General features: G+C 38.3%; 3 protein-coding genes and 1 pseudogene across 4 annotated transcripts; 2 read left to right on the forward strand and 2 right to left on the reverse strand.

The window, feature by feature from the left end:
• Positions 1 to 532: 532 nt before the first annotated feature.
• Positions 533 to 3,749, forward strand: LOC309800072 (mucosal pentraxin-like; the record flags this gene model as incomplete). Its single annotated transcript, XM_082613897.1, has 2 exons — positions 533 to 596; positions 3,143 to 3,749. 2 exons carry the CDS (start codon positions 533 to 535, stop codon positions 3,730 to 3,732), a joined length of 654 nt encoding a protein of 217 aa, XP_082470023.1. The 3' UTR covers positions 3,733 to 3,749.
• Positions 3,750 to 5,705: 1,956 nt separating this feature from the next.
• On the reverse strand, positions 5,706 to 25,329 carry LOC309799221 (olfactory receptor 10J1-like; annotated as a pseudogene). The gene is made up of 2 exons: positions 25,180 to 25,329; positions 5,706 to 6,633 (listed from the first exon to the last, which is right to left on the reverse strand). The product of its transcript is annotated as an olfactory receptor 10J1-like (transcript).
• Positions 25,330 to 39,826: 14,497 nt separating this feature from the next.
• Positions 39,827 to 51,016, forward strand: FCER1A (Fc epsilon receptor Ia; the record flags this gene model as incomplete). Its single annotated transcript, XM_082615571.1, has 5 exons — positions 39,827 to 39,881; positions 40,297 to 40,317; positions 47,076 to 47,330; positions 48,844 to 49,101; positions 50,575 to 51,016. The coding sequence occupies 5 exons, from the start codon at positions 39,827 to 39,829 to the stop codon at positions 50,760 to 50,762; spliced, it is 777 nt and encodes a 258-aa protein (XP_082471697.1). The 3' UTR covers positions 50,763 to 51,016.
• A 5,083-nt stretch (positions 51,017 to 56,099) lies between these two features.
• Positions 56,100 to 58,166, reverse strand: LOC309799222 (olfactory receptor 10J3-like; the record flags this gene model as incomplete). The annotated part of the gene is given in 4 exon segments (XM_082612205.1): positions 56,100 to 56,693; positions 56,697 to 57,114; positions 57,395 to 57,501; positions 58,140 to 58,166. Coding segments are annotated over 4 exon segments (1,146 nt in total).
• Between the last annotated feature and the right edge of the window lie 13,923 nt (positions 58,167 to 72,089).

A 72,089-nucleotide genomic window follows, 5' to 3' on the forward strand; every position in this document is an offset into this window, starting at 1 on the left:
AGACAACCTGGCAACTTCATCAAGACCACAAGAGCTAGATCTCCACTATCTTGAAGTTCACAGCTACCTGAATCAGTAAATGTCAGTTTCTCCATAGTGATACCCCAGCCCCTAAACACAGGGGGGAAATGGTTCCTCCAGCAGCTCCAAGAGGATGCCTATTTGACAGAACTAACAACAGACTGCCACAATTTCCTTACATATATTAGGTAATTAAATGTCCCTTAGGAGGACATAGAACCTCTTTTTCTTGTGGGGAGACATGAACAGGACAGTTCAGCAGGAAATAGAACACTTAAAAAAGAAAGGAAAGATGCTGCAACTGAAGCAATAGACCAGAAAGTAAATAAATTTGTTTCCAAATCCTATCCTGGTTCAGTCAATATTTACCATTTATAGCTTTGCCTTCTGTTGCTGGAACAAAGGCTGTGCCTCTAAAAGCACAATATAAGAAGTCAAACAGTGAGCATCTCTCCACTGGTAGGACCACTGCTGTTCCTCCCACTCTTCCTGAAGACCCAAGGAGCATAGGATGGAGAAGCCTCTTCTGGGTGTCCTGCTTCTCACCTTTCTCTCAGACGGTATGACACAGAAAGGTAGGTCCTGAGCCTTTCTGGGATAAAGTTTTCTCCAAGTCCCAGGGGAACTGGAGTACAGTACGTTTTGTTACTACTGGGGTTGCTGTTTGAGGAAGATGTGAATGAAGGATGTTATAAGTTATCTACTGCAGTATTACAAATCACCTTAAAATTTAGCAGCTTAAAGCAACAAACATTTATTACCTCATACTTTCTATGGGTCAGGAATCAGGGAATAGCTCAGCTGGATGATTCTGACTCAAGGTCTTTCATAAGTTTTCAGTCAATCAACCAGAGCTGTCCTCTCATCTGAAGGCTCGACTTGGGGAGGATCTGCTTCCAAGCTCATTCACATGGTTATCATCAGGATTCAGCTCTTACAGGCTGTTGGGTTGAGGGCCTCAGTTCACAGGCTGTTGGCTGGAGGCTTCCCTTAGTTCCTTGCCATATGGACCTTACTATCAAGCAGCCTATGACACAGCAGCTGGATTCTCCAACAGTGAATGATCTAACAGAGAGAAAGGGCCCAGCCCAAAAGTACAGTCTTTCTTAAAAAACTAAAAATAGAACTACCATATGATCTAGCAATCTCATTGCTGCATATATCCAGAGAAAACTATAATTAGAAAAGATACATGTACCCCAGTGTTCATTGTAGCACTGTTTACAATAACCAAGACATGGAAGCAGCCTAAATGTCCATTGACAGATGAATGGATAAAGACAATGTGGTATGTATATAAAATGGAATATTACTCAACCATTAAAAATAATGAAATAATACCATTTGCAGCAACATGGATAGACCTTTCTCAGACAGAGAAAGACAAATATATGATAACATTTATATGTGGAAACTAAAAAAAAATTGATACAAATGAACTTATTCACAAAACAGAAACAGACTCACAGACATAGAAAAAAAAACTTATAGTTACTAAAGGGGAAAAACTGTGGGGAGGGATAAATTAGGAGTTTGGGATTAACATGTACACACTACTATATATAAAATGGATAACCAACAAGGACCTACTGCATAGCACAGGGAAATCTATTCAGTACTGTGTTATAACCTATATGGGAAAATAATCTGAAAAATAATGGATATGTGTATATGTATAACTGAATCACTTAGCTGTACACCTGAAACCAACACAATATTGTAAATCAACTATACTCCAATATAAAATAAAAACGAAATTAAATTTTTTTAAAAAAGAAATAAAACTTGGAAACAGCTAAAAAAAAAGAAGCACAGTCTTTTCAAAATCTCATCTTCTGTCACTTACCTCAGTTCTGCTGTATTCTATTCATTAGCAGCAAGTTAGCCTACAATCCAGGAGAGGAGAATTATTTCGGACATATTCTTAAAACCACTACAGATGCTGATGAGTAAGGACATGCCTGGCAGAAGGAAGCCCCAGGGCTAGAGAAAGGACAGCTGGCTTTGTTTACTACTTGGGAACACCATTACCTCTCACCTGAGAGAACAAGAAGGGATGTGCAACTTTTATTAGAAAAAGAGGTTATTACAGGTATTAGGGTGTTCATTCTCTGATCCTTCTCAATCCTTTAGTCTCGGTCACATGAGAGGAAATATGAAATTTTAAAAGAATCTTGGGCTTTAAGTAGAGAACAAGTTTCTCCCAAACTAACTGAATTGCCTTTGTGAAGTTACTGAACTCTGACCCTCAGTTTCTTCATCTATGAAATGGGTATAAGGATGACATCAAACTAAAGGGAAAAATTTACTTTGTGATGCATAAGTGCTACAAAATAGTTAGGCTTTATTAGCAGATAAAAAGCTTTAATGTCCTGGCACCCTTTTTTTCTCCCTTTCTATTGTACCCAATAAGCCCAAACCCAGCTTCTCAAGTTTGAGACACCCACTTCTCTATCATATCACTATCAGTTATAAGTTATTCATAACACCACTCTCTGGCTAACCATGCTATTTTGCTCCAGGTTTGTATACTGAAAAGGTCACACACCACACGTATGGAGATATTTAGATCACTGACATCTCTGAATATGATCAGCAATGGGAGAATATGGGGTGCTACATACTTTAACCATTACACTCCATGAGTCAGCTGTGTTTCTTTTTTTTTTTTTTTTTTTCATTTTTTTCTCTTTGGCTGCACCACGCAGCATGTGGGACCTTAGTTTCCCAACTGGGGATGGAACCCTCTACACTGGAAGTGCAGAGTCTTAACCACTGGACCGCCAGGGAAGTACCCTGTGTTTCATTTTCTACACTGGTGTTTGCTGTTCTACCCATATGAAACCTAGAAAGAAGATGAGAGTGGGAGTTATAGGACATCTTTAATTCCTCTTTCTATCTTTCTATCAGGACAACTGTAGCAAAACCTGCCTTTTAACACTAACATTTTGCTTATACTATCACTGAGATAATGCACTTACAGGCACCTTGTAAACACTGTATATACTCTATCAGGAAGCTGCCCATGATCCATAGTGAGAGTAAATCGAACAAAATAATTGATAGAATTTTTGTCACATTGGTTTTTTTGTTTTGTTTTTTTGTTTTATTTTCTTCTCAGACTTGAGAGGGAAGATGTTTATTTTCCCTAAAGAATCAAACAAAGCCCATATGTCCCTGATCCCCAGGGTGAAGAAACTGCTGAAAAGTTTCACTCTGTGCCTGAAAGCCTCCACAGACCTCACCCGCTCTTACAGTCTCTTCTCCTACAGCACTAGGTCTACAGACAATGAGCTGCTTCTCTTTGTCGACAAAGTAGGAGAGTACAAACTGTACATTGGGAACACCGGGGTCACTTTCAAGGTCCCCCTCTCTCCTTATGCCCCAATCCATCTCTGTGCCAGCTGGAAGTCTCCCTCTGGGATTGCTGAACTCTGGGTGAGTGGGAAGCCCATGGGGAGGAAGGGTTTGAGGAAAGGGTACTCTTTGGGAGCAGAGGCAAGCATCATCCTGGGACAGGAGCAGGATTCCTTTGGGGGACGTTTTGATGCAAAACAATCCTTTGTTGGGGAGATCTGGGATGTGTCCTTGTGGGATCATGTGGTCCCCTTAAAGAATGTGTGCTCCTTCTGTTACAATGGCAACCTCTTGAATTGGCGGGCCCTGATTTATAAAGCTAGGGGCTATGTGGTGGCAAAGCCCAAGTTGTAGGTGTAAGCCTCACTCCCTTCAGACATGATTTGTGTTTAATAATAGTCACTCACACATTCTCTTTGAAATTAAATACACTGATTTCCATTTCTCTGGCTCTGTTAAGATGGTGTAAACTACATTAAAGACACAAGGTCTAGGTGGACCTTTAATATACATTCTTTGTTGTTGCACATGTTACGTAATTTTCTGCAGCATCAAACTATAGGAACTCAGGGGAACACGCTGCTTTCAGTATGGGTGTCAATCTTCTAGAGCCCTGTATAGCTGTGGGATTCCCCATGGGGGTCCTGAGTGCAAAAATATTCATCAATCTATAAAAATCATGTGACTGCTGAGAAGGACCTTTCAAGAATGGGCTACTATCATGAGCAGGACCCCCGAATAGAAAATCTCCAATGGGGCTTTCTCAGGAAGCAAGGTTGTGACTGTTACCCTTGAACCTAACCTGGAAAGGATTCAGAGGTGTTCTCAGGGAACCCAGATAAAGGCAAAGATTAACTACCTTGGAGGCTCTTCTTCACATTCACTCTCTTGGAGGTGGCTCCTCTAGGGAGGCAAAGCTTATATTCCTGCAGGTAATTCTCCATAAGCATGAAGATTTCCCTTCTTGACCCTGGTATGATTAGAGAGTCCCAAGTCCCTTGTTTGGCAGGCAATTTCAATGCATCCTCATTGGGGACACTTGGACTGTCCTCAAGCAGAAGAAGGACAGTGGGTGGGAGACATGGATTATTTATTTATTTATTTATTTATTTATTTATTTATTTATTTATTTATTTATTTTAACATCAGCCCTTTATGGACTGGAAGACATTTGGCAAGTTCTGCCTCTTTTGAATGCCAGGCCAAATCATCCTAAAGTCTTAAACTTTTTTCACAAATCAATACAATTTTCCCCTTCAGAAGGCAATAACAGTAAGAATTAGGAGACTCCCAGACTCTTGTTTAGGCAAGAGTTTAAACTCAGTTTGAATGAGGTACCCAACGGTTAACAGAAAATGAGTTCATCAATGTAAATAGAAATGAAGAGGGCAAAGGCAAGACACAGGCATCAGCCCAGGCTCCACATAGAGGTGAATGAAAATCACAGGCTAATTTCCAGATCTGAGACAGCTAGGGTTACTTGAGAGGTGGTATTAATACATTTATTTCCTTCTTTTTTTTTGGCTGGGCCATGCAGCTTGTGGGATCTTGGTTCCCTGACTAGGGTTTAAACGTGGCCCACCAGCAATGGAATTGTGGAGTCCAAATCACTGGACAACCAGGAAATTTCCTTAATAAATTTAATTTCAAAACAGATCTTCAGAAAGCCAGCCCTACACTTGTGAATACATTATGGCATAGGCATTACTCCCAGAGAAAGCATGTATAACTGCAGTGACATTCAGTTGCTTGGTGTGACAAGTTACTTACTCACATGTAAATATACAAAACTCACCAAGGAAACAGTCCTAATGTGAGCTTCAGCAAAATTGGGGGAAAAAATTCATGGGTCTCCAAGGCAGGTGAGAATGTTTTAAGCTGGTAATATTTCTTCTGGAATGTCAGAGTCTGTTACTCTTGTCATTGCCCAAAGGAGAAAGTGATGATAAGTCGGAAAGGTGGTTTTAACTGTGCTTTTCACAAATCTTGTCCACTGACCATGTTATCTCTGAAGTTTTAGAGCTCAATATCTACCTGACATTTAGGGTGATCTTTCAACCTATCACCTCAAACAGGCGTTATGCAGCCCACTTTTCTGGCATTAACAAAGTGGAAACAATCAGTCATCTTCTTGTTTATTATTCCCTACTGGCTTTCCACTTTGTAAGGAGCATCTGACCATATCCCTGGTGGTAACCCCCCAAATGAATAGAGGGTAAGGGAGAATGATGGTAAAAACAGAATTCAAGTCAGGGAAGCTCAATTCTTTAATGCAAGCTTACCACCAAATTTTGCAGCTCTCTCTGAGTAGAGGAAGAATTATAGGATCAATTTTTCTTGTGATTAAAAAAATACCCAGAGTATGATAGAGTATATATCAAGCTACCAAAGATCCTAGGCAAGAGATTTTTGCCAACAGCACAGTGAAGGGCATCCTTGACCTCCTTGGTCCTTAGAGTATACACCACAGGATTAAGGAGAGGAGTAAAAACGGTGTAAGTCATTGAAATCAGCTGGTCTTGATCCCTCATGATCTCTGATTTGGGCTTGGGGTAGGGCATGGAGGCACAGCCATAGTGGACAATGACCACAGTGAGTTGGGAGGTGCAGATGGTAAAAGCCTTCTTCCAGCCCTCGGCAGAGGTGTTCTTGAGGATAGTGGAGATGGTGAAGACACCAGAGATGAAGACCAAAACCATGGGCACCTCAATAATGAGTGAGCTGACAAGGAAATTAATTATGTCATGTATAGTGGTATCAGCGCTGGAGAGTTTCATAACTGCGTGGATGTAAGAAAAATAATGGGCTGTCTCTCTGTCACAAAAGGACAGCCTGAACACAGAGGAAATCTGAATTGTGGCTACAAGTAGGCCAATGCTGCAGGCCCCCCATACCAGCTGGGCACACACCTTCTTGTTCATGATGACTGTGTACCTCAAGAGGTTGCAGATGGCCACATCGTGGTCATATCCCATTGCTGTGAGTAGAAAGCACTTGTGGATGGCCAAAGTGATTATAAAAAGAACACCTTGGTGGCACAGCCAGCCAAGGAGATGGGTTGGCTCAGGCTTGCAAGGTTGGAGAGCATTTGAGTACAATGACCAATGTGTACAAGGTCTCTGAAGTGGAAAGCATAGTAAGAAAGAAGTACATGGGTGTGTGAAGGTGGCGATCAATACTGATAATTGTCACAATGATGACATTGCCAGCCAAGGTTAAAAAGTACAAAGTAAGAAATATCACAAATAGGATGAGCTGTGTTCATAAAAGCTGGTAAAACCCTAGAAAATAAAATCACTCACCACTGTATGGTTCTCAGTCTTCACTGAGAAATTCCATGTCCAAAAGCTGGAGACTTAGGCCAAGCAGTCAGAACACATCAGTGCCCAGTGCTTTGAGCAGGGGACTTCTAGGAGAAGGAAATAATAAGGATCTGCTCCAGATGGATGTCTGGTTAATGAGGACTGCTGTTCACCTATAAGTAAAAGATATAAAAACATAATCAAGAGAAGCAAGAAGAACAACAATGCTGCTGTCTGTGGAACAAAAACCACATTCACAGAAAGATAGACAAGATGAAAAGGCAGAGGGTTATGTAACAGATGAAGGAACAAGATAAAAGCTGAGAAAAACAACTAAGTGAACTGGAGATAGGCAACCTTCCAGAAAAAGAATTCAGAATAATGATAGTGAAGATGATCCAGGACCTCAGAAAAAGAATGGAGGCAAAGATAGAGAAGATGCAAGAAATCTTTAACAAAGACGTAGGAGAATTAAAGAACAAACAAACAGAGATGAACAATACAATAACTGAAATGAAAAATAAACTACAAGGAATCAATAGCAGAATAACCAAGGCAGAAGAATGGATAAGTGACCTGGAAGACCGAATGGTGGACTTCACTGCCATGGAACAGAATAAAGAAAAAAGAATGAAAAGAAATGAAGACAGCCTAAGAGACCACTGAGACAACATTAAATGCAATAACATTCACATTATAGGGGTCCCAGAAGGAGAAGAGAGAGAGAAAGGACCCAAGAAAATATTTGAAGAGATTATAGTCAAAAACTTCCCTAACATGGGAAAGGAAATAGCCACACAAATCCAGGAAGTGCACAGTCCCAGGAAGGATAACCCCAAGGAGAAAAACACAGAGACACACAGTAATCAAATTAACAAAAATTAAAGACAAACAAAAATAATTGAAAGCAACAAAGGAAAAATGACAAATAACATACAAGGGAACTCCCATAAGGTTAACAGCTGATTTCTCAGAAGAAACTCTACAAGCCAGAAGGGAGTGGCATGACATATTTAAAGTGATGAAAGGGAAGAACCTACAACCAAGATTATTCTACCTGACAAGGCTCTCAGTCAGATTTGATGGGGAAATCAAAAGCTTTACAGACAAGCAAAAGATAAAAGAATTCAGAACCACCAAACCGGCTCTACAATAAATGCTAAAGGAACTTCTCTAAGTGGGAAACACAAGAGAAGAAAAGGACCTACAAAAACCAACCCAAAACAATTAAGAAAATGGTAATGGGAACATACATATCTATAATTACCTTAAACGTGAATGGATTAAATGCTCCAACCAAAAGACACAGGCTCGCTGAATGGATACAAAAAGAAGACCCATATATATGCTGTCTACAAGAGACCCACTTCAGACTTAGGGACACATACAGACTGAAAGTGGGGGGATGGAAAGAAATATTCCATGCACATGGAAATAAAAAGAAAGCTGGAGTAGCAATACTCATATCAGGTAAAATAGTCTTTAAAATAAAGAATGTTACAAGAGACAAGGAAGGAAACTACATAATGATCAAGGGATCAATCCAAGAAGAAGATATAACAATTATAAATATATATACACCCAACATAGGAGCACCTCAATACATAACGAAATGCTAACAGCTGTAAAAGAGGAAATTGATAGTAGCACAATAATAGTGGAGGACTTTAACACCTCACCTACACCAATGGTCAGATCATCCAACATAAAATTAATAAGGAAACACAAGCTTTAAATGACACAATAGACCAGATAGATTTAATTGACATTTATAGGACATTCCATCCAAAAACAGCAGATTACACTTTCCTCTCAAGTGCTCATGGAACATTCTTCAGGATAGATCACATCTTGGGTCACAAATCAAGCCTCGGTAAATTTAAGAAAACTGAAATCATATCAAGCACCTTTTCTGACCACAACACTATGAGATTAGAAATCAATTAGAGGGAAAAAAAGTAAAAAACACAAACACATGGAGGCTAAACAATACGTTACTAAATAACAAAGAGATCACTGAAGAAATCAAAGAGGGAATCAAAAAATACCTAGAGACAAATGACAACAAAAACATGACAATCCAAAACCTATGGGATGCAGCAAAAGCAGTTCTAAGAGGGAAGTTTATAGCAATGCAAGCCTACCTCAAGAAACAAGAAACATATCAAATAAACAATATAAACTTACATCTAAAGAAACTAGAGAAAGAAGAACAAGCAAAACCCAAAGTTAGCAGAGGGAAATAAATCATAAAGATCAGAGCAGAAATAAATGAAATAGAAACAAAGAAAACAATAACAAAGATCAATAGAACTAAAAGCTGCTTCCTTGAGAAGATAAACAAAATTGATAATCCATTAGCCAGACTCATCAAGAAAAAGGAGAAGACTGATATCAATAAAATTAGAAATGAAAAAGGAGAAGTTACAACAGACAACACAAAAATACAAAGCATCCCAAGAGACTACTACAAGCAACTCTGTGCCAATAAAATGGACAGCCTGGAAAAATGAACAAATTCTCAGAAAGGTATAACCTTCCAAGACTGAACCAGGAAGAAATAGAAAACATGAACAGACCAATCACAAGTAATGAAATTGAAACTGTGATTTAAAATCTTCCAGCAAACAAAAGTCCAGGACCAGATGGCTTCACAGGTGAATTCTATCAAACATTTAGAGAAGAGCTAACACCCATCCTCCCCAAACTCTTCCAAAATATTGCAGAGGAAGAAACACTTCCAAACTCATTCTATGAGGCCACCATCACCCTGATACCAAGACCAGACAAAGATAATACAAAAAATAAAATTACAGACCCATATGACTGATGAATATAGTTGCAAAAATCCTCAACAAAATAGTAGCAAACAGAATCCAACAACATATTAAAAATGATACACCATGATCAAGTGGGATGTATCCCATGGATGCAAGGATCCTTCAATATACGCACATCAATCAATGTGATACACCATATTAACAAATTGAAGAAAAAAACCATATGATCATCTCAATGGATGCAGAAAAAACTATCAACAAAATTCAACACTGATTTATGATAAAAACTCTCCAGAAAGTGGGCATAGAGGGAACCTACCTCAACATAATAAAGGCTATATATGACAAACTCACAGCAAACGTCATCTCAGTGGTGAAAAACTGAAAGCATTTCCTCTAAAATCAGGAACAAGACAAGGATGTCCACTCTCACCACTATTATTCAACATAGTTTTGAGAAGTCCTAGCCATGGCAATCAGGGAAGAAAAAGAAATAAAAGGAATACAAATTGGAAAAGAAGTAAAACTTTCAGTGTTTGCAGATGACATGATACTATACATAGAGAACCCTAATGATACTACCAGAAAACTACTAGAGCTAATCAATGAATTTGGTAATGTTGCAGGATACATAATTAATGCACAGAAATTTCTTACATTCCTATACACGAATGATGAAAAATCTGAAAGAGAAGCTAAGGAAACACTCCCGTTTACCATTATAACAAAAAGAATAAAATACCTAGGAGTAAACCTAACTAAGGAGACAAAAGACCTGTATGCAGAAAACTTTAAGACACTGATGAAAGAAATTAAAGATGATACCAACAGATGGAAAGATATACCATGTCCTTTGATTAGAAGAATCAATATTGTGAAAATGACTATACTACACAAAGCAATCTACAGATTCAATGCAATCCCTATCAAATTACCAATAGCATTTTTTACAGAACTAGAACAAAATATCTTCAAATATGTATGGAGACACAAAAGACCCCGAATAGCCAAATCAGTCTTGAGGGAAAAAAATGGAGCTGGAGGAATCATACTCCCTGACTTCAGACAATACTACAAAGCTACAGTAATCAAGACAATATGGTACACACATAAACAGAAATATACATCAATGGAACAGGATAGAAAGCACAGAGATAAACCCACACACCTATGGTCAACTAATCTATGACAAAGGAGGCAAGTTTATACATTGGAGTAAAGACAGTCTCTTCAATAAGTGGTGCTGGGAAAACTGGACAACTACATGTAAAAGAATGAAATTAGAACACTCTCTAATACCATACACAAAAATAAACTCAAAATGGATTAGAGACCTAAATGTAAGACTGGTCACTATAAAACTCTTAGAGGAAAACGTAGGAAGAACACTCTTTGACATAAATCACAGAAAGATCTTCTTTGTGCCACCTCATAGAGTAATGGAAATAAAAACAAAAATAAACAAATGGGACCTAATGAAACTTAAAATGTTTTGCCAAGCAAAGGAAACTACAAACAAGACAAAAAGACAGCCCACAGAATGGGAGAAAATATTTGCAAATGAATCAATGGACAAAGGATTAATCTCCAAAATATATAAACAGCTCATGCAGCTCAATATTAAAAACAAACAAACAAACAAACACACAACCCAATCTAAAAATGGGCAGAAGACCTAAATAGACATTTCTTCAAAGAAGACATACAGATGGCCAAGAAGCACATGAAAAGCTGCTCAACATCACTAATTATTAGAGAAATACAAATCAAAACTACAATGAGGTATCAACTCACACCAGTTTGAATGGGCATCATCAGAAAATCTACAAACAACAAATGCTGGAGAAGGTGTGGAGAAAAGCAAATCCTCTTTCACTGTTGGTGGGAATGTAAATTGATACAGCTATTATGGAGAATAGTATGGAGGTTCCTTTAAAAACTAAAAGTAGAACTACCATATAACCCAGCAATCCCACTACTGGGCATATACCCAGAGAAAACTATAATTCAAAAAGACACATGAACCCCAATGTTCATTGCAGCACTATTTACAATAGCCAGGTCATGGAAGCAACCTAAATGTCCATTGACAGACAAATGGATAAAGATGTGGTACATATATACAATGGAATATTACTCAGCCATAGAAAGCAGTGAAATTGGGTCATTTGTAGGGACGTGGATGGATCTAGAGACTGTCATACAGAGTGAAGTAAGTCAGAAAGAGAAAAACAAGTATCGTATATTAACACATATATGTGGAACCTAGAAAAATGGTACAGATGGACTGGTTTGCAGGGAAGAAAGTGAGACACAGATGTAGAGAACAAAGGTATGGACACCAAATGGTAGAAAGTGGTTGTGTGGGGTGGTGGTGGTGTGATGAATTGGGAGATTGGGATTGACATATATACACTAATATGTATAAAATGGATAACTAATAAGAACCTGCTGTATAAAAAAATAAAATTCAAAAAACAAACAAACAAAAAAGAAAAGCACAATCAGGAAACAATTTCATGTATGGGGATTTATGCAAAAGAATGAATAGGGATGGTATAAGGTAGAAGGAAGGAAGACTATGTGAAGTGTGGAAAAAGTTTTCTGGTGTTTTAGAACATTGGTGTTAGGGGAAAACTGAGGCTAAATAAATAGGAAACCCATAGTTAAATTTGGAAAAAATTTTCTCATGGTTTACACTTTCAGATTTTTTTACCTAAAACAAATTTTCCAACTATGCCCACAACCCTTCTACTTTTGTTTAAGGCACAGTTTTATCATCTTCCCAAACATCTTCCCTGCTAAATTGCCAAAGAAGGCAATGCTCTCTGTTACAACAAGACATAAGTTTTTGCTTTCTCTCTGTTCCACTTGTTTGCACCATTCATGAACACTTTTCACAAATCATTGAATAGCTTCCAATCTGACTGCCCCTGTCTCCCACACACATACACATTATGTTTTAACAAGCCACATTCCTCTATTTCTTTTTTTTTCAATACTTACCTCAAGTCTCCTCTTGCCCAGAAAGTCTCAGGACTAAATACAACTGATCAATGCAAGCTCTCTATAGTGTAGTTCAATTGCTTAGTGCTGTGCAGTAACTGGTCTCATGGATGGTGTGTATTTCTGTGTGTTTTCTACCTTGTGCTTAGATTTGAATTTTCACAGGTAGTTTGACTCTGAACACTCTTCTCTGATTCCTTCAGAATTATCAACATGTATCTTTGGGGAAACCAGTTTGCACATCTCTCTCTATTCCCTACTGGGGAGTTACTGAGGATCAGAAAGTTCTCATTAATAAAAATAAAATTAATAATAACAACAACAATAATAGTCCCTTATGGTACTTTTAGTTAATAAAGAGTTTTTATCTATATTATTTAACAGCATAACTATCCCATATGTTAGGTAAGAATTATCTCCATTTTGCAGATGGGGAACCTAAAGACACCTAGGATTAGGTGATCTGTCCAAAATTATTAAGTCCTTGATCCACTTTTTAAATTTTAAAGCCAGTGTAATTTGTTCTGCACCACAACTACCTGAGAAGCATCATGACTACAAAGCTGATGAGGAAGAATAAACTTTTTGTTTTGCTTTGCTTTTATTAAAAATAATTAATGCATTTTCCTCATTCTGGGAATGAGATCATATTAGGAAAAACTGAAAAGCATTGTGAAAAGTGGAAAAATTTGGACCTGTCTAAATAAGTATATGAAATATTAGCATATTAGTGACAATGCATGTCCATTTTCCTTGGCTTGATTTTCCACTTCCAAGTATTTATTTTAAGGAAATAATCAGAGATATGTATCAGGATATATATATATATAAGAAATTTTTATGATATTATTTATAATAATGAAAACCAAAAATAATGTAAATGGATACAGGAATGATTAAATAAACTAAAACATATCCATCTGCTGGCAACTATGCAGCCATTATATGTCTAAAAGGGCTGATATGGAAAAATACATTAGATAGATAGTACATAGATAAATAGATCATAATTTGGTAAAAATAAAGAAAAGGCAAAAAGGAATTAACAAAGAAAGGAAACACATTCAATGGCACCCATGCCTTTGAAAAAGCCTGGAAGTAAATATACCAAAATGCTAAAAATATTTTTTTCTGGGTAATGAATTATCTTAAATTAATTTTCTTTTTATGCTTTCTATATATTCAAGACCCTCTTCTTAATTATTCTCTTCTAAACACAAAAACAAGACTGTTAAATTCTTTTCCAAAATGGAACTTTCTAACGAGGCTGCAGAGGATTGAGGAGAAAAGGTGAAAGTAGTGGGTTAATTTATCTTGGAGAAGAAAAAGTTGACAATATAATGTACAACTAACTTAAAGTCTCTGAACAGGCATTTTATAGAAATTTGAATACCCAAGGGCCAGATTCAGAGGAAATTATCTTCAGTTTTTAAAGAAAGATGGTAGTTGGTAAAAAGAAAAACTTTCTGAAGAGTGGCTGGAAATAGAATGTAGCTAGGGCTTCCCTTGTGATGCAGTGGTTGAGAGTCTGCCTGCTGATACAGGGGACACGGGTTCGTGCCCCGGTCTGTGAAGATCCCACATGCCGGGAAGTGGCTGGGCCCGTGAGCCATGGCCGCTGAGCCTGCATATCCAGAGCCTGTGCTCTGCAACGAGAGAGGCCACAACAGTGAGGCCCGCGTACCGCAAAAAAAAAAAAAAAAAAAAAGAATGTGGTTAGTGAGGCCTCACCTTGGGTGCAGAATTTAAGGGAGAACCAAAAAAAAAAAAAAAAAAAAACTCAGTAATCAAGATGAATTAGATTTAATGCAGTATTTTTAAAAATGAATGTGACAATCCAAGATGAAAAAAATATTAAAATTTTAAACAAAGACAGAACCATTTCTGACTATTACTATAGTGGGATGAAAGTAGTAGAATGAGGGCAGATGTTGCAAAGCAGAAAAATATAAAATATTTTCAAAATATAGAGAAAATGTAGATCAAAATATGTGTTCCTTTTCATCTGAGATGTGGTGACGAGCTAGTCTTTAACCACTTCTGTTTAACTGAGATTCATGATGTATTACTGAACAAGATAAAATTCAAAGCTTATGTAACTGGAAAAATCAATCCTACCTATATGAAGGGGAATGAAAAATAAAAATAAGCTAGGCTAGAGAAGAGAAAAGACTGAATGGAGCTTGTGCATTCCTGCAATTCCATCTCCTCCCCCACCACTCCCTCAGGAAAAGGGGGACTCAGTAAGATGGCAAAGAACTAATGAGTGATAACACTAGGATGGTAAGAGCATGATAACTGAAACAAAATGGCAGCCTCCTTCTGTGGAATTCACATCAATGAAAAAAAGCAACACTTTACACCACTTTCTGTTTCCTTGGATTCTGGATCTTTAGCCAAAAATATCTCTCCATGCTAAAAAAAGTAAGTGTTTCCTTCTAGACGCATCATTTTCTGCTTAGACCTGACAACCAGTCCTAGGAAAGGAGTTAATCTTATTCATTTCATTATCCAAGCCTTTGCTTCCAATTGGAAGCAAAGTGGAAAAATTCATGTTTGTGGTAGCTTTACGTCCTTTAAATATAACTGAATCATAGGACCTTAGAGTTAGGAGTAATTTTAAAAGCACAGCACTCCTCAAAAATAGCCCCCAAACTCTGCTTCAGTGCTTCCAATGATTGGAAATTCATTATCTTACAAGTTAGCATCCTCTTGTTTTTTTTTTTTTTTTAAAGAAACTAAGTTTACTTTAAAAAAAAAAAAACTAGGCTTGAATACTTTCCATAATGGTACTGTAAGTCTATCTCACTCTTTTCATTTCTAATGGTGCATACTATCTCATTACATAGATCCATATACGATCATCAATTCTATTTTTGAGTGGCCTGAGTTTTTAGAAAATGTTACTTCCTATTGACTCAATCTCTCTCTCCCTGCAACTTGCCATATCCCACATTATCCCACCTTCTATTTCCTTTTCAGCCTGATAATATTTAAAATATTTCAAGATCATTATAACGTCTCAGCTAAACTTCATGTCCTTGAATCCATTACCACAGCAAGATGAGTATGAAAAAATATAATATTAACGAACATGATAATCAGTACACCAAAAAATACTGCAAACCATAGAGGGAAAACAGTAATGTTTTGGAAAATACCATAGCATTCCATTTTCATTTAGTTCTGCCAACAGCCACTTGCTGTGCCTGACCTTAGCAATAAGAAGGAGGAGCCACTTTCCAGATAGTGATCTTTAAAAGACTGAAGGCTAACTCTATCCAGAGGAAGCAGGTGAAAACACCATGTATTCAAGAGGCATTTAAAGGGAAAGCTAAAACCCCCAAAGCAAGAAAAACTCAGCTCTTCTAGTATCAGAGAGAACCTCAAATTATCGCTATATTCCTTAGGCTGGGGGCATTTGTTCCTTTGGCTTGGGAAGTGGCCCAGGGTAAACAATAAAGTCTGTTAAACTCCAAATTTCGGGAGCTTTGGATATTTATTTTTCCCAAGAGGAGCAAATCCCTGTACCCCAAGTTTCCTGGGACCATCTGTTTCAAAAATCCCTCCAGGGTACTTAGAAGGTAAGGATGAGAGAACCCTAGAGCTTATCTCAAGGACTTTGTTAGGAACTTGGGTAGTAGAGAGATGCGTTCATTTGCTTACTCACTTTGGGGATTTTGGAGGTTTCACAAACTAATACTGCATTAAGTTTTAGCCAAGTAGACCATAAATATACTGGATAAGTTTACAAAGAGAAGACCCTAAATTTTGTTTTTTCAGGATTAGAGAGCAGCCAACTTCCTGAAAGTTATTCAAATAAGATCAGAGCAAGCAGAGAGTTTATAGGAGCCGGGGCTTCTCTTGTCCAGTTTCAGCCTACAGCCTATTTCCTTATGTCTCACTGACATGTCTCAGCCTAATTCTCCCATTTAGAGAGATCCATCTCCCGTATTTGGAAAGGGCAAAAGATACTTTCAGACCCATCCCTCATGCTCCCTTTGGTTCATTCTCAGTTTATTCTGGAGAGAGTATGAAACAGCAGTACCTTTCCACTCCAGTAAGCTGAGTTTCTGGCTCAGCATGACCTCTCCATCAAGATGGTCTCTGTACACTTGGGAGATGTTTGAGAAACCATTTTAGCTCTACCATGTAAAAGGGAATGGCTATAAAGATATTGAACTTTGACTAATAATTTTCTTTCTAAAATTATTCTATTTTTCCTCTGATTAAAGAAAGTAATATATGTTCATTATAGAAAAAACAGGAAAGGAAAAATAAGACACAAATCACTTCTGATCTTCAACTTAGAAATATCAATACTGTAAACATTTTAATGACTGGTTTTCTGATCATTTTTCTATGCATTCATATGTTTGTGTCTGTTTACACACATACACTTATGTTTGTGGCAAAAATGGGATGGTTTTATTTTTGTAGCCCTTTCTCCTTTTTATCAACATGAGGGTATGTTAAACAAACCTCTTTATATCCAGTCTGTTTTTTCTCTTAGCAATGTATTGTGAACCTTTCCTATATCAATAAAATTTTTTCTACATTATTCTTCTTAAATAGCTGTCTTGCCTTCTATCATAGAAGTGCTCCATATTATAGTATGGTTTCAAGATTAACATGATCATTGTGCTTTACATGTGGTTGGTAAATCTTTAAAGTTTTTTTAGACTAGATCAGAGTTTCTCAACAGCAGCACTGTTGACATTTTGGGCCTAATAATTCTTTGTTGTGTGTGTGGAAGGTGAGAGGGGAGTGAGGAGGGAGACTGCTGCATGTGTTACAAGATGCTTAGCAACACCCCTGGCCTCTAACTACTAGGTGCTAGTAGCATCATTTCCTCTCCCCCCACTACATTAGAGAAAACCAAAAATGTCTCTAAATATTGCCAAATATCCCCCAAGGGCAAAATCATCCTCATTTGAGCATCTTTGGTCTAGAGCATTCTGCCATTCTCCCCACCCCCACCCACCCGTCTTTATTTCTTTTTTTTCATTTCATTGATATGTTTAAAAACCAGGTCAAAGTTTCATCTTCTGGATATCTACTTACTCATTGTACCATTAAATTTGTTCTTCTATATCCTGTGTTTCCTGTAGATTGGAAGTCAGTTCCAAAGGCTAAATTAGATGCAAGTTCAAGTTATTAAACTATATTAAATATATATATATACTATAAACTAGATTATACTATATTAAACCATATATATAACTATCTTAAACTATACTATATATATATTAAAATTTTGCATTACATCAAGTAGGATTATCAGGTTTAATATATACATATACAAGACACCTATCTAAATTTGAATACTAAATAACTAACAAATAACGTTTTAAGGATAAGGATATCCCAAATATTGTATGGGTCATACTTATATTAAAAATTATTGTTTATCTGAAAATCAAATTTTACTAGGCATCCCATATTTTATCTGTCAACCCTCATCAGGAGGCACATATTTTTTGATTATACTACTCTCAGCCATGCTAAGTTGATCAGTGTTTCAGGGAGAAACAGCCTAATGCTCTATTCAAATTGATCCCATCAATCTTTCATCATTTCATCTTTTAATGACTTTTGGCTAAATCAGTTTTTTATTAAGTGATGCAAACAATGCTTTTCTAATCATGTCATTTCTTCTATGGAATTTTGTTTTTTTTGGTATGAAAGTTTATTTTGTCAATTAGGACAAGAATGAAAGATATTGAATAAAATTGAGTATAACTGGAATTCAAACTGGGTTCTCTATTTCTGAGTCTAGTGTGCATTCCATTCCAACCAGTGAAAAAAGACTATTCACTTTTGATTGGTTGATGATATGTGACTACAAATAGTCATAATCCAGGAAACATATATCTTATAATTAGCAGAGATGTAAGATGGTAGGAGTATAGCAGGGGGTGGGAGTAGTGTCTGCAATCATTCAGAAATGATTCTCTAAGCAGGAAAAAATAAAGTTCTAGAAATGAGGGGTAAATGATGGTATCCAGAGGAAAAGAGGGTGACACACAATTAAAGAATCTGTGTCATTTTTTCATTTTCCTTTCATTCTGACAACGCATTCTGAATTACACATTTCAAAATAATCCATAAAGCCAAGTACATAGCCATGGATGTGCCATAGAGAGTCAAATTGCTTGTAGTTTCTGAAAGGTCTGTTTGTTCACAAACAGACTGTTAAGGTAGGTCAAAGGAAGACCCCTTTTCTTCAGCTATGTGACATGATCAGAATTAGGCAGCACCAGGAATTTCATCTTTTTCTTCATTTATTGACTTTATTATACTGAATTTCAAGTTAATTAAATTTATAGTTAAATATCCTGTGGTTAGAATACAGAAAGAGGATTAGAAGACCCTATCTTGCACATATTTTACATATCTCAATAGAGCTGGTAGGACATCAGTCATAAAAGAAAATATTCTATGATACTAATTACCATAGGAATTCATTGAAGAGTATGAAAAAGAGATACAAAAATTGGTAATTCCCATGAAAGATAAACAATTGGAGATAAAAAGTCGTCAAGGATGTCTTTAGTATGCTTTTTTAACACCTTTATTGTAGTATAATTGCTTTACAATGTTGTGCAAGTTTCTGCTGTAAAACAAAGTGAATCAGTTATATGTATACATATATTCCCATATCCCATTCCTCTTGCGCCTCCTTCCCACCCACCCTATCCCACCTCACTAGATGGTAACAAACCACTGAGCTTATCTCCCTGTGCTAGGCAGCTGCTGCCCTCTAGCTATCTATTTTATATTCGGTAGTGTATATATGTCAAAGCTACTCTTTCACTTTGCCCCAGCTTACACTTCCCCCTCCCTGTGTCTTCAAGTCCATTCTCTACCTCTGTGTCTTTATTCCTGCCCTGCTCCTAGGTTCATCAGAGCCTTTTTTTTTTTAGATTCCTTATATATGTGTTAGCATACAGTATTTGTTTTTCTCTTTCTGACATACTTCACTCTGTATGACAGACTCTACGTCTATCCACCTCACTACAAATAACTAAATTCTGTTTCTTTTTATGGCCAAGTAATATTCCATTGTATATATGTGCCACATCTTCTTTATCCATTCATCTGTCAATGACACTTAGGTTGCATCCATGTCCTGGCTATTGTAAATAGTGCTGGAGTGAATGCTGTGGTACATGTCTCTTTTTGAATTATGGTTTTCTCAGGGTATATGCCCAGTAGTGGGATTGCTGGGTTGTATGGTAGTTCTATTTTTAGCTTTTAAAGGAACCTCTGTACTATTCTCCAGAGTAGCTGTATCAATTTACATTCCCACCAACAGTGCAAGAGAGGTCCCTTTTCTCCACACCCTCTCTAGTATTTATTGTTTGTAGATTTTTTGATGATGGCCATTCTGACTGGTGTGAAGTGATACCTCATTGTGGTTTTGATTTGCGTTTCTCTAATGATTAGTGATGTTGAGCATCCTTTCATGTGTTTGTTGGCAATCTGCATATCTTCTTTGGAGAAATGTCTATTTAGGTCTTCTGCCCATTTTTGGATTCGGTTGTTTGTTTTTTTGATAATGAGCTTCATGACCTGCTGGTATATTTTGGAGATTAATCCTTTGTCAGTTGCTTTGTTTGCAAATATTTTCTCCCATTCTGAGGGTTGTCTTTTCATCTTGTTTATGGTTTCCTATGCTGTGTAAAAGCTTTTAAGTTTCATTAGGTCCCATTGGTTTATTTTTGTTTTATTTCCATTTCTCTAGGAGGTGGGTCACAAAGAATCTTGCTGTGATTGATGTCAGAGTGTTCTGCCTATGTTTTCCTCTAAGAGTTTTAGAGTGTCTCATCTTACATGTAGGTCTTTAATCCATTTTGAATTTATTTTTCTGTATGGTGTTAAGAAGTGTTCTAATTTCATTCTTTTACATGTCCAGGTTTCCCCACACCACTTATTGAACAAGCTGTCTTTTCTCCATTGTATATTATTGCCTCCTTTGTCAAAGATAAGGTGACCATATGTGCATGGGTTTGTCTCTGGGCTTTCTATCCTGTTCCAGTGATCAATATTTCTGTTTTTGTGTCAGTACCATACTGTCTTGATTACTGTAGCTTTGTAGTACAGTCTGAAATCAGGGAGCCTCATTCATCCAGCTCCGTTTTTCTTTCTCCAGATTGTTTTGGTTACTCAGGGTTTTTTGTGTTTCCATACAAATTGTAAAATTTTTTGTTCTAGTTCTGTGAAAAATGCCATTGGTAGCTTGATAGGGATTGCATTGAATCTGTAGATTGCTTTGGATAGTATAATCATTTTCACAATGTTGATTCTTCCAATCCAAGATCATGGTATATCTCTCTATCTGCTTGTATCATCTTTAATTTCTTTCATCAGTGTCTTACAGTTTTCTGCATACAGGTGTTTTGTCTCCTTAGGAAGGTTTATTCCTAGCTATTTTATTCTTTTTGTTGCAGTGGTAAATGGGAGTGTTCCCTTAATTTCTCTTTCAGATTTTTCATTGTTAGTGTACAGGAATGCAAGAGATTTTTGTGCATTAATTTTGTATCCTGCCACTATACCAAATTCATTGATTAGCTCTAGTAGTTTTCTGGCAGCATCTTTACGATTCTCTATGCATAGTATCATGTCATCTGCGAACAGTGACAGTTTTACTTCTTTTTTCTGATTTGGATTCCTTTTATTTCTTTTTCTTCTCTGATTTCTGTGGCTAAAACTTCCAAAACTATGTTGAATAACAGTGGTGAGAGTGGGCAATATTGTCTTGTTCCTGATCTTAGAGGAAATGTTTTCAGTTTTTCACAATCAAGAACAATGTTGGCTGTGGGTTTGTCATATATGGGCTTTATTATGTTGAAGTAGGTTCCCTCTATGCCCACTTTATGGAGAGTTTTTATCATAAATCGTTGTTGGGTTTTGTCTAAAGATTTTTCTGCATCTATTGAGATGATCATATGATTTTTCTCCTTCAATTTGTTAATATGGTGTATCACATTGATTGATTTGAGTATATTGAAGAATCCTTGCATTCCTGGGATAAGCCCCACTTGATCATGGTGTATGATCCTTTTAATGTGCTGTTGGATTCTGTTCGCTAGTATTTTGTTGAGGATTTTTGCATCTATGTTAATCAATGATATTGGTCTGTAGTTTTCTTTGTTTGTAACATCTTTCTCTGGTTTTGGTATCAGGGTGATGGAGGCCTCATAGAATGAGTTTGGGAGTGTTCCTCTCTCTGCTATATTTTGGAAGAATTTGAGAAGGATAGGTGTTAGCTCTTCTCTAAATGTTTGATGGAATTCACCTGTGAAACCACCTAGTTCTGCTCTTTTGTTTATTGGAAGATTTTTAATCACAGTTTCAATTTCAGTGCTTGTGATTGGTCTGTTCATATTTTTTATTTCTTCCTGGTTCAGTGTTGGAAGTTTGTACTTTTCTAAGAATTTGTCCATTTCTTGCAGGTTGTCCAATTTTGGGGGGATATAGTTGTTTGTGGTAGTCTCTCATGATCCTTTGTATTTCTGCAGTGTCAGTTGTTACTTCTTTTTCATTTCTAATTCTGTTTATTTGAGTCTTCTCCCTTCTTGATGAGTCTGGCCAAAGTTTTGTCAATTTTATCTTAAAGAATCAGCTTTTAATTTTATTGATCTTTGCTATTGTTCCCTTCCTTTCTTTTTCATTTATTTCTGATCTGATATTTGTAATTTCTTTCCTTCTGCTAACTTTGGGGTTTTTTGTTCTTTTTTCTCTAATTGCTTTAGGTGTAAGGTTAGGTTGTTTATTTCAGATGTTTCTTGTTTCTTAAGGAAGGATTTTATTGCTATAAGCTTCCCTCTTAGAACTGCTTTTGTTGTATCCCATAGGTTTTGGGTCATTTTTTTTTTTCATTGCCATCTGTTTCTAGGTATCTTGATTTTCTCTGTGATTTCTTCAGTGATCTCTTGGTTATTCAGTAGCATATTGTTTAGCCCCCATGTGTTTGTATTTTTTACAGATTTTTCCTGTAATTGATATCTAGTCTCATAACATTGTGCTCGTAAAAGATACTTGATATGATGTCAATTTTCTTAAATTTACCAAGGCTTGATTTGTGACCCAAAATATGATGTATCTTGGAGAACATTCCATGAGCACTTGAGAAGAAAGTGTATTCTGTTGTTTTCGGTTGGAATGTCCTATAAATGTCAACTAAGTCTATCTGGTCTAATGTGTCTTTTAAAGCTTTTGTTTCCTTATTTATTTTAATTTTGGATAATCTGTCCATTGTTGAAAGTAGGGTGTTAAAGTCCCCTACTATTATTGTGCTACTGTCAATTTCCCCTTTTATGGCTGTTAGCATTTACCTTATGTGTTGAGGTGCTCCTATGTTGGGTGAATAAATATTTATAATTGTTATGTCTTCTTCTTGGATTGATCCCCTGATCATTATGTAGTATCCTTCTTTGTCTCTTGTAATAGTCTTTATTTGAAAGTCTATTTTTTCTGATATGAGTATTGCTACTCCAGCTTTCTTTTGATTTCCTTTTTCATGGGGTATCTTTTTCCATCCCCTCACTTTCAGTGTGTATGTTTCCCTAGGTCTGAAGCTGGTCTCCTGTAGACAGCATATATATGGGTCCTGTTTTTGTATCCATTCAGCCAGTCTATGTCTTTTGGTTGGAGCATTTAATCCATTTACATTTAAGGTAGTTATCGATATGTGTGTTCCTATTACCATTTTCTTAATTGTTTTGGGTTTATTATTGTAGATCTTTTCCTTCTCTTGTGCTTCCTGCCTAGAGAAGTTCCTTTAGCATTTGTTGTAAAGCTGGTTTGGTGGTGCTGAATTCTCTTAGCTTTTACTTTTCTGTAAAGATTTTAATTTCTCCATCGAATCTGAATGAGATCCTTGCTGGGTAATGTAGTCTTGTTTGTAGGTTTTTCCCTTTCATCACTTTAAATATGTCTTGCCACTCCCTTCTGGCTTGCAGAGTTTCTGCTGAAAGATCAGCTGTTAACCTTATGGGGTTTTCCTTGTATGTTATTTGTTGCTTTTCCCTTGCTGCTTTTAATATTTTTCTTTGAATTTAATTTTTGATAGTTTGATTAATATGCATCTTGGCATGTTACTCCTTGGATTTATCATGTATGGGACTTTCTGTGCTTCCTTGACTTGATTGACTATTTCTTTTCCCATGGGAGAAAGTTTTCAACTATAATCTCTTCAAATATTCTCTCAGACAAATTTTTCTCTTCTGGGACCGCTATAATTCAAATGTTGGTGTGCTTAATGTCCCAGAGTCCTCCGAGACTGTCTTCAATTCTTTTCATTGTTTTTTCTTTATTTTGCTCTGCAGCAGTTATTTCCACTATTTTATCTTCCAGGTCACTTACCTGTTCTTCTGCCTCAGTTATTCTGATATTGATTCCTTCTAGAGTATTTTTAATTTCATTTATTGTGTGGTTCATCATTTTTTGTTTGCTCTTTAGTTCTTCTAGGTCTTTGTTAAATGTTTCTTGTATTTTCTCCATTCTGTTTCTGAGATTTTGAATCATATTTACTATCATTACTCTGAATTCTTTTTCAGGTTGACTGCCTATTTCCTCTTCATTTGTTTGGTCTGGTGGGTTTTTACCTTGTTCCTTTATCTGATGCATATTTCTCCAATTTTTTTCATTTTGTTTAACTTACTGTGTTTGGGGTTTCCTTTTTGCAAGCTACAGGTTTGTAGTTCCCATTATTTTTGGTGTCTTCCCCCAGTGGGTGAGGTTGGTTCAGTGGCTTGTGTAGGCTTCGTGGTGGAGGGGACTGGTGTGTGTTTTCTGGTGGGTGGCACTGTAACCTGTCCTTCTGGTGGGCAGGGCCATGTCCAGTGGTGTGTTTTGGAGTGTCTGTGAAGTTAGTATGACTTCAGGCAGCCTCTCTGCTAATGGGTGTGTTTGTGTTCCTGTCTTGCTAGTTGTTTGTCATGGGGCGCCCAGCACTTGAGCTTGCTGGTTGTTGGGTGGAGCTGGGTCTTAGTGTTGAGAGGAATATCTCTGGGAGAGCTCTAGCTGATTGATATTACTTGGGGCCAAGAGGTTTCTGGTGGTCGGGTATCCTAGACTCAGCCCTCCCACCTCAAAGGCTCAGGCCCAACACCCGGCTGGACCACCAAGACCCTGCCAGCCACACAGCTCAGAAGAAAAGGAAGAGAGGAGAAAAACAAAAACACAAACAAAAAAAATGAACGGACAGTGCCCTAAGACAAATGGTGAAAGCAAACCTATACAGACAAAATCACACAAATAAGCATACACATACACACTCACAAAAAGAGAAAAAGGAAATATATATAAAAGAAAGAGAGCAAACAAACCAATAAACAAATCCCCCAATGATAATAAGCACTGAATGCTATGCTAAGATAAACATAAAACCAGAAACAAATTAGGTGCAGAAGGCAAACCCTAAGTCTACAGTTGCTCTCAAAGTCCACTGCCTCAATTTTGGGAACATTCATTGCCTGTTCAGGTATTCTCCAGATGCAAGGTTTATCAGGTTGATTGTGGGGATTTAATCTGCAGCTCCTGAGGCTGCATGGAGAAATTTCCCTCTCTCTTCTTTGTTCGCACAGCTCCTGGGGTTCAGCTTTGGTTTTGGCCCTGCCTCTGCGTGTAGGTCTCCCTCAGGCATCTGTTCCCCACCCAGACAGGAGGGGGTTAAAGCAGCGGCTGGTTAGGGCTCTCTTGCTCACCCAGGCTGGGGGAAGGGGTATGGTCGTCATAATTGGAATGAGGGGTAAGCCTGAGGGGGCAGAGGCTGGCGTGACTTGCAACAGCCTGAGGTGTGCTGGGTGTTCTCCCGTGAAGGTTGTCTCTGGATCTTGGGACCCTGGCAGTGGCATGCTGCACAAGCTCCCGGGGGTGTGTGGATAGTAACCGGCACTTGCACACAGGATTCTTGGTGGCAGCAGCAGTAGCCTTAGTGTTTCATGCCCATCTCTGCAGTCCGAGCTAATAGCCACGGCTCACTGCTGTCTCTGAAGGTCGCTTAGGCAGTGCTCTGCCTTCTGTGGGCACACTGGGAAGAAATCCCCTCCCCTTGCACACCTTGAAACAAAGGTCTCTTACCTCTCTGGCAGGTCCATATTTTTCCTGGACTCCGTCCTGGCTAGCTGTGGCATACTTGCCCCCTTCAGGCTGTCTTCACACAGCCAACACCAGTCCTTTCCCTGGGGTCTGATCTCCGAAGCCTGAGCCTCAGCTCCCAACCCCGACCCGCCTGGGCGGTTGAGTAGACAAGCCTCTCAGACAGATGAGTGCTGGTCAGCACCTATCCTTTGTGCAGGATTTGCTCCGCTTTGCCCTCTGCACCCCTGTTGCTGTGCTCTCCTGTGTGGCTCTGTTTCATTAGAGTTATTAAACACAATCCTGTTATTTCCAAAATTTTATATATATATATATATATATATATATATATATATATATATATATTTATATTTATATTTATATATTTCTTTTTTTTTTTTTTTTTTTTTTTTTTTTTTGCGGTACGCCGGCCTCTCACTGTTGTGGCCTCTCCCATTGTGGAGCACAGACTCCAGACGTGCAGGCTCAGCAGCCATGGTTCACGGGCCCAGCCGCTCCATGGCATGTGGGATCCTCCCGGACCAGGGCACGAACCCGTGTCCCCTGCATCAGCAGGTGGACTCTCAACCACTGCGCCACCAGGGAAGCCCCCAAAATTTATATTTTATTTGAAATTCTCTCCAGTCTCCATCACCCACTATCCTTCCACCTTCCCCCAAGCATAGAGTAGGCTTATGGCTCCAGTGGCTTGATATGTGTTGGGAGGTGAAGTGTAGTCACCACATACCACTTTCTCTTCCCAACATAAGCCACTTCCTTCCTGGGAGGTGAGAAGAGAGAATGGAGAATAAAAAGCAATATCCACAGTGTATTAGCTGTCAACTCCTTGTTTTGTTGTCACTGCTATTCCTGAAATGAATATCACCTTATAAGTGGAGGTACAGTTGTGGTAATTTACCCTTTTCATTAGTTGCCAAGATTTCTTTAACATTGTTGAATGTTCTTTCTCATTTGTCAGTTATCCAAAAGTAGGTGCTTTTGTAGGAGTACCTCTAGGCTTTTCAGAGGAACCTATGTTCCATTTTTTGCACAGTTCCAGCCTATCCATCTAAGGCTCATTTACTTCAGCTCTGATTGCAGGTAGCCCACTCCACAGTCTGTTCTTATCGGAGTGCCCATTACCCAAAGAGTGACTCTTTGGGGGAAGATAGGCAAGATGGCATGCCCCTACCACTTTCTGTTTTGTTCACCTAACCCATGGGACATTTGCTTAGCTTTGCCACACAGAATGCTGACAAAATACAAGGTAACTCCTAGCACGCCACCCCTCAAGTCCATCACTTTTTTCTGGACTTTTTTTGTAAGCTCTAGCAGCATTAGATACTCTTCCAGAATAAAGCTTCATAAACCTTAAGGCAAAAGATGGCCATGAGCTCTCAAGTTATTGGAGGTGGAGGGAATGATTCAATAATCCCAAATGTTGTGGGAAAGGTGTTGGGGCCCCCCCACTGAACGTCTTCCTTTCCCATTTTTAAGAACCTAGCTATTCAAACCTCTGAGCTTCAAATCCTGGCTCTGTCATTCACTAGTTGTATGATCTCTCTACTTCATGGAAAACAAGAATGCTAAGGGTACCTACTTCATAGGTATTAAATACTTGCGAGTATTAAATGGCATAAAGCACTCTGATATAGAGTAAGTGCTAACAATTAATATTGTTGCTGCTACACATCTATTATTTTTACTGGAAAACCAGGGAAGTCCCGACACAACTGCTTTGAAAGAAGTACAATTCTTCTTTCAACTGTTTTGAAAGAAGTACATTACAATTTTTCCTTTATTATTTCTGCCTATGGAAATCAAGATTTTGATAAAGTCAAATGTGGTTAGAGGACCTCCCTTTTATGCATCTTTGTACCCTACACAGTACTCAGTATATTGCTATGCATGTAGCAGCTGCTGAACAAGTCAAGAAACACACTACAGTGTCTGTGATACAATGGATGATTCTGAAATGCAAATATTCCACATACTATTGGTAAACCAATATATGTTAATATAATGTGGAAGTGAGTTCATATAAGATTTTTCTGAGCATGTTAATGTTCTTTTATTATGAAGGAATAGTAGCTGAACACTGATCTTACTAGCACAATGGAACTCAGCAAGGAATAGGGTAACCTACACAATAAACATTCACTTTAAGCTTTTCTTCTTGGCTTAGTTTTACCCAATGTCTGTCTTGAGAGTGTTTTTAAATGGTTTTCTCTGGCTTGTGTGCATTTTCTCCTTGTGACCTTCTTCTATCAACCTACCTTTATCTCTGAAGAAGATTAAACCCTATGTCTATTATTGATTTTATTCACTTAATTAGAAATTTAACATATCTTTTTTTAATAGACTTTATTTTTTGTAACAGTGTTAGATTTATGGAAAAATTGACAACATAGTACAGAGAGTTCCCATACACCACACACCCAGTTTCCCCTATTAGTAACACCTTACATGAGTATAACATTATCTTTTTAACCATTTAATTTATTTAGTAGAAATGCTAATGTTTTTGTTAGTGCTCTGGTTATAGTTTTGCATGATCTAACACAATGTTTTTTTCCCCAAAAGACTTGTTATTTTTAGTATGTTTTTTTCAGAATGCAAGGACTTTTTAAAATCAACGCATCTGATGTTATAGCAAAAACACCTGTGTCATGTTCAAGAACTGTTGAGTTGAATGAGTGAAAATAATTTCTCCCTTTTTGCCTATTCAAGGACTTAACTCTTTTAAATATTTAACCTTGTCTTCCCTCATTCTCTGTCTCTGCTTACTACATTATTCCTATCTGCTAACAAATATGATCTAGCATAAAATATAAACCCTCTCTTGACCCACATCTTCCTATATTACCATCCCACCTCAAAACTCAGAAAACTGTCTACACATGCTACCTCTACTTTCTCACTTCCTATTTACTTTTCTACCTACTTCAAGCTGACTTCCACACATACTAATCCACTGAAACTGCCATTGCTAAGGTCCCCAACATTTCCGTATTGCTAAGTCCAAAGAATAATTTTATTCTCTTATCTTACTTCACCTCTCAATAAGATTCAATATAATCAACCATTTCCACTAGAATCATACTATCTTTTCAGCTTCAGTGACACAACTCCCTGAGATTCCTCCTACATTACTGGCTGTTTCCTCTAGTCTCTTTTCTAGATCTTCCCCTTCTACCCATCCTCTAAATATTGGAATTCCTTATGGCTCTGTCATGAGACCTTCTCTGTTTTCTAGCTGCTCTTCCTCTCTCTTTAGCTGACCTCATCTTATTCTAGTGGCTTTAAACATATGCCAATGACTTACAAATTTATGTTTCTAGTCCAGACATTTCTTCTGGTCTCCCAACTCTTGTATCTGCCCATTTAGCATAAACACTTAGATATCACAAAGACACTTCAAACTACAACATCTCCAAACTAAAGACTTGATTTTCCTTCCTAAATCTGGAACTTCCTCAGACCTTCCCATGTAATAAATGGTATCACCACCTACCCAGTGATTAGAGCCAGAAACTTAGGAATCATATTTCATGTTTTCCTCACCCTCTAATCTATCAGCAAGTCCTGATAATACTATCTCCAATATACATCTCAAACCTATCAACTTGTCTTTATTTCCACTGCTCCTTCTCTAGGCCAATCTATCATTGCATTTTACTGTCTCCTAACCATCTCCCAATAGCCACTCAAAAAATATTTATCACATGTAGCTACAGTGTGAATATGTATGTATGTGTGTATATATACATATACATGAAAACCCATCAAACCATTTAAAGCAAGGAAATGCATAAGCATTTGTGTATGTGTGTATGTGTGTATGTATACATGTATGTGTCTGTGTGTTCCCTTGCTTAAAACAGTTTGGAGGCTTTTCATTACCCTTCAAGTAAAATCCTGACACTTTACCTTGTTTTACTAGGCCCTCGCCAACTGGCCCCTATATACATAGCTAATCTCATTTTATGCCATAGTCTCCCTTTGTTCTCTACTGTGCTTCAGTTCTACTTTTCTTCTCTTAATTCCTAGTGTCCTCTAAAGTCTTTCTTGTTATGGGGACTTTGAATTTCCCACTGCTTGAAATAGTCTTACTCCAGCCTTTTCTTGGTCTCTTCTATCTCATGCTTTAAGTCACTTTTGTTGAAAGGCCTTCCTTAACCATCCTATCTAAAATGTTACTCTTGTGATTCTGTATAGCAACATTATTTACTTTTTGTAAACTTTATTTGTTTACTTGTTTATTGTCTATCTTCTCCAACAGAAACTTTACTCCATAAGGGAAAAGAGCTTGTCTATCTAATTCTCTTTTGTATTATTAGCAAATAACAGAATGCTTAACCATAAATATTTGTTGAACAAATAAAGAAATGAATGTATATGACGACTAATGTTCTTGTGCTAAAACAAAATTGTTTTGTGTTGGGTTTAATGGTTGAATGATCAACTATCAGCTCTGTATCTATATTTAAGTCATTCCTATATTTGGCCATAATAATTCAAGTTCAGGGATTGCCTGTTTGGAAAAGTATATTGTACAAATGATATTAATAGCCTTCAAGACTTAAGTTTGTTCACTCTGAGAAATCAGGGCATATAATTAACCAAAACTCTACCAGCAATCTATGTTCAAATGCTGACTTTAATGAGGTGGGCTTTGATAATTCTATGTAGTTCTCTTTTTCTCTTAAATATAAGATTAGCACTCTGACATTACTGAAAATATATAGTAAATTGGTATAAATCCAAGTTAGAAATTGGAAATATTAAAATTATTTATTTCATATTTACCATTATACTTTCCTTCTAATTAACTGTTGCCCCATGTGTCTTATGAAGAGAGGATTTTCTTCATGTGTATTTCTGTGATATGACTATGGTATTAGCTGTGATAAAGAGGACTGTTTTGTGTTCTGCAGCCTATTCTGTTGTGGGCCTTATGTTGATTCACTCTTCTCTCCACTTTTCTCTAATTGAACCCATTTTCATGGGTACAGCACGACTTAATTTGAGAGTCACTTGATGTAGTTTTAAATTGTAAAAAAAAAAAAATAGTGTAAACGTAGGTCCTGAAATCAAGTAACAATTTCTGGTTATGAAACGGTCATGTGGATGATCCATAACATAGTTATATTAATTTGATTAGATTGTCACTAATGAAAAATGTACATATTTTCTTGTTTAAAAAAATTTCAAATCTCTGATTGTGAGAAACACTGGCCTATAGGAATGGTCACTAGAAGGTACTAAATTTTCTGACATTGCACCTATTTCCAATATTTAGTCCAATGTTCACATCATGTTAGACTATACATTTTAATTTTTGGTCAGACACTCAATGTTCATATGTTTTCTTGAACTTCTATGATAATCTTGCTTGTTTTGAAGGAAAGGAAAAGCTCACTGGGAACTATGTTTAAGTCCCCTATTTCACCTTCTGGCCCTTTTGTCTTCTTCAAAATCTAGACCAGTGGTATTCAAATCCTACCAGACCCCATTTTATGGTCTATATTTTCTAACACTTTCTTTGCTATGCTGATAAGAAATTATGAACTCACCTAGCAGAGTTGGAGTTATGGTGAAGCTAACGAAAGTTAAACTTCATGACCCCTCTTTTGCATGGGCCCCTCCAAGATCCTGGAAGAGGTCATATATTTTTATAAAATTTGCAAAAGTAAGATATTTTAGCCACGTTTGGATAAGACCACTGTCTTTTCCCCATCAGACTTCCCTCTGTCATGCTTCCTTTTTAACTGGCAGCATGAGAGTAGCTGCAGAAAGATTTTGGGATCCAGCCAAGATGAACTTGAGTTAAGGATTTGTTTAGTTCTGGTTTAGTGTAATAGATATACAGGTTCACAGTCACTTCCAGGTATGGGAAGGTATTGCAAGTCACCCTGGTGTAGAAATGGCTTCCAAGAAAATGCCACCAAGAGCCAGCTCTCCTGACTTTAGGACACAAAGACGGAGGGGCAAAGGTCACACTGAAGCATGAATGTATCCCCCAGTACTCAGCACTGGAAATTTGTGGGCAGTGAAGGAAGACAAGGTTGAAATATCTGGAGTCAGTTCTCCTGGGTTCTTCCCATGTATACACGATATTAAACTTTTATCTGATTTTCTCCTGTTAATTTGTCTCATGTCAATTTAATTCTTACACCAGCCTGAAGAATCTAGAAAGGTAGAGGAAAGTTTTTTCCTTCCCAACATTCTATAAAAAGTGATATTACAATATAACTGTCTAATGAAGAAGAGATCAGTGTATGTAGTAAAGATATATAGGAAAAGAAAATTATTTCTGGATTTTATAATGTTCATGTCATTTTCCAGCTTTTACATTTTACAGTTTGTTGTAGTTTGTTTTCTTTTTCTAAATAAGTCGTCATTCTAATACCTAATATTGTATTCATAATTTTCTATTCAACATTTTAAGGAAGACACCCCAAATTGTGGAATTCTCAGGCACCTGAAACTGGATTCATCACTCCTAACTACACACACATATAGATTTTAAAATCAGTATAGGGGTTTCCCTGGTGATGCAGTGTTGAGAGTCCACCTGCCGATGCAGGGGACACGGGTTCGTGCCCTGGTCTGGGAGGATCCCACATACCACAGAGCAGCTGGGCCCGTGAGCCATGGCCGCTGAGCCTGCGCATCCAGAGCCTGTGCTCTGCAATGGGAGAGGCTGCAGCAGTGAGAGGCCCGCGTACCGAAAAAAAAAAATCAATATAATTCCTAGTCTTAATATAAAAAAGAAATAAAATGAATTGACTTTATAGTAAGAAAATATATCCATGATGAATATGACAGCTATAAATGTAGCCTAACATGATAGTGAGCTATTGATACTGATACCAAGGCTCTTACCCCAGAGTCATACCCCTGTCCCTCCCTCCAAGAAACCAATTACTCTTATCTAAGTTTCAGGAGGAAGCTGTAAAGAGAAAAACAAGAACTGGTTAGAACTAACTAGGCCCAAGATGGCAGAAGATTTGACTTCTAGTAGTCCTTAAGCCTCATTATATGCTCATATTAGTACATTAGCATATGCTAAATGATACACCCACAGGGGCCATGACAGTTGACAAATGCCATGACAGTTGACAATTGCCATGACAACAACTGGAAAAGCCCATACAAGGACTGAACAGGAGTGTTGCATCAGTTCCAGGTCCCAACCACACCCCTGTGCTTGTATAACTCATGAATATTCCTCTCACTCTTTCCGATTTCCCTCCCTTTACCTCGACCCTCCTATATATTTGGTGTCTCTGCCAGACTGGATTGAGAAGTTGATTTGCATAAAGTTCCTGCTTCTTCATTCTTTGGCCATTGAATAAAGTTTGTGCTGTTCCAGCCTCAGCATCAGTTTTCTTGTTGGCTGCACAAGTCCAAGCAGAAAAAGAACTTCCCTGGCTGAGACAAGGGGTCTTGGCCCAGATCAGGACCCTGCTGGGGTCTAGCTGACTAATTTGGTAACAATACAATGATCAGGAACAGTGTAGCTATTGGTGATCTGATTTTGTCAAACAGTGAAAAATTCAAGGATGCTGTTCCAGGAAAAGCAAATGTGAGCAGATAGGGTAGGGGTTCCCCAGAGAAAGAGAACTGGGCATGGCTTTCTTGACACAAGAGAAGCCATTTTTGGCCTTAGTCATCTTGTGAACTAAGCTTGGCCACAATGCTTGCCCATGAACAGATCTCAGTAATCAGGAAGTGAGGGAATGAAGAAACAAAGGAAACACAGTCAAGAAACAATAGTACAGCTATAAAACAGAGTCCTAGCTCCTCCTCAAGGGATATACATGACACTCTGATACAGTCTTTGAGTTCTGCAGGAACTAACGTCCCCACCAAGGTGGAGGATGGAATGATGATGTTGACCCTTGTGACTTCAATCAACTAAAGCTTGAACTTGACCTTGACCCCAATTCTATGCTGATTCTCCTCTGCTCGAGCCCCTTCATGAATATGCATGTACCCTTAGCTTATAACTTCCCAATTTTTGCTGTTCCGGGAGACACTGCTTTGGGAAATATCCCCCGTGTTCTCCGTTTTGCTGCAAGTAATAATAAATCCTTCCTTCTCCCAATCTTTTGGCTTGGTTGTATCTTTTGGCTCAACATCCACCAAGAGGCAAACCCAGTTTTCAAGTAACACAAAGAATAATCTTCCACCAGTGTACACAATAGTTTCTTTCCTGTAAAATCCAGTATATATGAAAAAATGTAAAAATAATTTGCATTGTTTGTCAAACAGTCAGATGCAAGGCTCAAATAATTATAAAATATCTGGCTGGACATTCAAAAGCATTGCAAAGGCAGAACAAGTTCATTATTATGCAAGCCTGTCCTGGGTATTACAGGACACTGGGCTGCCTTCTAAATGCTAAAAATGTATCCTGCACACCCATCACTGAGACAAGCAACAAGCAACTCCTCCCAGGTTCCAAAAGCTACTTACTAAAATGCAAATATCCTTGGCTGGGCTAAGACCTCTTGTCCTTATCTGCTAACAGCCTAAAAGGGATTCCTTTAAGAATCCCTTTAAGAGAAAGTTGTTTCAATTTTTAACTGTGTAATTTTGTAAGGAAGCGTAAAATAAATCTAGCCTGCACCGCACATGGTTTGAGGGCTGACTCGGCAAGACTGGGGTTTCTCTGTCTAGAACCACACATGGGAATGATCTCAGGACCCCCACAGAGCAACTCGTCCCCTCCAGCCCCCCAGCCTGTGAGTGCAGATAGGGTCTGCTTGAAGCACAATTGCTCCTGTGTGATCTGGGCTGCACCCTCTGAGGACAGTTTTTGCCTTCTGGACCAGTAGCCTTTCCAATTATTTTTCCTATGGACAGGAGTCTCTTTCTCTGCTGCTCTCAAGTCCAAAGGCTGCTAACAAAATGATCATAATAACAGTAATAACAATCATATACAGCATTTACTATCTGCCAGCCTCTTTTCTAAATCTTTCACTATATTAACTCATTTAATACTCTCAACAAGTGCTGTTACTATCTCCATTTTACCAGAGAGGATGCTGAGTCACAGAAAGACTGAGTAACTTGATGAGAGCCACAAAACCAATACGTGATCTTAGCTGAGAATCAAACTCCAACGCCCACTCAGAGCCTGGACGTCTAATCAGTCTTACACTTAATCTCTTTAAAATATACCGGGATAATATTTTTTTCTTTTAATTTTTAAAATTTAATATAATAGTCCAGCATTAAAAAAACAAAAAATTTTTAAACGCCATCATTTTCCCTAGGAATCTTCCTCAGCAGGCTTATAATTCTGTTCTCTCTACTCTGAAGGAAAGATCAGCTCACTTAACATCTGTTATCTGTTGGAAGGCAGGAAGGCAAGCCAGAGGCCCTCTGGGTCCCTTGGCTGGAACATAGTATTTATAAGGCAAAGGTCCCAGTCAATCTGCCTGAGTGCACCTTATGGTTCAGACTGTTTCCTAACTACAAGGCGCTGCAGAGAAGGTGAATAGCTGGTTTCACATCTCAAAGACAGGCAGCTTGATACCCCAGCTGCCCACAATATATTCTATAAAACAGTAGGAATTAGGCTCAGTCAGTGGTCCAGCCCGGAGGAATTTTATTTAGGAGACCTACTCAAGGATTTTCTCTGTATTTTATAGGTTTAGGGGATACCTCAGAATTGTATCACTAGTTAGGAAATCTTTTCCCAGTCTATTGTATTTTTATGTTCACTCAGTACATGACCATGAACCTGACCCAAGCCATTTGACCTCTAGTCTTCCACTGACGACATTTAATTGGTTATCTCGTAGACCTGTCTATAACCAATCTGTAGAATATTGTCTATAAGTAGTCTGTAAGATATTAGCTCTATCTATATCAATTTGTAATATCCAAATAGTATGATCACTTTTGAATTTGAGCTATAGCATATTTTGTTATTAAAAATCAGGTGTCAGGGGATTTCCCTGGTGGTCCAGTGGTTATGAATCTGCCTTCCAATGCAGGGGACGTGGGTTCGATCCATGGTCAGGGAACTGAGATACCACATACCGCGGGGAAACTAAGGCCACATGCCACAACTAGAGAGAAGCCCGCGTGCCACATCGAAAGGTCCTGCATGCCACAACTAAGACCCGAAGCAGCCAAAAATAAATAAATAAATATTTAAAAAAATAAAAAAATAAAATAAAATAAAATCAGGTGTCAGAAGTATATTTTACAACTAGTCTCCATTCAAATCCTTATTTCTGTGGAAAATTCCACCGATTCTCCCTTCCACGATAGACAGAAGTTAGTCTCTAAAAATAGAAGGGAAAGTATCAACCTTGGGATTATTTCCTGAAGTCTCATTTTTCTTTTTCTGGGGGAAGAAACTCTGTCCACACCTAAAGTTTTAGCTTGCATAACCCCTGTCTCCATCTCTTCCTGAGTGAATTTACTTTGGGAGTCCTAGGAGCTTCTATTTATTTCTTGATGACCCACCCAAAGCAGGTAACTATTCAAATCAAGACATTTTAAAAGTATTAAAGCCACTGACGTTATTGTGAAAATTCACCAGGCAGTCAGCACCAGCTATTCAGAGCTCTTTCCTGAGCAGACTCCTGTTCAAGGTGGTAGGAGCTGGTGTCCTCCTTGCCCTAAGAATCTAGAGTAAAAAGGCAAGAATCTGTCTCTCTTCTCTCTTCTTTTTTAGGTACATCAATGAAATATACATAACTAGTATGTCAACAGTGCTCATAGCATTGTGGCTGTGGATTGAAATGTCATTTCCAAAAACAAGAAAAAATCGTAGGACTGCATTTTCTACAATTTCTAGACGTGGGATTAGATCAATGATTTTCCATTTGTGGGTAGGTTATGGATCCTTGGAATCCATGAAATTTTTGCATGGGGACTATGAACCCATGTCGACTTTAAGGACAATGTGTAGATTGGATGAATAAGGATACATATTATATAGAAGTGGTCATGAGTGTAGACTCTTCAGCCAGATTCCCATTGTAACTTTTCGACTTAGCAGTTGCATGTTCTTGGACAAGTCACTTAACCTCTCTGTGCTTTAGTTTCCTCATTCTTTAACCACATAACGTTGGTGGGAGGAGCCAAGTAGACAAGGCATGTTCCGTACTTAGCCTTGTACCCAGTCCTCTGAAAGAAATCAGTATTTATCGGGTACATACACACCGTGAGCAGAGAGCTGTTTTGCTGTTTCATCATTTCATATCCAATTTTATATCGACCTTGCCTGATATTGGAAAACACAGAGAGAAAAAAGCCAGTAGATTAGCTTTTCTTCTGCTTCCCAGTTTTGGAAGGCACAAAGGCTCAGACACACTATGACTGATCCCTCCTTTGCCATCATGTCCCAAATCATCAAAGTTTCTGGCAAAAGCCTTTTACTCTGGACACCTCACAGTGGATAGGCCCTATAGTTCATGCATGTCCAACTGAGTTTCATTTCCCCACTGCTACAAGGTGAAGAATAGATTAAGGTTTCCGAGAACCAGTAACAGGTCAAAATTTGGGGATAGAGATGCTGTTTACGAGTGTTGAACACATGAGTACCTGGGTTCAAAGCTTGTAGTAAGAAGTGAGGTTAAGACACAATCTATTGATCCCAGTGAGCACATGTTCCTGACATTGACAGGCAGGATACAAGAATCAACAGCACATTCCACCCAGACAGTGGATATAAAATTTGGAGAACTTTTTCTTTTTTTTTTTTTTTAATAAGATAAAGGATGTGTGGAATTCAACTGGTACATCAACCAGTTATGGCAGAGTGGAGTAGAACTATGGTTTAATCTTAAGTGTTGTCCTTTCTGAATTCTCATTTTGTTCCTTTGGGTACCTGGGCTTGTACACTATGGGAATTATGGTATAGTTTATTTTTTCTGAGGTTGATGTTGTTGATTTTGTTGTTGTTGTTGTAGAGGTTGATGAATGCATGGCTTGTTTTGTTTTTTGAGCTTTAATGAACTACTTTTGTTGAATCTGCTGATGTTTGCCATTACTGATACCAAAATACTACCTTCATTTCACTGCTGGACACTGAAGCAAAAAAGTCTTTAGGATGGTGGAGGAAATGAAAGTAGTGTCTCAACTCCAAAGCTTATACTCTCCAAACTAGGAAATAGTATGTCTTAATGAATTTCAGTCTACCTCCCATTCAAGCAGGGAATAAATGAAGGAGGAAGCTTTAAAATAGATTATTTGAGTCACAGTAAAGTGATCATCTCTGAAGGACAATTTTATTGTAGAATCGCTGTCCTAGGGAAAAAGAATATCTGATAACTCCCCTGGACAAACTCAACAAAGTGGTGAAATAGCTTCTGTATTTTTCTCTTCCAGGATCTTGATATATTCAAATATGTATTGGCCTCTGACAGGGCCTCAAAAATTGCATATTCCCTATTTCTTTCTCCTCCCCCCCTCCCCCCCCCCACCGGCAAACAACTTTTTCCATTCTCTTCTCTCTTATCATGCTCCCTTCTTCGTGACTATGGAGAGGAGTGAGATTGCTTACATAAATTATACTGGCGTTAAGATATTGGTTATCAAATCAAGCATCCTGTGTATTTGTTGATTGCCTTAACCCTGTTGAAATGCATATTTCTCCTGAGTCTTTAATAAATAATAGTAATAAAGGAGGGCAAGGTAGATTTACTGAGCAACTTTTACATACCAGATGCTGTGTAATGTACTTTACACATTTATTATCTTATTAAACCTCATAATAAAGACATGACCTGGATACCATTATTGTCCCTATTTTACAGGTAAACCTTAATCACATAAATACTAGGAGTATTTGAATTCAGACCTTTAAATACTTATACTTTCTAAAATAAATTGCTGCTTTTTTTTAAAGATCTGTCACTAAAACATCGCATGACCTGGGACCAGTCACAATCTTTCTTATATGAAACTTTCTATTTATGAATCTGTAGCCCCATATTTTCTAATTTCATAGAAGCTGGAAGCTTTGGTTAGATCTTTACATGCAGTGACTTTATGTTTAATTCATTAGACTTAATTCAAGAGTCTGTGAGGAAAAGCATGGCATGATAGAATGGGACCTTGCTTACTTTGTACTGCCTCTGCCTACTTCAGAGTTTTGACAAGGATCAAATAATAATACGCCATATGAAAAAGCTTTGTAAAGGGCAAACCGTTGTAGATATTTATGGGGTTATTATCTCCAGTATCACTATCAATACCAAATCCTGGAAGAATGTGACCAACTCTGACCTAGATCTAAAAAACAGAAGAATTAGGCAAAGGGGTCCTGGAGGGAGGAGAACAGTTGCAGATTTCTAGGAAAAAGGGTGATCGTGATGGAGATTAGAAAGATAAAAAGGGAAAAATGGTGGGAAAGAAAATAAAATAAATTATATGACCGAGATCCCTGTAAGTTAAGGCTTAACATCTGCTTTCCTGTGTTGTGAGCCCCATCAGGACCCCATGGGAGAGAAGGAATCTCTGAAAATACCTCTAATTTGGCTGGTTGGATAGTGATCATCAGGGAAGCAGATGAAAATTTGTGGCTTTGTGAACTAATGGATCAGCAGAAAATTAGGTAACAAGAGGGTTGGTAGTTCTGCAGAACCACAACAGAATTTCAGCAATTGCTGGCCATACTTGGAGACATGCATAAACAATATATCATCATGATTAAGAGTTTTACTCTGGGGTTAGATTTTTAAAATATTTTGAGTCCCAAATTAGCCATTTACTAGGGAATACACTAAGACAAGCTACTTCACCTCTCTAAATTCCAATTTTCTTATCTATAAAATGTCGATAACGATGGTACCTCCTTCATAGGGTTATTGTGAGAAATGAATGAAACACAAGATGTATTTATCATACTGCTGGCATATATTAGGTGCTGAATAGTTACCTGTTGTTTTATTCTGCTCTCCCTGGCACCCCACTTTTCTAAGTTGCAAATGACATAGCTGTACATTGACAGACAGTTTAAGAAAGCTCTGTGCCTGTGTGCCTAGCTCTATGCCTCTTTACCACTAGATTCCAGATGTGTACATGGAGGTGGGATGGAGAGTGCAGTATGGGGGTAAATACAAAATTGCCCTATTAGGCACCACCCTGAATATTATCTCCACAGAAGGAAGCAAACCTAGGTGCAGCTGATGAGTTAATGAGATATGAAACAGAGAACATTTCCTTCTCCTTTTTAGTTTCAAGCTTACTCTAAGGCCCTAGGTCACTCCAGGCCAGTTGGCACTGGCAGCCACAGAGGAAATGCCTACTGCCATGGGAACCCCTGCCCTGCTGTGGATAGCTCTGCTGCTCTTCTGTAAGTAGAAATCAGTTACTGGCCCCTTCAGGGGCCAAAATGGATTGGGGAAGCAGCTGGAGTGGGAAAGTTGATCATTTTACTGGTGACTTTTTCTAGGCTATGTGCAAACCGTGGGGAATTTCCCAGGGATTCTGTAGGGAAGGCAAGCTGGATAGCAGAGGAAGTGGGGCTGAACACCACCTAAGGGGGAAGCTGGACTGAAAGTCTCATCCTTGCTATCATGCTGGCATCTTCCAGAGGGCAAGGGAGGAAAGACAGAAGCTCCTTCCTTCCCTGAGTCAGATTCCTGGAAAGATGGTTGGCCCTTAAAACTTCGTGGATGTAAACCTCATCACCATTTCCAGATCCCAGTCTTTAGGTGTCCAGAAGGCTGGGGATAGACACTAACATATCCTCTCTGGACGTTTTGCAGCTCCAGATGGCACATCAGCAGGTGAGTCCTCTGTCCTTGTTCCCTCAGCATTTCAATGTGTCTGGGACTTGCCCTCCCTTCACTCTTTCCCTTCATCCCATCATCTATTTTCTAATGATTATTAATATGTTCTTCCCTGTCCAACCCGCTTCCACCTTGCATAATCTTCCTTTTTTCCCCCATTCAAAAGTTTCCCACATGCCACTTCATTCTCTCAAGTCACCCTTTCCTCTTTAATGCCAACAATCATGTCTGTTGAGCATCTAAGTGTCTCAGAGACTCCTCCAGCCACTATCATGTAAACTTGTTCTTTTTTTTTAATTTATTTTTTTATACAGCAGTTTCTTATTAGTTACTTATTTTATACATATTAGTGTATATATGTCAATCCCAATCTCTCAATTCATCCTACAACCCCCCACCCCCCCTTCCCCCCTTTGTGTCCATACATTTGTTCTCTACATCTGAGATTCTATTTCCGCCTTGCAAACCAGTTCATCTGTACCAATTTTCTAGATTCCATATATATGCGTTAATATATGATATTTGTTTTTCTCTTTCTGACTTACTCTGTATGACAGTCTCTAGGTCCATCCGCATCTCTACAAATGGCCCAACTTCACTACTTTCTATGGCTGAGTAATATTCCATTGTATATGTGTACCACATCTTCATTATCCATTCGTCTGTCGATGGGCATTTAGGCTGCTTCCATGACCTGGCTATTGCAAATAGTGCTGCAATGAACATTGGGGTGCATGTGTTTTTTGTTTGTTTGTTTGTTTTTGTGGTACACGGGCATTTCACTGTTGTGGCCTCTCCCGTTGTGGAGCACAGGCTCTGGATGTGCAGGCTCTGGATGCACAGGCTCAGTAGCCATGGCTCACGGGCCTAGCCACTCAGCGGCATGTGGGATCTTCCTGGACCAGGGCATGAACCCGTGTCCCCTGCATCGGCAGGCAGACTCTCAACCACTGCGCCACCAGGGAAGCCCCCATGTGTCTTTTTGAATTATGGTTTTCTCTGGGTATATGCCCAGTAGTGGGATTGCTGTGTCATATGGTAATTCTATTTTTAGTTTATTAGGGAACCTCCATACTGTTCCCTATAGTGGCTGTATCAATTTACATTCCCACCAACAGTGCAAGAGGGTTCCCTTTATTCCGCACCCATTCCAGCATTTGTTGTTTGTAGATTTTCTGATGATGCTCCTTCTAACTGGTGTGAGTTGATACCTCATTGTAGTTTTGATTTGCATTTCTCTAATAATTAGTGATGTTGATCAGCTTTTCATGTGCCTCTTGGCCATCTGTATGTCTTCTTTGGAGAAATGTCTATTTAGGTCTTCTGCCCATTTTTTGATTGGGTTTTTTTTTTATTATTATTCAGATGCATGAGCTGTTTGTATATATTGGAGATTAATCCTTTGTCCATTGATTCATTTGCAAATATTTACTCCTATTCTGAGGGTTGTCTTTTTGTCTTGTTTATAGTTTCCTTTGCTGTGCAAAAGCTTTTAAGTTTAATTAGGTCCCATTTATTCATTTTTGTTTTTATTTCCATTACTCTAGGATGTGGATAAAAAAGATCTTACTATGATTTATGTCGAAGAGTGTCCTTCCTATGCTTTCCTCTAAGAGTTTTATGGTGTCTGGTCTTACATGTAGGTCTTTAATCCACTTTGAATTTATTTTTCTGTATGGTGTTAGGGAGTGTTCTAATTTCATTCTTTTACATTTAGCTGTCCAGTTCTCCCAGTACCACTTATTGAAGAGACTGTCTTTTCACCATTGTATATTCTTGCCTCCTTTGTCATAGATTAGTTGACCATAGGTGCGTGGGTTTATCTCAGGGCTTTCTATCCTGTTCCATTGATCTATATTTCTGTTTGGTGCCAGTACCATATGGTCTCAATTACTGTAGTTTTGTAGTATAGTCCGAAGTCAGGGAGCCTGATTCCTCCAGCTCTGTTTTTATTTCTCAAGATTGCTTTGGCTATTCAGGGTCTTTTGTGTCTCCATACAAATTTTAAGACTTTCTTGGTTTAGTTCTGTAAAAAATGCCACTGGTAATTTGATACGGATTGCATTGGATCTGTAGATTGCTTTGGGTAGTATAGTCATGTTCACAATATTTATTCTTCCAATCCAAGAACATAGTATATCTCTCCATCTGTTTTTATCATCTTTGATTTCTTTCATCTGTGTCTTATAGTTTTCTGCATACAGGTATTTTGTCTCCTTAGGAAGGTTTATTCCTAGGTATTTTATTCTTTTTGTTGTAATGGTGAATGGGATTTTTTCCTTAATTTCTCTTTCTGATCCTTCATTGTTATTGTATAGGACTGCAAGAGATTTCTGCCCATTAATTTTGTATTCTGCAACTTTACCAAATTCATTGATTAGTTCTAGTTGTTTTCTGGTGGCATCTTTAGGGTTATCTATGTATAGTATCATGGTATCCACAAACAATGACAGCTTTACTTCTTTTCCAATTTGGATTCCTTTTACTTCTTCTTCTTCTCTGATTGCCATGGCTAGGACTTCCAAAACTATGTTGAATAAGAGTGGCGAGAGTGGATATCCTTGTCTCATTCCTGATCTTGGAGGAAATGCTGTCACTTTTTTCAATATTGAGAATGATGTTTGTTGTATATGGCCTTTATTATGTTGAGGTTGTTTCCCCCTATCCCACTTTCTGGAGAGTTTTTATCATACTTCGGTGTTGAATTATGTCAAAAGCTTTTTCTGCATCTATTGAGATGATCATATGTTTTTTATTCTTCAATTTGTTAATATGGTGTATCACATTGATTGATTTGCATATATTGAAGAATCCTTGCATCCCTGGGATAAGTCCCACTTGATCATGGTGTATGATCTTTTTTAATGTGTTGTTGGATTCTGTTACTAGTATTTTGTTGAGGATTTTTGCATCTATATTCATCAGTGATATGGGTCTGTAATTTTCTTTATTTGTAGTATCTTGTCTGGTTTTGGTATCAGGGTGATGGTGGCCTCATAAAATGAGTTTGGGAGTGTTCCTTCCTCTGCAATGTTTTGGAAGAGTTTGAGGAGGATGGGAGTTAGCTCTTCTCTAAACGTTTGATCAAATTCACCTGTGAATCCATCTGGTCCTGGACTTTTGTTTGTTGGAAGATTTATTTTATTTATTTATTTTTTTTCGGTACGCGGGCCTCTCACTGTTGTGGCCTCTCCCATTGTGGAGCACAGGCTCTGGACACGCAGGCTCAGTGGCCATGGCTCATAGACCCAGCCACTCTGCGGCATGTGGGATCTTCCCAGACTGGGGCATGAACCTGTGTCCCCTGCAACGGCAGGCAGACTCTCAACCACTGCGCCACCAGGGAAGCCTTGTTGGAAGATTTTAAATCACAGTTTCAATTTCATTACTTGTGATTGGTCTGTTCATATTTTCTATTTCTTCCTGGTTCAACCTTGGAAGGTTATAGCTTTCTAAGAATTTGTCCATTTCTTCTAGGTTGTCCATTTTTTTGGCATAGAGTTTCTTGTAGTAGTATCTTATGATGCTTCATATTTCTGCAGTGTCTGTTGTAACTTCTCCTTTTCATTTCTAATTTTATTGATTTGATTCCTCTCCCTCTTTTATTTGATGAGTCTGGCTAAAGGTTTATCAATTTTGTTTGTCTTCTCAAAGAATCAGCTTTTAGTTTTATTGATTTTTGCTATTGTTTTCTTTCCATTCCATTTATTTCTGCTCTGATATTTATGATTTCTTTCCTTCTGCTAACTTTGGGGTTTTGTTTTTTCTTTCCTTAGATCCTTTAGGTGTAAGGTTAGATTGTTTATTTGAGATTTTTCTTGTTTCTTGAGGTAGGATTGTATTGCTATAAACTTCCCACTTAGAACTGCTTTTGCTGCATCCCATAGGTTTTGGATCATCATATTTTCATTTTCATTTCTCTCTAGGTATTTTTTGATTTCCTCTTTCATTTCTTCAGTGATCTCTTGGTTATTTAGTAACATATTGTTTAGCCTCCATGTGTTTGTGTTTTTTACATTTTTTCCCCTGTAATTCATTTCTAATCTCATAGCATTGTGGTTGGAAAAGATGCTTGATATGATTCCAGCTTTCTTAAGGTTACCAAGGCTTGATTTGTTACCCAAGAGGTGATCTATCCTGGAGAATGTGTTGTGTGAACTTGAGAAGAAAGTGTAATCTGCTCTTTTAGGATGGAGTGTCCTATAAATGTCAATTAAATCTATCTGGCCTATTGTGTCATTTTAAGCTTGTGTTTCCTTATTACATTTCTGTTTGGATAATCTGTTCATTGGTGTGAGGTGTTAAAATCCTCCACTATTTCTGTGTTACTGTTGATTTCCTCTTTTATAGCTGTTAGAATTTGCCTTATTTATTGAGGTGCTCCTATGTTGGGTGCATATGTAATTGTTATATCTTCTTCTTGGATTGATCCCTTGATCATTATGTAGTGTTCTTCCTTGTCTCTTGTAATATTCTTTATGTTAAAGTCTACTTTATCTGATATGAATATTGCTACTCCAGCTTTCTTATGACTTCCATTTGCTTGGAGTATCTTTTTCCATCTCTTCACTTTCAGTCTGTATGTGTCCTTAGGTCTGAAGTGGGTCTCTTGTAGACAGCATATATATGTATCTTGTTTTTGTATCCATTCAGCAAGCCTGTGTCTTTTGGTTGGAGCATTTAATCCATTCACATTTAAGATAATTATTGATATGTATGCTCCTATGACCATTTTCTTATTTGTTTTGGGTTTGTTTTTGTAAGTCCTTTTCTTCTCTTGTGTTTCCCACTTAGAGAACTTCCCTTAGCATTTTTATAAAGCTGGTTTGGTGGTGCTGAATGATCTTAGCTTTTGCTTGTCTGAAAAGCTTTTGATTTCTCCATCGGATCTGAATGAGATCCTTGCCAGGTAGAGTAATCTTGGTTATAGATTCTTCCTTTTCATCACTTTAAATATATCATGCCACTCGCTTCTGGCTTGTAGAGTTTCTGCTGAGAAATCAGCTGTTAATCTTATGAGAGTTCTCTTGTATTTGTTTTTTTTTCCCTTGTTGCTTTTAATAATTTTTCCTTTTCTTTAATTTTTGTCAATTTGATTACTATATGTCTTGGTGTGTTTCTCCTTGGCTTTATCCTGCCTGGGACTCTCTGCACTTCCTGGACTTAGGTGGCTATTTCCTTTCCCATGTTAGGGAATTTTTCAACTATAATCTCTTCAAATATTTTCTTGGGTCTTTTTCTCCCTCTTCTCCTTCTGGGACCCCTATAGTGAGGATGTTGGTGCATTTAATGTTGTCACAGAAGTCTCTTAAGCTGTCTTCACTTCTTTTCATTCTTTTTTCTTTATTCTGTTCCAAAGCAGTGAATTCCACCATTCTGTCTTCAGGTCACTTATCCGTTCTTCTGCCTCAGTTATTCTGCTATTGATTCTTTCTAGTACATTTTTCATTTCAGTTATTATATTGTTGATCTCTGTTTGGTTGTTCTTTCATTCTTCTAGGTCTTTGTTAAACATTTCTTGTATGTTCTCGATCTTTGCCTCCATTCTTTTTCTGAGGTCCTGGATCATCTTCACCATCATAATTCTGAATTCTTTTTCTGGAAGGTTGCCTACCTCCACTTCATTTAGTTGTTTTTCTGGGGTTTTATCTTGTTCCTTCATCTAGTAAATAGTCCTCTGCCTTTTCATTTTGTCTATCTTTCTGTGAATGTGGTTTTTGTTCCACAGGCTTCAGTATTGTAGTTCTTCTTGCTTCTGCTCTGCTTGTGTTGGAGGGTCTCCTGCAGGGGGCTTGGTGGCGGTGGGGTGGATGGTGGCTGTGGCTTACCACAGGGACAAGGACACTGGCAGCAGAAGTTCTGGGATGCACTCCTTAGCATGAGCCCTCCCTGCCTCCATTATTAACCCCACCAAAGAGCCTGTAGTCCTCGTTCAATTCTTACACCAACATCACTGTTATTATTATTGCCATTTTATAACTGAGGATGCTGAAACTCATATTAAGTCATTTGCTGGAGGTTACACAGCTAACAAAGGACTGGATTGTAACATAAGTCCCTTGAATCCAAGTCTTTCAGCAGCATGATCTCTTCCTCATCACCACCTGGCTGCTTCCGAAGTTTCTGTTCAAATTTGTACCACATCTCTTTGTCCCTGAAAGCCTTTTAAGACTGATCCTCTTGGTGCTTCTCACTACCATCCAGAATTGACATATATTTTTAATTCCATATTCACTCACAATTAAATAGTCATAAAAATTTAGAGCTGGGAGAGATCATGTATTTCATCTAGTCCAATACATTAATTCATCCATTATTCACTCATTCATCAACTCAATAAATATTTAATGAACACTTACTATGTAATAGTCACTGTGCTGAGTTATGGTTGAACATCACAGACATAATCTCTGCCTGAAGAGACTGCAGTCCTCATTTACAGATATTGGAACTGAAATTTAGAGAATTAGAGGGAGCTATCCTACAGCACATAGTAAATTTGTTTGTTTCTGAGTATCCTGCATTTGTGTCTTATGTTTCTCCCTATGTTGGGAGCTCTGTGAGGCCACAACACCCTTTTCTCCTTCCTTTAATCCTAGGAATCAGGACAGTTTCTTATCACCAACGGTATAAGTACGGGTAGACTGACCATTGATTGTCTTACTATTGGTATGTCTGTACTTTGGAGGCTATACAGTTTTCAATGATATTTTTCCCCCTTCTATATCTCTTTCCACAATCTGCTCTTCTCAAAGCCATCTGGAAACCTAAGATATCCTTGAATCCCCCATGGAACAGAATATTTAGAGGAGAGAATGTGACTCTTACATGTAGAGGGAACAATGCCCTTGAAGATAACTCCACTTTGTGGACCCACAACAATAACTCTTTGGAAGTAAAAACTTCACGCTTCAACATCATGAATGCAAGCATCCAGGACAGTGGGGAATATAGATGTCAAAGCAAAGGAGTTTTCATGAGTGAACCTGTGTACCTAGATGTCATCAGTGGTAAGTTCCAGGGTTATGGAAATATCAGTTCTCTCATGTGAGGAATGGCCCATCTGAGGATGGGGAGAAAGCAAGTTATTCCAAGGCTTAGGGCACCAAGCTGGGACTTAGGGTCTCTAACCAGACCTGTCCATCTCTCTTCTTCTACCTCTACTCCTTCTGTCAGCCATTCTGTCTTCTTTCAAGATTCTGGCAATCTCCCAGTGTTACTCCTCTACTCAATTTCACTTCTGACTCTCTTTTCTACATAGGTGCAGATGCATGTTTTAAGGTCAAATGGCACGTTGGATATGTGAACATTGCAAAGAGATGTATATGTTAAATAGTATCAAAAGATTGATTTAAAGATTTGCTCTGCAATTTCCATGTATCACAACCTCAGTATTAAGTTGCACTCTTCATTTTGAAAGATATCTCTGTACACTCCTCATGTTCTCTGCTTTTACTTAAGAACAAATCTTATGTTTGCTTCATCTTTATCACTCTCCTACTGTCAACAATTAGTCCAGCATGCTCAGGCACATGTGGGTTAGTCCGTAAATGTTGAATGAACAAAGCAATGATTTCATTTGCATGGCTAGCTCATTGCTATATTTTGCTTTATATTTTTAAATAAAAAATATTTTAAAGCATAAACATACTTTGTATTTTTCTCAAGTAAAAAGAGATGTTTCAACAGTTGTGTACAAATTCCAAATAGAAACTAAAGCAGTGTAAAATATCTTCTTTATTTCTTTGGAGTAGATTCTAGAAAAGTCCTCAAGGATTGCTCCTAAATAAAATATGCTTGTGCAACCTAACCACATTTCCATTGAAAAGTCTCCTTTGGTGAATGCTTTTCAATTCTTAAAATGACATTAGCCATGCAACCTGACTCTTATATTTTACTGACTCATTGTTGACCAACGATTGTTAAGAACCTACCAACTCCTAGGTATTATGCTAGGCACTGGAAATATGATGTAAGGAACAGACATGCCTCAGACCTCTGAAGTATAGAGCCCAATGAGGAAAAGGACATCCATTCAGTAATTACACAAATAACTAATTAAAAGTGTGATACATGTTCTGAAGAAGTCAGGGGCTAACTGTGACTAATAGAACTGAGAAGCACCTATAAGGTTAGAGAGGACAAAACAGACACTCTCCTAGGCTAAGACTCCCCAGGCAGAGTGGGTTTATTTCCCCCTTAGTGACTAAATGCAACAATGGAGCTGAGTGGGATAATGGGTTTCAGACCTTCTATGGGTGGGCTCATTAGAAAGGTCAGCGATGTTGTGGTCCCAGAATTACTTTTCAGGAGGAGAGAGGATTTATCAATAGAGGAGACAGTCTGTAAGCATTATTTTGTGTTTCCTTTTTATTGACCTTATGAGCCAAGAAATGGATTAATGATAAAAGTTTCTGACACACACTCTCTGCATGACCTCTTTTATCTATTTTTATTTTATTTTTATTTATTATTAGTTTTATCTATCATTGTTGAATAAATGACATAACAAATGCTCTTCAGACTGGCTGCTCCTTCAGGCCTCTGCTGAGATGGTGTTGGAGGGTGAGCCCCTCTTCCTCAGGTGCCACGGCTGGAGGAATCTGAATGTCTACAAGGTGACTTACTTCAAGAATGACAAAGCCCTTAAGTACTGGTATGAGAACCACAACATCTCCATTACCAGCGCCACAACAGGGGACAATGGCACATATTACTGCATGGGCACAATTCAGCAGATGTGCTATACTTCTAATCACCTCAGCATTAAAATAATAAAAGGTAAGTTGGTGAAGGAAAAGGAAGGAGTCCATAGCAGGGGAAAGGAGAAAGAACATTTGAGCCTAAAGTGATAGCAGCTGTAGAATGGGGGCAGCTGTGATTCCTTGGAAAGTCTATTAGACTTGCAATGAGGGGACCAGGGGTAGAGTGTATCCCTCAGTCTGTCTTAGATTCCTTACTTGTTCAATGGCAACAGTGATACCTGCTTATGCGGAATTTTTATAAATATTAAATGTAATATTTGTGAAATGAATTGTTAAATACTAGCCAAGCAAAGTCATCTGTTGCTCCTGGGGAGAAACTTATATTCATCAAATTGAAAGAGAGTTTCAAAGTTGAAGGAACAAAAGCTATAAAGAGCTTGAAGAGTTTATTCTAGCCTAGGAGGGATGGGAAAGGAAACCAACAAGTCAAGAGGCTGTGTGCCTGTGAATTAGGAGATGAGAGAGAGGGCTTGATGAGGAAAGAATAGGCAAGTGGGCTGCCTCTCTAGCCAATGAAAAAGGCTGCTCTTTCCAAACTTCATATAAAAAAGTGAGCCTTTGAAATATTTGCCTTGCAATGAAGAAATCAGACTTTTGCTTGGTGGAATTTGCTCATGCTAATATCTTAAAAAGCATGAGACCAGAAGCCAGAATTAAGCTCTAATGGTTGCTCTCTGTAAACTAATTTGAGACCTGTTATTTTATTGTTGCTGGGCTTCTAGTACCCTTATCTGTAAAATAAAGGATTTGGACTAGACTCCACTAGAATCACTTGGGGAATTTAAAAAAAAAATGGTGTCTGTATATCATCCCTTGAGATTCTGATTTAATTGGTTTGGAATGAGGCCTGGGCACCAGTATTTAAAATCTCTTTCAGGTAATGGTAATATGCAGCCAGTGTTGAGAGCCATCAGTATAAGTGATTTGTAAGTAATTTCTGGCTGTAATATTCTAGGGTTCTATAATTCTAGAGCAATCACAAAAAATCAGTACTTTGCAAATAGAGTAATGGAATCACAAAACAGTGGAATTGGAAGGCAACTTAAATATGATCTAGTCCAATATTTTCATTTCACCCAACAGACATGCAATAAATGCTGACTGATTGATTGATTGAGAAATAAGGCACTGGTGACCCACTGCCCTCATTCTGTCTCCTTTCCACCTCTGAATCATATGTGGATGTTGGTCTTGTCAGCTCCAAGGAAGTGGCCATCTTTCCTATGACCTTTCCCCTTGGGCATACTGGCTAGACAAACCATTAGACAGGGGCTGTGGGGGAAATACTCAGGACTCCCTAGGGTTCCAGGGAGCATAGACTGAGGAACCCAAACTCATGAGTGTTTTCTCTTTGCTCCTGGATGGCATATCATGCTAGAAAATGGAAGACCATGTTGGGTCCTTCTCTTAGGGAGGATGACACCCTTAAACTCATTTTTCAGTTTCTAATGTGAGTTATGTTTCTTGTTGCATCTCGATTCCACTCCAGCTCCCCGAAGCAAATATTTCTGGCTACAATTTCTTATCCCATTGTTGGTGAAGATTCTGTTTGTTGTGGACACAGGGTTGTTTATCTCGACCCAGCAGCAGTTCACATTTCTCTTGAAGATTAAGAGAACCAGGAAACGCAACAAACTTATGGACCCACAGCCCAGACCAGAACCCCCAAATAACTGATGTTACTGCTCAAGAAACATCTGTAATAGCAATTTCTTTCTGGCACTAGCAATTGCTTCTTAATTGTTAAACACAGCTCACAAGGTACCAAGTGCTCAAAGCTTTACAGAACTGCTTCATTAAGCCAATCAAAACTGGTCAAGTGGCATGTAATAGTAAGTGCTCAATAAACATCATTTAAATAAGTAAAAGAATGAATAGATTCATTTATTAGTATTAAAAGAGATGTACAACTTGAATAAAAGAAGTATGAAACCACGTAACATGACGTTCATAAGTATTTGAGGCTTGCTAATTTCTTTTCTGCTTCTAGAGGCAAGAACCATGAAGTTCTAGATTAGAAATGTTCTCTTTTCTAATGTTTTCTCCATTGTAAGTCTGAGCTAGAAATGAGAAGACATGGTAGGATGCTGATGAAGTTGATCATTTTTATGCTCTCTCTTCAACTTACTATCATATGAACTTCTAGTTCTTGGCAGAACCTGGGGCAGGCTTGAGCCATAGGTCTCTGGGGATGAGGCTCAGTCTAAGATTTCCCTGTGATTGTTTCACTCCTCTAATATCTCCCCAATTTAAATCTTCTATACCCTCTTACAGCACCTGTTAAACATCTTAGCGAAATTCTAGCAAATAATAATCATAACTCTCACTCTGAAAACAGTCCAGGACTGAATAAGATCTCAGTCAAAGACACAATCTTTGCTCTCCCACCCACACCCCACCTCTGCTTATGGAGACAGTTATAGTGGGGGCCTGGGGTAAGCATTAGGGAGGAGAGGCAAGTGCTGACCAAGAGTTCACAACAGGCAACAGAGGATCAGAGCACCTTTAGTTTACCTGTGTTTTCTTTTTTTTTTTTTTTTTTTTTTTTTGAAGGCACTTGACTTTATTCCCGTAACGGTACAACCACAAGAAATGCAGTGTTGTAGAAAATACACTAATACTTACATGACAGACCCATCTGATGTCTCTAAAGTTACTGCACGGGGAAGCACCCTTATCTCCCTGGAGAGAAATCACTTCAGAGGGAAGCCGTTTAACTCATTACAGTAGTCAATGGCATGTTTGTTTTCCACTCACTTCTGTTACTATAAACACCCAGATTGTACATGAAAAAAAACCCGGATGCCTGATACTTTACCTTTATATTTTGTAACAGGCAATGGATGCCTATAAGTAAAAAATTCCAACAGTGTAAAGGGTTATTCAGAAAACAGTCTCTCTCCCGCCTTTGTCACCAGGCTCCCTTCCCAGAAGCAATCATTGCTACTAGACTTTTGTAAAATATAATTTAGAATACAGTGAAAAGTCTCTTCCACCTGTCTCTCTCTGCAGAGTGAGAGATTATGGAAAATTTGGAAATTTCAGACACTCAAAATTGGAGAGGAAGGTACAGTGAAACCTGGCCGCCTGTCACGCATCTTCAGCAGCAACCTGTGTTTTCGAACAATTAATAACGTAACATAAGGAAGAAGTGAATTAGGGGGAAAATTTGTAAATATCCATGAGACTGACAAGGCCCATTTTCTCCAAAGGATGTTTGGGGCCATAAAGCAGAGAATAATTATCAAAGCTTTTAAATATATATATATAGGTATTTGATGTTGAGGTGGGGGAAATTTTCCCCTTGACCTCTCTTGAGTTTTTGTGGCTGAACTAATAATAAAATTTACACAAGACAAATTAGCAAGAGAAAAATAAATACTTTTTAATTAATGTCTCATAGAAATGGGATCTAAAAAGTCGTCAAAGCAGGCAGCTTTTATACTTTTTAGATAAAGAAGTGATACATTTGAGAGGAATTGACAGGACAAAGAAGGTTAGGATTGGTGTGCTCAATTCGTGAAGAATCTAAACAGAGTTTGGGCTGGAGGTGGTAAATAAAATAAGTAACAAGTTTGTTTATATAGGCTTCTAAGCCCCGAATTCCCTCTCTCTGGCAATAAGGGTGTCCTTCTACCTCCAGATGCAAGGAGTATACCTCTTATGTGCGAGATTTATTTCCTACTTTCAGGAAGACAGAAATATACATGGAAAAGAATATGAAAAAATATGAGGATATATCCTTTTTCATATGCTTTTCCATTATGGTTTATCACAGGATATTGAATATAGTTCCCTGTGCTACACAGCAGGACCTTGTTGTTTATCCATTCTATATATAAGAGTTTGCACCTGCTAATCCCAAACTCCCAATCCATCCATCCCTGATTCTTAAGTAACTTTAACTCAAAATAATCAATATGTCATTGTGGCATATTTAGGGGCAGCCCACCCTGAGCCCCAAGACTGGTATGAAACTCCTTAACACTGTCCCTTTTTAAAAAATCATTTCAGAGAGATAGGAAATGACCAGATTCTCAGGGAAAGGCCTTGGCACTTGGCTTTGTGTAAAGAAGCCTGGTGAGTGGGGAAGAGATTTTTCCTGCAACCATAGGCCAGGAAAAGTCCCTACAGGAAGCTCCTTGGTGTTGTTCCTGGACACTTCCCTACCTTTAAGGAAAGACAGGAGGTCTGTTAGAAGTTATAGCTTGAGACCACAGTCTTACAGAACATTCATTAACAACATCTTGTCTCAAAGTGTTTAACACACAGCTATGCATCAGGCTAGAGAGCAAGTTACTTCCTCCTTTATTTGGTCTGAGGCCAAGTGACCCGGAGTTAAGAATTGAGAGAGACTGAACATGGATAGAAAGTCGAGGCTTTATAAGCTTCAGATACATCTTCTGAGGGATTTTCTGAGTCTCTGAGTGACTTTTACCTCTATTTTCACTTTTTCACTTTACCTCCAATTCACTTTCACCTCCATTTTCATCCTCACTCCCAGTTTGCAAGGGCTATGGACAGAGCACAAACCTGGAAGTTCAAGCTGTTGTTAACCAGCTGTGTGACTGGGGCAAGTTCTTGCCAGTCTCTGAGATTCCATTTCTTCTTTGTAACAAGGGGCGTTTGGACTAGGTGGTCTCTAAGCTCCCTTTGAGTCCATTTTGTCCTTCATTATGTGGGAACCCAGTTCTATGTGGTGACTGTCGAGCACAAAGGCTCAGAACACATTCCCAAAAAAGCTCCGGTGTGAATTTCTCCTTCATCCTCTACACACTGGTCTCTCCCTTCATTGTGCTCTCCCATGTATCTAAATTTCAGGTTCATATCAGACTTATGTCTACCATTTATTTCCACATATTTTCTTCCTGATATTCATACATCTGTTCCATAGGGAATATGGAACACACAGTGAGGTCTTGAGTATTTTGTGGACCCCCAAAATATGGCATTTATAAAGGTGCTTTTCATTTTAATATACATAAAGTCTGTCTGTACCAGAGAGGAAGTATGAATGTTATACAAATGATTAGAATAGAAATAATTCACCCCAGCTCCACCCTTGGGGCTTCCTCTGTTACCTCCAATATCTTACCAGATTGGTCTAGGCCAGTCCATAGAGCAAATTTCTTTCCCATGATTGTTGTTCCAAATTGTCTGCTACAAAATGTCACAAACTCCCAATAATTAGGGTTGGTTTTTGAAAATCAAGTTGGTAGCTCCCTACTAATGGCCAATGGAAGACAAATTTCCTTGGCTACCTCAAGAGTGGAAACTCAGACAAAAGATACACCTTGTATTTTGGGAAATTGAGTACCTGAAGAAAAGCTCTGCTCTTTCTCTCTTCTCATTAAATGGGAAATGGGACAACAAGAGCATCTCCTTGAAGTCAGAGATGGGAGATTTATGATGAGAATGGCAGAGGTACTCGCCAGCCTGGGTGCCCAGAGAAACTCAGAGAGTAGTATTGTCTCCTTGCCTTAAGTTGTCTACCCAGCCCTGGACAGTTAGTTACCAAGCCCAAGTCCCTATCTTGTGCCTTATCAGAAACTGACACTGGTCATCAGACCTTTACCTAACAGCTTTATCTAGACTAAGCAGAACACAACGCAAAAAAAAAAAAAAAAATTTTTTTTAACTGTTTTTTGGCTATCCTTGGCTATCCTAACAGAAATAAACTGACTCTATCATTTCTAGAAATCTGGTCACAAAGGCAAAGATATCTTTTATCTCTGGTCAGATAGCACATGCCAGTGTTTCTTGGCAAAGCAAGACATGTTAACTTGACTTAGAAGATTTGTTAATTTCCACTGGCTCATCCTATCTTCAGCACCCAGCTAACTTCATGACACTCTTACAAGTGATATCTTGCCTCTGCAGCGTCATCCCATGGGATCAGCTGTATTCTGAAGACTGCAAGAACTGGGTTCGAAACTCAGGTTATACCTGCTCTTCAGTATAGAAGGCCAGAGTGAAGTGGAAGGATGAGGGAGAGAGGACCAGGGCATATACCTTCACCTTCTGTGATGCTCAAACATGAAATGCTGTTTTTTACCTCAGGTTTTTAGTTGGGAGTATCTAAGAAGAAATTTCTGAAGATTAACTTCTGACAGCTTAGGAACTTACTGGAAAATTTTTTCATTAAGTCAAGCTTCAGATTTCTGCTCATTAATAAATAATTTCAGAAGTTGTAGTTAAAGTGCTTACATTTATAACACTATTTCAAAGATTTAGGTCTACCCTGCAAAAGGAACTATGGTTTTGCTTGGCTTCCTCCAGCCTCCATCCTCTTTCACTCCTGCATTGGAGATGTGAAAAGCACTGAACTGTTCAGCATGCTCTCCTTTCCAAATTGGAGTTTTCTCACCTAGGCATCTTGGGACTATGGACAACCCACCTCTGTGTTCTAGTAGCTGATGATTTTTTGCTTTCCCACATTTGTACTCCTCATTTCCAGGAATGGTCAGTTAGGGCAGTTCTATCCACTTGGAGAGTGGTTTTTTTTTTTTTTTTTGGCCTTCTGAAGAGTCCTCAGCTGTGATGAGATATTAGTAAACAGCAAAAGCAGATTACAAGAAAGCCTTCAACATCCACAGAAAAGGACATGCATGTGTCTCCACACTTATTTGTTAAAATTTTTCATAAATTACTCATACACCCTTAACAACAACAACAGAGGTTTTTCTGAGGTGGTTTCCAAATACTTTGTTCATTAGCCTTCTAGAACCTTGCTGGATTTTGTGCTTTACTGGAGTTGTATAACCCAATATATTCTCAGGGCATATGTGGATGTGTTCATGGGTGTGTAACAGAACATAGGTATGAGTGACCCAGGCAGGTAAATCTTTCCCCTATATTCTTAAGTGTATGCCAAGTCATTTTCTATCCTCTCTAAAGGAGGGCACAGAGAACCATGACTAGCTTAAATGGAAGTCTCCAGTTTTAGCACCCAATTCAATTTAGCCTATTCTTCTTGATCCCATACTTAAAGGTGTTATTGATACAGCATTAAAATTAATACATATTTACAAAATGAAAGAAAAGGCCTTCAACGACCTCCTCACTGAAAGGAGAGGGGCTTTTGCCCCTGGCTCTGCACAGAGCATCTTTGACCTCCTTGTTCCTCAGGCTGTACACGATGGGGTTCAGCAGAGGAGTGATGACAGTGTAGGTCACTGAGATGAGTCTATCCTGCCCCAGGAAACTCTGGGACTTAGGCTTCAGGTAAATGATGGAAGCACAGCCACAGTGGATGATGACCACTGTGAGGTGGGAGGCACAGGTGGCAAAGGCCTTCTTCTGACCCTCAGCTGAAGCAATCTTGAGGATGGTGGAGATGATAAGGACACAGGAGATGAAGACCAGGCCCATGGGTAGAACAAGGACAAAAACACGGACAACAAAGTTGATGATCTTGTTGACAGTGGTGTCTGTGCAGACCAGCTTCAGCAGGGGTCTGATGTCACAGAAGAAGTGAGAGATGACAAAGCCATCACAGAAGGGCAGGCCAAAAACAGATGTTACCTGTACAATGGCCATACCCAGGCCAATTCCCAGGGACCCAGATGCCAACTGGATACAGGGTTCTTTACCCATGGTGACTGAATACTATAGTGGGTTGCAGATGGCCACATAACAATCATACCCCATGGATGTGAGCAGGAAGCAGCTATTGATACTAAACGTGAGACAGAAGAAGAGCTGAGTGGCACAGCCTTGGATAGAAATGGGCTGATGAGGACTCAGGAGTCTAGAAAGCATACAGGGAATGACGGCCACAGTGTAGCAGGTCTCAGAGATGGACAGCATGCTCAGGAAAAAGTACATAGGAGTATAGAGGGGACAGTCCAGGTGAATAACAGTCACAATAATGACATTGCCAAAGAGAGTCAGCAGGTACAAAGTTAGAAAGACAACAAAGAAACCAAGCCTGTGCTGCCACCCAAAGCTCGGGAAACCTTCAAAAAGGAACTCAGTCACAGCAGTGGAGTTTGGCTTTAGCACTGAGGGAGGTCTAGGTCTAAAATAGCTGGACAAAGGAAAGAAAGGTGTGATGAGTTAAGCATGAAAGACAGTAGGCTGGACCAAGGCCTTCAGTAAAGGGTATGTCCATCCTCTGAGTAATGCCCAAGACCTCAAGGGTCATCAGTGTTCAGCAGTTGGTCACTTGCTCAGAGCCATCACCTTCCCCCTACCCTCTTCTTTGTTACTATGGAAGTGTTATCCCAGGACCCTGGGGTTGATGGCAGAGATAGATCTGAGAAGGAAAGTACAGACACATCAAAAGGCAGATTTGTAGAAATAATTACCTAGCCATTGAAGAGGTGAGTCCAGGTCCAGGAAGAAGCCCAGCTCTATAGTTCCTCCTCCAACACTCTTGATTTAGCCCTCTAAGCATCCAGTGAGGAACAGTGAACTAAGTGAAAGACAAAAGATACCTGAGGCTGATAACCTTTCAACACTGTCTCAATGCACTGCCAATATCAAGTGTCCCATGAAGGTCCTAGAGTGGCTTCTCCCCACCAGAACCCTAGGTCCTAGGCTTCACTTCCCTAAGCCCTGCACTAAAGTTTACTATGATCATGAGAGACTCAAAAAGGGAGCACTTCTAGATATTCTAAGGCCATGCAGGTATTTAGCTTATTTCCTTGAATTCTAGGCAAAGGCAGAAGAGAGGCTGAAATAAATCTGAGGATATCCCTTCAAGTCGCTTCAAGTAGGGAATGATTTTCCTAGTGTGAGAACAAAGATAAAGCTCATTTAATCAGTGAAGGGCCAGATGTTCTATTTTTCACTTTAATTGTGCATATTCCAAGTTGTGATGAGGATAGAATTGAGCCTATTCCACGTGAGCTCAGAATTGGAGACTATACTGGAATAGAGTTGACCTTGCCCTTAAACCCATATCTACTCCTGATTACCCACCATGTTTAACCATTACCTCCATTCAGGAAGCTGAGAACCATTCTAACTATCTCCCTTCCCTTTTCCATCCTGAAGACAGTGCCTCCTGAAATTCTCTCCACTCTGTCCCCTCCTCTCCATGCTTCCTACCAACACCCAACTTTCGACCACCGTCATCATTCTCTATGATGACTGCAATGGTCTCCTAAGTAATCCCCCCCATTTCAGTTGACCTTAGTCCAAGTCTTCCCTCCGAATGTTGTCATAACATTTTTTTTCTTTTTTCCTTTAACCTCTTTATTGGACTATAATTGCTTTACAATGCTCTGTTAGTTTCTGCTGTATAACAAAGTGAATCAGCTATATTCATACGTATATCCCCATATCCCCTCCCTCTTGCGTCTCCCTCCCACCCTCCTTGGTGGTTGCAAAGCACTGAGTTGATCTCCCTGTGCTATGCAGCTGCTTCCCACTAGCTATCTATTTTACATTTGGTCAATGTTACTCTCTCACTTTGTCCCAGCTTCCCCTTCCCCTTTCCTGTGTCCTCAAGTCCATTCTCTACATCTGTGTCTTTATTCCTGTCCTGCCCCTAGGTCCATCAGTCAGAAAGAGAAAAACAAATACCGTATGCTAACATAAGATTCTTTAAAAAAAAAAGTCTGCTAATGAGACTTCTTGTATAAATTCCTTCAGTAGCCCCTCTAAATTTTAAGCATAATATTTAAACTCATTTATAAATTGAATATAGTAATACTCCACAGAGTTGCCATAAGTATTACATGGGTTAATGTATTTGAAGAGTTTGACAGGCACTTGATACATAGGAAGCCCTTAATAAATAGTAGTTTTATTTGTACTTCTTCTTCTTCTTCTTCTTCTTTTTTTGGTCACGCTGCACAGATCTTAGTTCCCCAACCAGGGATTGAACCTGGGCCCCTGGCAGTGAAAGTGCTGAGTCCTAACCACTGGACCACCAGGGAATTCCCTAGTACTTCTTTTTGTTTTCCACATATGAACTAGTTTAAATATTTAAGAGAAGCAGGAGGAGATAGACAGGCTTCAGCCTAGCATTCTAGGATGTGTAAAGAAGCCTGTGATTATCCTAGCCTTGATCTTATAAATTTTATCATTTCCTTTCCAATTGTTCATATGAACTTTTTCATACATACTCTAAAAATCTTTCCTAAGGTACATTGATCAGAACAATGCACTGCTACATGTACTGTATCAACACGGGTATGAATCAGGTAAAATAAGACTTTCATTTTTACTTCTAATCCCCTTCTCGAAGATGCCCAACATTTTACTTCTCCCTTAGATCACAGTGGCCCACCCAGCTAACATATCTAAGACTAATCTTCAGTGACTTCTACATTGCATTTCTGGATTATAAGTAATAGTTTGGAATCCACCACTATAAAATCATAGTTTCCATTATACTTGCACACTTGATTTGAAAGTCATCCAGGTTATTTTTTTTCTTTTTTTAAATGGAATTAGCATAATCTCCTCAGTCCCTTCTAGTCCTGTGACTGTTTTTTTTTCTTTTTTTAACTTATTTATTTATTTTCGGCTGTGTTGGGCCTTTGTCGCTGCATGCAGGCTCTCTCTAGTGTCAAGTGGGGGTCACTCTTCGTTGTGGTGCACGGGCTTGTCATTGCAGTGGCTTCTCTCGTTGTGGAGCACGGGCACTAGGCACACGGGTTTCAGCAGTTGTGGCACGCGGTCTCAGTAGCTGTGGCACGCGGGCCCTAGAGCGCAATCTCAGTAGTTGTGGTGCATGTGTTTAGTTGCTCCGCAGCATGTGGGATCTTCTCGGACCAGAGCTTGAACCCGTGTCCCCTGCATTAGTAGGTGGATCCTCAACCACTGCGCCACCAGGGAAGCCCCCATCCAAGTTATTCTTATAACTTAATTCCACTTTCTTGGCCAGAAGATCTTGCTCATGCTGGTAGTCTACAATATTTCTGTTTCCCTCCTCCTCCAGACAGACCATTAATCAGCTCTAACTGTTGACACCCTAAAAAACTGTACCCCAGCACCATCATGTGGAGACTCTAACAAATAGGACAATCAGTAAAGGGGTGCAGAGTGGGATGGGGAAATGAAAAACATTGGCAAGGATAGGATTACTCATCTAGGGTGTAGGAAGGAAACATGAGAGACCAAAAAATGGGGAGAGTACAAGTGGACAGAAACCTCAAAATTCAGATAATGTCTGACTTTGGAATTTTTACTACCTTTGATTTCTTTCAAATAAATGACTAGCTCCCCCCCCAAAAAAAAAGTGAAACAAAGCCTGCCCCTGACTTAATCATGGATGAATATACTATTTACATTTTTCCCACAGTGAAGAGAGCTTATTTATCTCATCATTCTCCGGGTTTTTGTTTGTTTGTTTGTTTGTTTCCTGTGAATAGTAAAATTTTGCTTCAAATCCAGACAAAACCATTTTTTCAATAGTTCAATGTGTTGAATAGTCACAAAGTATAGTACTGTGCTAATACTAGGACAACAAATATGACCAAGGAATGGTCCTTGTTCTCATGGAGCTTAGATTTTTGAACAGCCTTTTGTAAAGGACCCAATTACGCTCTTTGAAGTCTTATGTCCCTCTTTTCTACGTTAGTTTACACATCCGCATTTCCAAAATCATAGAAATCACAATATTCTCTAGGAGATATCATTTTCCTCCTTGTATAGACTTATCACTGGCTGTGTGATAACTGAATATATACTCTAATAAACATTCTGGCATATCAGGAAGTGAAACTCACCAAGTGGTCTATTTCTTGGGTCTTCTGGAGAGTTGTATTCATTCCTGAGAGTCATACCCCCCACTCTGGGAATTTGACTGGCTGCAAATTAGATATAGATTTTTACGAATAGTTATAAAATGTTTCCCAGATCATTATCAGTGTCTTTCCTGATAATTATTTAAAACCTATCAGTTATTTAAATTTAGACCACATTGTAAAAATTTGCTACTTTAGCAAACAGTCTACTTTTTTTTTTACATCTTTATTGGAGTATAATTGCTTTACAATGGTGTGTTACTTTCTGCTTTAGAACAAAGTGAATCATTTATACATATACATATGTTCCCATATCTCTTCCCTCTTGTGTCTCTCTCCCTCCCACCCCCCTTTTTTTTAAAATATGAAGGTCACTAATGTCTAACTGATCAGAGCTATGGTTTAATAGGAATTTCCCCTTCACTGGCAAATCTTTAGATACCTCTTGGGTGCAATATATAAAAGAACTGGACAGGAAGGAAAGAATGCCTATCCCAGTCTTCCAGTGTCTGAGATTAGAAGTGAAGGACAAAGTCACATTAATTTCCTCTAGATTCTCACAGCCCCTCCTCCTGGAAGAAGGTCCTCATTGAGTCACAAAGCAGTAACTCCAGCTTGAGGTTTCTTTATAATGTGCGAATTGCCTGTTCCAGACTCCTGGGTCTCCTTCCCAAAACAGCACAGACTGCTCCCAAGTGATCAATATCAGAAGACACAATCCAAACAGCAGAATACTTGGAGACCTTATTACTCAGGCAGCTCATTCCTAATCCTGAGATTAATGTTTTGGAGGGAAGAGTTGCCCTGACCATTACCAGGGCTCCTTCCACCCTGCTACCCTTCCTATTCCTATAAAGTTGAAGGAAAGAACTAGTTCTCCTCCATCCCTAGAATGATGTTATAAAGACTGTAAGATGTAGATACAGCTTCTAAGTAAGAGAAGAGTTGAGGGGCAAAGATTCCAGAAAGAAAGAAAGAAAAGATATGTGGAAATGCTAGCCTGACACCCAATTCTTTGTAGTTTCCTTGAGGAACTGTAACTTGTTGTCTGTATTCTTTGGTCAAAAGACTGAAAAAATGGCAGTCTTCATGTGCTTAAGGGCTATACCCTAGGCAAAAGGGTAAAGTGGAAATAAGTTAACCCTCACAAAGACTGAATCCAGCTCAATTTTACTTAATACCTATTTGTATTAATTTGCTCTTGCCTTTAGACTAACTACCCAACAGAAGATAAAATAAAACCTTCTCTAGAGGAAGATAATATAATGTACAGCCTCAATTTATTTTTACAATTTACTCTTTTTTTTCATTTATAACAGAGGTAGGCAAACTACAGCTTACTGGCCCATGAGCCCACCAGTGGTTTTTGCACAGCCTGCAAGCTGTATAATGGTTTTTACATCTATAAATGATATAAAGTGTCCAGGATGTGATAAAAATACAACAAACATACCGGGAGAAAAGACCAAAAGGCTAAAGATCAAGAAGAAGAAGAAAAAAAAAAAAGGCACTCAACAGAAACAGACCCATAAAAAAATCACTGTATTAAAATTATCAGATACAACTTTAAGATAAATAGATGTAGCAAATGCATCTAAGGTGACCCTCAATGAATCACACCCATGTATAATACAATCCTCTCCTCTGGACTGTGGGCAGAACTGTGACTTGTCCCTACTCAAGAGAATAAAGCAAAGGTGATGGAAGTCACACCCATGCTTATAATACATCTATAAAAATTCACCTCAGCAAACAGGAACAAGAGATAGTTCCTTGCTGGCTCTGAAGAAATAAGCTACCAAGTTTTGAGAGGGCTTATAAGAAGGCCATTTGGCAAGAATGTGGACAGCCTCTAAGAACAGAGCAATCTCAGTTGGCAGCTGGTAAGAAAACACAACCTCTGTCCTATAACCACAAGGAACTAATTCTGCCAACAACTGTGTAAGCTTGGAAGAATACCTGAGGCATATGAAACCCAGTTAAAAGGTCTAGTATATGTGTAATTGGAGTTGCACATGGATAGGAGAGAGATAATATATCAGACGCAATATATGAAGAAATCATAGCCATATGTTTTCCAAACCTGAGGATACAGATTTGAGAATCACTCTGAATTACACACAGGATATATACACATACACCTACACACAAAAGGCATGTAGGCATATCATGTAAAATAACTAAAAAAATAAAGATAAAAAGTCTTTACAGTAGCTAGAGGAAAAAAGATACATTATTTTCAAGGAATAACAATAAGACTATTAAATGACTTCTTGTTAGCAATAATGGAAAACACAGATCAGTGGAATGGCATCTTCAGGGTGCTGAAAGAAAATAACTGCCAAGCTAGAATTCTATATTCAGGGAAAGTCTCCCTCACTAAAAAAGAAAAACAAAGACATTTTTAGAAATGGAAAAAAATGGGAGAATTCACCATCAGACCTGCATTAAGGAAATATCAAAAGGAGTTCTTCAGGTAGAAGGAAAATCCATCCTAGATGGAAACAAAAATTTTAAAAAATAAATTTAAAAATAACAGAAAAGATAAATGCATGGGCAAGTATAAATTAGTATTATACTTAATATTATACAATAATAAATTAATGTATTATGAATTTTTAAATATTTATAGAGTTAAAATATACAATAACATGAAAATGGTAGTAAATTAAATTAAGGCTTCCTATAGTCTTTGCATTGTCCTTGAAATGTAATTCTAAAATAACCATTAAAATCATGTAAAGGGGGGCTTCCGTGGTGGCGCAGTGGTTGAGAGTCCATCTGCCAATGCAGGGGACACGTGTTCGTGCCCCAGTCCGGGAAGATCCCACATGCCGCGGAGCAGCTAGGCCCGTGAGCCATGGCCACTGAGCTTGCGTGTCCGGAGCCTGTGCTCCACAACGGGAGAGGCCACAAAAGTGAGAGGCCCACGTACCACACACACACACACACACACACACACACACACACACAAAGATGTAAAGGTAACAAGTGAAAAAGGCAAGAAATAATAAAAATGCTTGATTACTCCAAAATAAACAAAAAGATGAGAGGAAAGGTAGTCACAAAAAAACTGGGAAAAAAGAATATGAATCCTAACATGGTATATTTAAACCCAAATATATCAGTAATTTCATTAAATTTAAAATGTAAATTTCATTAAATGTAAAGTAATAATCAATAGTTAGACATAGATTGTCAGATGCATAAGAAAACAGTTTTGTTAAAAAGAGGCATACCTTAATTATCAGGATACAGAACGATTGAAAACAAAAGAATAAAAAAAGTACGATATAAACAACTAAAAGAAAGTAATTGTTTTATGTTAATATCAGTCAAAGGAGATTTCAATTTTAAAAAAATTTTTGAGGTCTTTTGTGGCCTGATATACAGTCTAGTCTGGAGAATGTTCTATATACTCTTGAAAAGAAGATGTATTCTGATCTTTTTTTAGGGAGTTTTACATAAATGTCTGTTAGGTCAAGCTGGTTAATGACTGTTGTTCAAGTATTCTATATCTTTACAGATCCTCTGTCTAGTTGTTCTATAAAGTACTGAAATTGAATTATTGAGTTCTCCAACTATAATTGTTGAATTACCTATCTCTCCTTTTCATTCTGTCATTTTTCTTCATGGATTTTGGGGCTCTGTTGTCAGGTATACATTTATAATTTCATATCTTCCCAACACATTGACCTTTTATCATAATTAAATATATTTCTCTGTCTCTTGCAATATTCCTTATCTGAAAGTGTATGTTGTTTGAAATCAACAAAGCCACTTTAGCTCTCTTATGGCTACTGTTTGCATGATAGGTCCATTTACAAGCTTTTACTTTCAAGTATTTGTGTCTTTGATTCTAAAGTGTATCTCCTATAGACAGTACATAGTTGGATCTTGCTTTTTTAAATACAGTATGACAATTTTCCCCTTTAATCAGAGGATTTAATGCATTCACTTTTTTTTTTTTTTTTTTTTTTTTTTTGCGGTACGCGGGCCTCTCACTGTTGTGGCCTCTCCCGTTGCGGAGCACAGGCTCCGGACATGCAGGCTCAGCAGCCATGGCTCACGGGCCCAGCCGCTCCATGGCATGTGGGATCTTCCTGGACTGGGGCACGAACCCATGTCCCCTACATCGGCAGGTGGACTCTCAACCACTGCATCACCAGGGAAGCCCTGCATTCACTTTTAATGTAATTAATGATATGACTGAATTAATATCTTCCATTTTGCTATTGGTTTTCTATGTTTCATGTCTTTTTCATTCTTGTTTCCTTTTACTGCCTTTTCTGTTAAAATATTTTTATTGTACAATATTAATTCCTCTGTTGATGTTATAGTTAAATATTTTAGCGACTGTTCTATGCATATTTAAATTATCACAATCTAGTTCAGGTTAATACTGATTTGATTTCAGAGACATATAGCAATTTAACTTCAGTATGACTCCATTTCCTCCTCTCTCTCCTTTGTGCTATTATTGTCATATGCATTATGTCTTTATTTTTTATAAATCCAAAAATACAGTATTATAATTATATAACTATTTTAAACAATGTTATGTTTTTTAAAAAGAAACTAAAAGAAGAAAATAGAAATGCAGATATATAAACAGACACACACATATATACAGTCCTTTATAATTACCTACATATGTTACATAGGTAGCATTTCCGGTTTTCTTCATTCTTCCCTGTGGATATGAGTTATTGTCAATTGTCATCTCCTTTCAGCTTGAAGAACTTCCTCTTGTATTTCTTGTATAATAAGTCTGCTAGCAACAAATAATGTCAATCTTTGTTTACCTGAGTTCACCTTTATTTTGCCTTCATTTTTGAAGGATATTGTTGCTAGATAGAATTTTTTGTTAAAAATGTGTATGATGAGTCACTTTTCTCTGGTTGTTTTCTCTGGTTGTTTATCTTTGTATTTGGCTTTCAGCAGTTTGAAGTGTCTACATATAATTCTCTTTGCATTTATCTTAAGATTTCTTGAGCTTACTGAGTCTATTAAGTTAACATTTTTAATAAAATTTGAGTTTTTAGTCATACATTCAAATTTTTTCTGCTCTTTTACTCCTCTTTTTCTGAGAATCCTACTACACCTGTGTTGAAAAGTTTACTTTTTTTTTTAACAGGTCTCTGATGTTCTTCATTTTTCTTCATTCTTCTGTTTTTCTGTTCTTCAGATTGGATAATTTCTATTGATTGATTTTCAAGTTCACTGATCCTGCTTCTGCCATCTCAAATCTGCTGTTTATATCATCATTTCAGTTATTATAGTCTTCATCTCTCAAATTTGCAGTTGCTTCTTTTTAGTGGCTTCTACTTCCTTTTTGAGATTTACTACTTGTGGACTCACTACTATATTTTTCTTTTAATTCTTTGAACATAGTTTCCTTTAATTCTTTGAATGTATTTTAAAATAAGTTTTCATCACTCTGTAGCCTTCCCTAAAGGAACCTGAATCTATTTGCCAGGATGACTGAATATAAGGGATATATTTTGGGGAGAATACTGGCCACTATCTCTGAACTGATGTTATCCCCTCGATAGCAAACACAGTTTAGCGTGGAAAGTCATGAAGGTCAAGTAAAAAATGGAATTCCGGCCTGAATTCATTTCACAGTAGGGCCATTGATTCCCAAACACAATCTGGTTTATTTCCCCATTTCCAAATATATTATTAAATAGACATGCTTGGCAAAATATTGCACATCTGCTACTTCAACCCATTTTCTGAGTAAGCCATGATGCTGTCAATTTTGAGCGGGCCTAGAACAAGAGAAGTTTCCGAAGGTGGTCCAAGATATAGTGCAAGCAACTCTATCACTAAAGCATTATCACCCCAAGGATACAATGTACTCAAAGAGAGTCAATTTTTTTATTTTATTATTTTTTTTGCGGTACACAGGCCTCTCACTGTTGTGGCCTATCCCGTTGCGGAGCACAGGCTCCAGGCACGCAGGCTCAGTGGCCATGGCTCACGGGCCCAGCTGCTCCGCGGCACGTGGGATCTTCCCGGACTGGGGCACGAACCCGTGTCCCCTGCCTCGGCAGGCGGACTCTCAACCACTGCGCCACCAGGGAAGCCCCTGAGAGTCAATTTTTTATAGAAATTGAGATATATGTGTTTACAATATTTATTTGTGGCAGTACCACAGGGTCTGTCCTCAAGGGGACATGGCTACACCTTCATTCAAGGGTTCTAGTTAGAGAACTAGATGAGAGGCTGTGATGATTCTCCATGATGGTGAACTAAGTCAAGATTCTGTCAGACTCCAACAGGAGGATCACAGTTCAGATTCCTCAGACTTCTATAAAAAGCCATACTTTTTTTCCCTCTAGATTAGCATTCTTCTGCGAAATGACTCCTGAGTCACTTCTGAGTCCTGGTAAAGGAAGGTCACTGGACCATGGGACCTAGGATGCCTATCATGAATTGGTCTTGTGTGTCTCAGCAAGCTAAAGCATCTCCACATCTGCCTCCCAAGTTCTAGCTCCTATGTTTCCACTAGAAAACCTCAGCAGCCTCCTAATTGACCTTTTCACTTCCAAACTTACTCTTCTCTAATTTATTTTCTATATTTCAACCAGACATTTGGAAATGCACATCTGATGGTGCTATTCACCTCCTTAAAAGCGTTGCCTGGCTCCACATCAGCCTCACAATAAGCTTGAAGTGGTACAAAACCCTGCACAATCTCCTCCCCGTTACCTTCTAACTTCATCTCTCCCTCAGATTCTCTGTGCACAATATGTCTTTCTTTCAGTTCTTTGAATGAGTTATTATCATGAATCTATCAAGTCCTTCACTCATGTTTTTCTCTCTGCCTTAAATTATCTTCCTTAACTTCACCTAGTTGACCCATACTCATCTTAAAGATTCCAGCTCAAACATCAGTCCTCTGAAAAATACTGCAAGACTCCTCAGACTAGCAAAACTTGCCCTTCTTTATTATATGCTTTCATAAGACCATGCATTTTTCCTTATAGCATTGATTTTTTTATAATAATGTATTTATTCTGAGACTATTTGTTTGAAACCTGCCTAGTGTGGTTTCAAACTAAGCACTGCACAGGGATACCTAATCAAGAGGGAGAGTGAAGGATAAAATGCAGCCCACAGTCCACTTGACAAGTCATATATCCTGGTATGGAGCTCCATCCATCCATTGAAGAGATGCTCTTTTACAAATTACAAAAATACACTGTCTACTCACCAAGTGGTGTGCACATGGGCTGCATCTTCCCAAAAGAGGCTTTTATTTTTCTAATTTGCACAAAGATACCCAATGGATTAACTACAGCTCTATATGCCTCCCTCCTCGATAAGCTCCATGAGAGCAAACACCATGACTGTTTTTGTCATGCTTGTACCTCCAATATTCAGCATACTACATGGAACACAAGTAGATGTTCATTAATATTTGCTGCTTCATTAAAAGAAGGAATAATCCTCAGGCACAGAATAATTGACATGTATTTTATTTTGCATGTTCCTTCTGGGTTCAATGGTTTTTTAACAAAACATATTTCAGTTTCTACAATGCAAGCTGCTCTTGTGAGTCAGTAACCAAAGGCAGAATTTTGTTCTACTAATTGCCCAAGTTCCTAATCAGGCCCCTGAGATAGAGCCTCAAACTCTTTTTCTGCTGTCCCTTGTGCCCTGGAGTGATTCTCAAGGGGGAAGTCCCTAGAGTCCTAGATCAGATGGATCTGGTCCTCTTTTGGGAATAAACAGAGTTCCTGGATGTGGGGTTTCAAGAGGCTTCAAATCTGCAGGAAGATCCTCTCAGGCCAGAGGATGCAATGCTCTGGACTTTAAGTTGGTCCCCACACCCTGAGCTTCCTTCTGACACTCAGGAAGTGCTGTACTTCTAAGGCTTTGGGTTTTCAATTTCTCCCTTATAAGCCTCTTGGAGAGAGTCCTACCTTTGTTCTTTTTTTTTTCTTAAGTTCAGATGCACAGCAATTACAAGAACTTCTCTCATCTCCTTTGCCAACTTTGCAAGAAGTGGTTGATGGTAGAAAAAAAAGGAGAGAAGAACTGTTTTAAAATTTTCTAAGTTTCTTCCTTTTCTCCTCCTGGTTTTCTGATGATTTTCTTGAACGTTAGAGTTTCATATTTTTCCTGTGTTTTGCATGATGACTTTTTGAGACCCGGTGCCTATAAAGTGAATAAGAATATCCTCATAAGTTTCATTTTAATTAATGGAAGAATCTGTTTAAAATCATGAAGGAAAGATACTAAATTAAAAAACCTTTACAATCCCAGAGTTTTCATCTACCAGTGATGTCCCTGTTATCTTTTCAGTGAATAAGGCTGAGGGTCAGGCATTTTTCATACAGCTGTTGTCTTCTTCCCCTCTAACCGGAACCTCATTCATGAATATTCATTCAGTAGAGTTTTGACTCAACGAAAGCATGTAGAATTTGGAGTCACACATACTGTGTTTCACAGCTGGTCTTGTCAATTACTAGATATGTGAGTCTGACAAGTAGTTTATCCTTCCCAACTTCAAATTATCCATCTATAAAATGGGAGTATGTATTTTATTTCCTTGTAGGGTAATTCTAAATTGTAAGTTATGCAGAGTGTCTTAATAGGGCAGCATATAGTATATTTTAATCAAATGTTCATTAGTAAATGTAAATGCAAAAACTAACTCAGACATTCAGAGTGTAAAGGCCAACTTTATTGTTCCATCAGTTTTTGAGGTCTATATGTTGCTTTGACTCCCCTTACTTATTATGCTCAATCCTGGGTCAGGTTCTTTGCCCAGCTCTCATCCAGCAATGTTACATGGGGGCATCCAGATCACTACTTCCAGAGAAATATGCTTGACATAATCTGTGTGTGTGTGTGTTTGTGGGATGTGGATATGAATGGGGCTGACGTTGGAGTTTCTAGACAGATAGATGCTAGCCTTGCAGCAGAAGAAAACAAATAAAGGAAGTACTGTGTTTTTCTGAACTTTGCTCTTCCACCAGACAGTAGTAACAATGTGAAGAACTAAAAGGAAATTAGATAATACGTATCAAACCCATGCCCCTGTCTCTTCACAGACACATCAAAACAACCCAGAACAAGATAAAGTGATTTCCTCTTTTTTTTTTTTTTTTTTTTTTGCAGTACGCGTGCCTCTCACTGTTGTGGCCTCTCCCGTTTAGGAGCACAGGCTCTGGACACACAGGCTCAGCGGCCATGGCTCACGGGCCCAGCCGCTCCCCGGCATGTGGGATCTTCCCGGACCGGGGCACGAACCCGGTCCCCTGCATCGGCAGGTGGACTCTCAACCACTGCGCCACCAGGGAAGCCCCGATTTCCTCTTTTTTAAAATGTCTTCCTAGAGAAGGCTCATCAAATTCTGTGTATCAGTGTTACATGTATCAGTATCTCAGCTGAGACAAAAAGGACATCTTCCCTCCAGTATTGAGATCTTTCAAGAGCAGAGGACTCAGAGTACAAGGTAAAGAGAGCTAGGTTCCCAAATTCTCTCTGCCATGAACTAAATATGTGATATTAGGCAACATTTTCATTCTTTTTGGAATTAAGCATCCTCACATTTCTACCACATAGTTATTTTTGGGTAGTAGATGTATTATTACTTTGAAGAATAAAGGAAACTGTAAAATGCCAAAATTTTGTATAATTTTCTACCATCTTTTTGGAGAAAAGAGCTGTTCACCAAAAGTCAGATTAAGGATTGGAAAACTACTCCAGATGCATTATCTATGTCCTTTCTTAATGATAATCGTTTTTCATGTTTTCCTATATTGTTCTTTCATATCTTTTTTCTCTGGCAGTCTCTCAATTTCTACAACTTAATAAGGTTAAGTCAAGATTCTGACTTCAATACTTTGTCCTGGTTTCCATGTGCCCAAGGCAGCACTGCTGTACATACCTGGCAGAGGTACTGGTCTCCTCCTCCAGACTAGAAGTACCTCGAGAGTATTACTTCATTTATTGGTGCACATAGTTATCAAAAGCTTAAGAAATGGCAAATACTGGGCTAGGTTCTGGGTATGTGGAAAGGACTAAGTATGATCTCTGTCATCAAAATCTTACAATGTAGTTGAAAAGTTAGATAATAAATAATTTCAACTGAATGTGATGTGCCATCATATGAGAATGAAAAATGCCAATAGAACCAAAACTGGAGGGATACTTAGATAGAAAGAAGGTGATAAGAATGACCTCAAGGGAGGCTTAAAAAAATTAAACCTATCCTCCACCCCACTGCCTAAGTAGTACATATTCATCATGGACACTTTGAAAAAAATCAGGAGATAGTAGACATTCACCCAGAGTTATACCATGCAGAATCATGCACTACTAATATTTTGATGACTTCTATTTAGCTTTCTCTGTATTCATACTTTCAATTAGTTGAGATAATTCTGCATATACCATACCATATCCTGCTTTTTAACCTATTATTTTCCATTGAATTAAAAATTTTTCATATGCATCATTTAAAAGCTGAACAATATATTAAAAAAAATTACATTAGTATTAGTCTCTGTTTACAAATGGCACATATATTCATTTCTATATTCTTAGTCTTTTTCCTGTACGTACATATCCACATTTATGTGGGTATATATCTTTGCTTTTCATTACAATATTGGGATCATATGACCTTTACTATTTTGCAACATTTCTTCCATTTAACAATATCATGAACAATTTTCTTATTATAACACTAAAATGTTTATTGTAAAATATGGTGTGCACTTAACTGTGCATTAAAACAAATGCACATTTTAAGAAAAATAACAAAACAAATACCTAGGTACCCTCTGCTGAAGCTAAGAAACAGAACATCACCATAAAGCTAGAAGCCTCACATATGCTTTCAAATACTTTCAAGTACTTCAAATATATGCCAAATAGTCACTATCATGAATTTTAGGTTACAGAATTTCCATGTTTTAAATTTCCCATGTTTTTAAAGAATATACTGCTTTACAGAACATATTTTTTATTTCTAAACTATATATTATTTAATCTTGCCTTCTTTTGCACATTAAATAAATGGAATACATACACAAACATATGTATACAATCTTTGATTTGCTTCTGTTATTCAACATTACGATTTTGAGATTCATCCGTGTTGATTCGTGAAAATGTAATTAGTACCTTTAATGATCTTTAACAGAAGTCAGCAAACTTTTTCTGTAAAGGATCAGTTAGTAAATATTTTAGTCTCCGCAGGCCATACAGTCTTTTTTGCCACTATTTAACTCTACTATTTAGTGCAAAAGCAATCACATATAATACAAAAAAAATGGGT

The sequence above is a fragment of the Mesoplodon mirus genome (genome assembly GCF_964341445.2).
Source record: "Mesoplodon mirus genome assembly, chromosome: 3".
NCBI lineage: Eukaryota > Metazoa > Chordata > Mammalia > Artiodactyla > Ziphiidae > Mesoplodon > Mesoplodon mirus.